The sequence below is a fragment of the Crassostrea angulata genome, chromosome 2 (assembly GCF_025612915.1).
Source record: "Crassostrea angulata isolate pt1a10 chromosome 2, ASM2561291v2, whole genome shotgun sequence".
Classification (NCBI taxonomy): domain Eukaryota; kingdom Metazoa; phylum Mollusca; class Bivalvia; order Ostreida; family Ostreidae; genus Magallana; species Magallana angulata.
Window position 1 is genome coordinate 77,651,150 of NC_069112.1, and position 52,202 is coordinate 77,703,351.

The 52,202-nt window shown below is 33.9% G+C and overlaps 2 protein-coding genes across 3 annotated transcripts in view; both read left to right on the forward strand.

Moving 5' to 3' along the window:
• The first annotated feature begins 5,990 nt into the window (after window positions 1-5,990).
• Window positions 5,991-30,990, forward strand: LOC128170942 (transmembrane emp24 domain-containing protein 7-like). 2 transcript variants are annotated; one of them, XM_052836723.1, is made up of 3 exons: window positions 5,991-6,272; window positions 9,243-9,491; window positions 30,078-30,990. In XM_052836723.1, the coding sequence occupies exons 1-3, from the start codon at window positions 6,123-6,125 to the stop codon at window positions 30,312-30,314; spliced, it is 636 nt and encodes a 211-aa protein (XP_052692683.1). In that variant the 5' UTR covers window positions 5,991-6,122; the 3' UTR covers window positions 30,315-30,990. The 2 variants fall into 2 exon arrangements, with proteins under 2 accessions (XP_052692683.1, XP_052692684.1); XM_052836724.1 differs by lacking the exon at window positions 30,078-30,990 and adding an exon at window positions 26,257-28,699.
• A 10,111-nt stretch (window positions 30,991-41,101) lies between these two features.
• LOC128170924 (sodium-coupled monocarboxylate transporter 1-like) overlaps window positions 41,102-52,202 on the forward strand; it is an 18,101-nt gene continuing 7,000 nt past the window's right edge. The window contains exons 1-11 of the mRNA XM_052836690.1: window positions 41,102-41,585; window positions 42,279-42,673; window positions 43,480-43,548; window positions 46,369-46,420; window positions 47,694-47,761; window positions 48,505-48,585; window positions 48,980-49,053; window positions 49,573-49,713; window positions 50,541-50,676; window positions 51,307-51,392; window positions 52,096-52,202. The exon at window positions 52,096-52,202 is cut by the window's right edge and continues 6 nt beyond it. Coding sequence (XP_052692650.1) covers window positions 42,329-42,673; window positions 43,480-43,548; window positions 46,369-46,420; window positions 47,694-47,761; window positions 48,505-48,585; window positions 48,980-49,053; window positions 49,573-49,713; window positions 50,541-50,676; window positions 51,307-51,392; window positions 52,096-52,202 — 1,159 coding nt within the window. The 5' untranslated portion in view covers window positions 41,102-41,585; window positions 42,279-42,328. The remainder of the gene's footprint in view (window positions 41,586-42,278; window positions 42,674-43,479; window positions 43,549-46,368; window positions 46,421-47,693; window positions 47,762-48,504; window positions 48,586-48,979; window positions 49,054-49,572; window positions 49,714-50,540; window positions 50,677-51,306; window positions 51,393-52,095) is intronic.

Below are 52,202 nucleotides of genomic sequence, written 5' to 3' on the forward strand. Positions count from 1 at the left end.
AATACAGCTACACTTAGGACAACTTAAATAAATACAGCTACACTTAGGACAACTTAAATAAATACAGCTACACTTAGGACAACTTAAACAAATACAGCTACACTTAGGACAACTTATACAAATACAGCTACACTTAGGACAACTTATACAAATACAGCTACACTTAGGACAACTTATACAAATACAGCTACACTTAGGACAACTTAAATAAATACAGCTACACTTAGGACAACTTAAATAAATACAGCTACACTTAGGACAACTTAAATAAATACAGCTACACTTAGGACAACTTAAATAAATACAGCTACACTTAGGACAACTTAAATAAATACAGCTACACTTAGGACAACTTAAATAAATACAGCTACACTTAGGACAACTTAAATAAATACAGCTACACTTAGGACAACTTAAATAAATACAGCTACACTTAGGACAACTTATATAAATACAGCTACACTTAGGACAACTTATATAAATACAGCTACACTTAGGACAACTTAAATAAATACAGCTACACTTAGGACAACTTAAATAAATACAGCTACACTTAGGACAACTTAAATAAATACAGCTACACTTAGGACAACTTAAATAAATACAGCTACACTTAGGACAACTTAAATAAATACAGCTACACTTAGGACAACTTAAATAAATACAGCTACACTTAGGACAACTTAAATAAATACAGCTACACTTAGGACAACTTAAATAAATACAGCTACACTTAGGACAACTTAAATAAATACAGCTACACTAAGGACAACTTAAATAAATACAGCTACACTTAGGACAACTTAAATAAATACAGCTACACTTAGGACAACTTATATAAATACAGCTACACTTAGGACAACTTAAATAAATACAGCTACACTTAGGACAACTTAAATAAATACAGCTACACTTAGGACAACTTAAATAAATACAGCTACACTTAGGACAACTTATACAAATACAGCTACACTTAGGACAACTTATACAAATACAGCTACACTTAGGACAACTTAAATAAATACAGCTACACTTAGGACAACTTAAATAAATACAGCTACACTTAGGACAACTTAAATAAATACAGCTACACTTAGGACAACTTAAATAAATACAGCAACACTTAGGACAACTTAAATAAATACAGCTACACTTAGGACAACTTAAATAAATACAGCTACACTTAGGACAACTTATACAAATACAGCTACACTTAGGACAACTTAAATAAATACAGCTACACTTAGGACAACTTAAATAAATACAGCTACACTTAGGACAACTTAAATAAATACAGCTACACTTAGGACACCTTAAATAAATACAGCTACACTTAGGACAACTTAAATAAATACAGCTACACTTAGGACAACTTAAATAAATACAGCTACACTAGGACAACTTAAATAAATACAGCTACACTTAGGACAACTTAAATAAATACAGCTACACTTAGGACAACTTAAATAAATACAGCTACACTGAGGACAACTTAAATAAATACAGCTACACTTAGGACAACTTAAATAAATACAGCTACACTTAGGACAACTTAAATAAATACAGCTACACTTAGGACAACTTAAATAAATACAGCTACACTTAGGACAACTTAAATAAATACAGCTACACTTAGGACAACTTAAATAAATACAGCTACACTTAGGACAACTTAAATAAATACAGCTACACTTAGGACAACTTAAATAAATACAGCTACACTTAGGACAACTTAAATAAATACAGCTACACTAAGGACAACTTAAATAAATACAGCTACACTTAGGACAACTTAAATAAATACAGCTACACTTAGGACAACTTATATAAATACAGCTACACTTAGGACAACTTAAATAAATACAGCTACACTTAGGACAACTTAAATAAATACAGCTACACTTAGGACAACTTAAATAAATACAGCTACACTTAGGACAACTTATACAAATACAGCTACACTTAGGACAACTTAAATAAATACAGCTACACTTAGGACAACTTAAATAAATACAGCTACACTTAGGACAACTTAAATAAATACAGCTACACTTAGGACAACTTAAACAATTGTTTGTTTCCCCTTCTCTCGATCCACAATATATTTATAATATTTTAGACTCAGAAAATTTTTATTCAGAAAAAAATATCATTATCTTTTTCGCGGGAAGATAACTAAACGCACTTTAATATTTAATATTATTATATAATTTAATATTTAATATTTAATATTTATTTTAGGGTTCTTTATGGAAACCTCAAATTTCACAGATATATGTATTACGTAACCGGACATCATCTTTTTCGCGGGAAGATAACTTAACACACTGAAATTTATATTTATTTTAGGGTACTTTATGGAAATCTCAAATTTCACAGATATATGAAAAAACACTGTGTACATACGTATCAAAAACAGAACATTGAATTTCGTTATTAAAAGGATGGACTTTTAACGTATTAGATATTGCAGAAATGATTACCTTGTCCAACGACGTGTTTTTGTGTTTGGAAAAAAAAATACCTTTGAAGTTTAATAGAATATTAAGATACACTGTACTTCAATGTTTTGTAACTTCCAAGTGCTGTTCACTGTTCACCGATTTATTAAAATTTGAATTCAATTCTTTAGCATAGAACGTAGACAGCATGCTCTAGCTGTAACCAGGTCGGGGTCTCTGCTATAATTCCCATGTCATCAGCAAACATTGATAGAAAAATAGTATCTCATTTGTAATTCAATGAATGGACAACATTGTTTTTTAACAAAAAAATTCTTCAAATCATTTACATTCAGCGCAAAAAGTAATGGAGGTATAACACTTCACCTGGCATTAGACCAATTTCTTTGCTAAAATATTCATTCATAACTCCATCATATTTCGCACATGATTTCACATTACTGTACAATTACTGAATAACTTCTAGCAGTTTCAATCTTATATACCAACATTTCAAAATTTATACCATAACTTATACCTATAAATAGAGTCGAATGCCTTTGGACAATCAACAAGACAATAAAGGCGTTTTTTGTTTGTTTGTTTTTTGTTTTTTTGTTTGTTTTTTTTTTTTTTGGGGGGGGGGGGGTAGTTGGTTTTTTAAGGTTTGTCAATAAGTGATTGTCAAACAACATTGTCCATCAACAGTTCAAAGAAAACCAGATTCTGCATCAGTCAAAATATCAAGACTTGTTGTCCCATTCATATAACTCCTTGTATTAACTACGCTTGTAAATCATTTCACCAAAAAAAAACAACCTAAAGTTATTAGTAAACATCGTGAACGGCGCGGCGCCTCTTTTGAAGTGGAACATTTCCGGTAAAAACTTGATATCAATAGTTTGTTAAATACATGTAACTGTTGGGCAACATCAAAGATTTGATTTGAACATATTTTATTGTGTAAGTAACACAAAAGGATCGGAAACAAGTTCTTACAACTTACAAGTTCCTCTCCTAATGATAATACATACAATATATACAATTGTCATAGTACATGTAATATTACATGTTACTTATAGTTATTGACTTTATAATAATTAAATTTATGGACATACATTTACAAAGTAATTGCAAATATATAGTAGATAACGTTAATGTACAGTATAGAAAGCAAAAGCAGAAAGGAATTTAATTATTAAATCTTCCAGACTCATTAATGAACTTTTGAACTGCTGAAAAAATAAAGCAGTTTGTATTGTAAGACAAATTGTCACTACCCCAAAGAAGCAAATGTGAGTTAATTAAAATTGTTTCATCAAGCTTATTAAAAAGTAATTCAAAAAGATTGTTTCTTGCATTTACATAATTCTTGCATACAAAGAAAAAGTGATAAACATCCTCCTTTTGACCACAAATACAATTGGGTGATTCAATAATGTTTCTTCTATACAGATCATAATTCAAAATACAGTTGTGTCTCAACTTGGTATGTAAAATATTAATAGTGCGTTTACCAAATGAAAAATATTTTGGAGGTTGAGGAATACTTTCAGTAATGTTTTTGTTGAATATGTTGAGAGACGTTGCTTCCCTAACTTCTAATTTGAGAGAATTCCATTTCCGAATGGTGTCAGGTACAAAAGATTTTTTGTAAAGTTCTAATCTGCTGGTTGGAACACTATAATTTTCGCTATTTCTTGTGTGATATTTTGAGACGTTTTTTGTTACGGGAGGAATAATATTGCTCAAGTACTCAGGTACTTGATTTGTATGAATTTTAAACATGGTTATTAACTTAGCCTTATTTCGTCGACTGACCAGAGATTCCCAACCAGTTTCTGTGTAGAGAGAATCTGTAGATGCTAAAATGGGTAAACCAGTAACAATCCTTGCAGCACTTAATTGAACTTTTTCTAATCTCTCCATGTCAAACATATTGCAACCGTCCCATACTACAGAAGCATATTCAAGAACTGGTCTAATAAACGTGATATACATTTTTGATAAATTTGTTCTACCTAGAGTAAACTTAAGTTTTTTCAAAAGTCCTAATTTTTTGTATGCACTGTTTACTATATTATTAATATATTGAGACCAACTTAAATCATTAGAAAAAAGTAAACCAAGATGTCTGTGGGTTGAAACATAGTCCAGTTAACACCCTTGAAAAAATAACTTAGGAAAGGTATTTGAAGTTATTGTAAATATATTGTATGTGCATGTATAATATTAACAATAACCTCTGTATAATATTAACAATAACCTCCAGTGCCTGTGGGCAACAGTGTCTTGACATTTGATAAACAACTCGTTCAAAATATTAATATTTGTCTTCGCTGCAACTTTTGTCAAATTTTGATTTTTTTTTAAGCCTTCATGATTTTCTTTACAAGTAATGTCTTTTTTTAAACTCGTTGTAAACAGGTTTAGCATTCGCACTGGCATATTAACAGTCTGAGGGAACATATATACTGCATTCAACAAGACTTTTAAAATGCGAAAAAAAAAATTCATTCGTCAAAATGCTTTTAGAAAATTTAACTTCCCTCCTTGCAAAGAGAATATGAAAATGTTTTGCTTGCTCAACTATTACAACAGCCTTAAACATTAAGTCTTTTGATTAGTAATGTACATGTACACTATAGAGAGAACTGTAGGCTTGCCAACTCTATACATGTACATGTACAAGTGTATAAATATATACATATACAAATAAATGATACATGAACGTGCATTATCATACAATGTAGGCTTTCCAGCTATATTATAAAACATGCGCAGATCTAGAGAGTGTGGTTGGGAAGGGGGGGGGGGGTCCAGCCCCTCCCCTTTCCTGAGAAGTTCAAATTTCTTAAATTTACATAGTAAAAATTATCGAAAAACCGCCTCGGACCCCCCCCCCCCCCCCCCACCAACTTAAATACCCCCCCCCCCCCCGGAAAAATGTTCTGCATGAAAAGAAAAATTCTTTATGAAGAGGGGTAACTCTCTCCTGATACTCAAACCATGCAGTTGGACACAACTCCTTAAATTGATATTGATACATAAGTCATTTCTAAATTACTCTGATTGTAAAAACATGGTACCAGCATTTGAGGATTTTTACAGGTACACCTAGCTGTACCTACTTTTGTGATTTAGCAGAGTATGCGATACGTAATCGATGATATCATAGGTAAAATTGGAATTATGATTTAAAGTAAGCTATAACTTGCTAAAAAAAGTTTAATTATCAAATGGCCATAGAAATAAGTCAAAAAGACAAAATTATGGGCATATTTTGACCCCACCTAATAAAATTAGAAAATTAGAAATACATCATGTACATGTATAAATGAAAAAAAAATTGAATGAATAAATAAAAAAAATAAATAGACAAATATAGAAAGACAAATAAATAAATGAATAAATAAATGAATAAACAGATGAATAAATAAATATAAATAATCAAATACATGTAAATATCAGAGTCCGGACTCAAGATGTTCGTGAATGTTTCTGTGATCGATATAACAAGCACCTGTCGCACCTAGTGGAACTCTTTTGTGTTAGGAGGAATGCCACGTAATTTTCGCCATTTTGGAATCGACCGGTGTTATTAGCAAGTAAACATATGTTGCATTGAGGCTATACAGAGCAGAAAATATCCCAGACAGGTGTACAGACTCAACAAACAGCATGGAACGTCTCCTCGCCGCGTGCTCTTTGATTTTTGTTCTCATTTCCGTAGTTTTCGGAACAGAACTAACATTCGAGCTCCCTGATAGCGAAAAGCAATGTTTCTTTGAGCAAATCGAGAAAGGAGTTCAATCCACGATAGAATTTCAGGTAAAGGTGCAAAGAAATATCAGGAAAATAACAATCTGGGTACTGCTTTCAGGTTTTGTATTTTTGATGGTCATTGACAACTTGAGTTTACAAATGTTTCTGGATTAACCCGACTTTCCTCTGTTCGGATTCATAACCATTACTTCCTTTTCTTCGAAATCATATGGCTTTGTTAGATGTTATCACTATGCATTCATGTCTCCAAAATATTTAATAGTCAGTACGTATCTACTGTATAATAAAAATATATATTTTTAAATACCAAAAATTACTTGTTGTATGTTTGAAATATTTTCACCATATGTTGTTAATTTTTGCCACAGGGGCTCAGTTTTAGTGAAGTTCCTAAGATATAAGATATATTATAAGATATACCGAGCCCCTGTGATTTTCGCACAAAGTACAATTACACAGTTGGATGTTAAAAAATAATTTAGTTCTGCAATTGATCATTACCATTCTATTAAACAGGTTGGGACCAATCGCCCAAATGGGATATGATAGTCCAATTTGGATATGTTGTCCCAAATGGGATATAAATTTGAAGTGCACAAACAATGGAAAAATCTTTTTTTTATCTTGCAAAAAATATGGTAAATCTGCATTAGAATAGATGAAATTAGCTGCAGGACTGTAGCTCCCGGTCTGAAAAATTTCGGATGGACGACCTGGGAGCTACAGTGCCTCCCATAGGAAAAATCTGCAATTTACGGCGCACAAAAAATTGCGCTAATTGTGGACTTATTAACCTGATTTTTACTCAAATTCTGTAAAAATAATTTGTACCATTAAATTCTTCTGCCAATTTACTACTGATATCGTCACTTTACTTGCCTCAGACTTTCTCTTAAACATGATAACCGACCTCGGAAAATGAAGTATGTTAATTTACGTCGAGATCGAGAGTCGCCATTTTTAAATGTAAACAAACTTGCACCACTTTAATTTGCAGGGCTGTGATGGTGTTTAAAAGAATATAAGAGGCAAGTGAAGTGACGATATCTGTAGTAAAATGGCCGAGGAATTTTTTGGGATCAAATATTTGTACAGAATGTGATCGTAAATGAGATTAATCAGTCCAAAATTAGCGCAATTTTTTGTGCGCCGTAAATTGCAGTTTTTTACTATGGGAGGCCCTGTAGCTCCCAGGTCGTCCATCCGAATTTTTTCAGACCGGGAGCTACAGTCCTGCAGCTAAGATGAAATGTGATAACTTTTGTAATCAACTTTATATGTAACAGTAATATTACGGAGATTGATCCCTCAATATATGTCCAAAACTTTTTGGGGATCAATCATACAAACTAAAGGCTTATACATGTTATAGGAGAACTTGCTTACCAAAGTTGATGCATTTGATACACATTAATGTGGATTTATACACAAAATTGCCAAATTTTTTTTTAATAGTTTTTGCACTTTAAATTTATATCTAATTTGGGCCATTAATATCCCGAACAGGCTATTATATCTCATTTTGGCAATTTGGTAAACACGTGGTAAATTACTGTTGAAACACTACAGCCGCCCTTCGGCTTCCCCTATCTTTAAAGAAAATTTAGTGTTCCTAGAAGGACCATAGATTTCTTAAAAATACTCAAATAGAGAGGAGCTTCCATCAGCCACATACAAAACTTATAATCATGATAATCTTGATATAACAATGCATTATATGTCAAAACCCCTAAGAATGTTTCTTCTCGGAAACAGTGACATTCCAAAATGATTTTTTTCTGTGTGTTTCTTAGCTCACCAAGTGACAGCTTGAATTCAAATATATTTCTTAATTCATTACATGCTTTGTTATGGCATACTGGTGTACATTGTACATTTGCCCAGCTGTTACATGTTCATGTTCTGTGTAAATGGACTATTTTGTATGTGTAATCTCCCATTTAAAAATTTTCTCTCTAATTATTGTAATCTTGTATGCCCTCAGGGCCCTAAATTGGAAATAAACTTTTACCGGGGTATTATTTAAAAAATGAAATGCCTTCTTTGTCGAATCACCGAAGAAAGCACTTTACTGTTTATATTTACATCTTTCTTTTAACAAATTGATTGTTAAAAGTAAGTTAAATATAGCTAAATTACTGTTTATGTACATCAGTACGTTAGCCAAAAGAAACAGCCAAATCGTCTTCTGTGAGAATTTGAATCTGACATCATCATGATTATTTCATGCAGTCCATGATTTTTCTTAGGTCACTGTAGGTTCCGACTGACCGATAAACGGGGCGTGTAGACTTCAGTTCTGCAGTTTCTTTAAAGCTATTAATTAACTACAGTTTTCATAAGAAATAAAAGGAATTGTACAGGGTAGATGTAAATATTGTTATATTTGTAAGTTTTTGATTTCGTTACCTTGTCAGGTGATCACGGGGGTCAGTATGTATTATTATGACATATATCTTAGTTTTGATTCCATCGTGTTGTAGGTGATCACGTGGGGGTCAGTATGTTTCATTATGACATATTTCTTAGTTTTGATTCCGTCGTGTTGTAGGTGATCACTGGGGGTCAGTATGTATCATTATGACATATTTCTTAGTTTTGATTCCGTCGTGTTGTAGGTGATCACGGGGGTCAGTATGTATTATTATGACATATTTCTTAGTTTTGATTCCGTCGTGTTGTAGGTGATCACGGGGGTCAGTATGTATTATTATGACATATTTCTTAGTTTTGATTCCGTCGTGTTGTAGGTGATCACTGGGGGTCAGTATGTATCATTATGACATATTTCTTAGTTTTGATTCCGTCGTGTTGTAGGTGATCACGGGGGTCAGTATGTATTATTATGACATATTTCTTAGTTTTGATTCCGTCGTGTTGTAGGTGATCACGGGGGTCAGTATGTATTATTATGACATATTTCTTAGTTTTGATTCCGTCGTGTTGTAGGTGATCACGGGGGTCAGTATGTATTATTATGACATATTTCTTAGTTTTGATTCCGTCGTGTTGTAGGTGATCACGGGGGGTCAGTATGATGTTGATATGGAGCTGTCGGCGCCGAACGGACAGACGCTGTACAAGGATGTCAAGAAGCAATACGACAGCTTTACCTGGACCCCGGACCAGACCGGCGTCTACAAGTTCTGCTTCAGCAACGAGTTCTCCACCTTCTCACACAAAGTGGTCTACTTCGACTTCCAGGTCGGCGAGGAGAAGCCGCTGTTTGATCAGGAAAACAAGCAGGCCACCGCCATGACGATGGTGAGTTAAGATTAACGATTTTAGTTTAATCATAATTAAGTGTAAATGTGCCGGAGGTTTGCCTCTGATAAGAAATGGTGTTCTATTATGGGGAGTTATGGTTTTTATATTAAGGTAGCTGGATGGTCAACAAATTACTATTATATATATTTTAACTTTAGAATTTATATCTTTATAGTGAGCTCTTCATTTACAGGAAATATTTTTAGTCTAAAAAAATAGCCTTGACCATCCAGCCTTCTTAATGCAAACTTGTCAACACTTTGAAAAAATTACTATCATCTCTGTGTTTGAAGTTTTGATCTGCAGGTACTGTGGGTAGTAAAACATTATTATTTAAGTATTTGGAACAAATGATTTTTAGGAATCATGAATTTTTGTGGAGTTGGGCGGGGGGGGGGGGGGGGGGGGGGATATACTAAATCCTTCATAATTAAATTTTCCTATTCTTCTGGTTGAGTAAAATTTGTTCACTTGTAATGCAGGTGAGGACATTTTTGTGGACAAAACATAATGTTGGTTATTTCATGTTATGCATAAATGCAATCTGATTAAAATAAAATCCTTTGATCCACAAAGGACACTACAGTAGCGATCTTCGTGAGCGGATCAAAGGACTTGATTTTAATCAGATTGGCATAAATGTTAAATATTCCCAACCCCCAAAGATACCCTACAAAAAAAAATCATTTACATTCTCTATAAATGTTTGACAGTTTTATGGAATAATAATCAGCATTGTTATGTTTAACAAGTTTTCTCAAGCTGAAGCATGATAACATTTATGTTATTATTAATTAAATATTGTACACAGGGAAACATTTTAACCCCTCTTTTATATTTGGCCCTTTCGACCATATTGTTATCGTGGGAATTTAAGACTGGGCAAATTCCAATGAACCTTATCATTTCTGTTTAAATACAACAATCTATGGGTGAATTTAAGATGGGACGAAACCGTTTGCAATTGAAAAGGAGTGAAAATAACCCTGTATGCAGTAAATTTTCTGGGGAATTTGAATTCCTTGATTCTTTCTAATACATGTCTGTAAATGCAAGAGAAAGGAGGCCAACACTGTGTGAATGGTCAGTAGCATAAGCTTATTTCTGCAAGGTAGACTTGTAGTGCATTTTTTATTTTTTTTTATTTTAATTTTAAAACACTGAACAAACTGTAAATGTACTACATTTGGCTGTGTTTTCTTTTTAATGCTTTTGGCTGTATGCGGCTTCAGCTAAATCAGGTTCATCGCTGAATGCCATGCATATATGTAGAGGAATAGTCACATTCAGAAATATGCTAATTCAATATCAAACCCGCCAAATATAATACGTTTACAGTAATTAGGATTGCTCTTAGAATAGGGGAGGTTTTTGTTTATTATGGCATGTGCACTATTAGTCACAAAGATCATTTTTTTTTTTTTTATTTGATATTTTTATTTAAGATACAGGTACATATAAATGCTTATACAGGGCTATTTTTGTCTCGTTTAATTTTCGCCCTTTTATTCCTGCAAACACTTTTGCTCCGTCCTAATTTTACTGAGACAAAGAAAAATAACAAGGATGAAGGGGCGAAAAATAAAACAGGGGCAAATATTTCCCTGTATACATTGAATTAATAAAACTTGTAAATTCTGTTGAAGTGATTTCATTAACATTGAATGATTGAGCTGAATAAGCTTTTCAGTTTTGGATTTCTAATTTATTGAATTGATAGCATGGCTATAAACTAACTAGAAGTCAATGACGAATGGTAAACTAACTACTACAATATTCTTTTAATATACCAAAAGAATGTGTGATTTTCAAAATCACCTGAAAAATTAGACCTTGTCCATAAAGAGATGGAAATTGTTTGATTTATGTAGAAAATTTGTTCTCACTTTCCTCGTTTTTTGAAATTTTTCATGAAAACTAGGGACTCCAAAGTCCAGTTTCAAAATAGTTTTGAAAATTCACCAAATGTTATCACTTATTGAAGACATCACCATCTTAACAGAGTATAATTTTTCAAACAGAGATATTCTTAGCTGAATTTGATACATTAACAAGGTATTATTTTATTTCGGAATAATTATTTTCCTCGGAATTCACCTTTTTCCTGATGGAATATTTTAATTGGCCCTAATAGCCTTAGTTACATGAAAAAAAAATATAAATCCATGAGATAGTGTGATTTTAGCAGTGGCAGGGGTAATGGAGAAAAATACATGATTTTCTATGCTCTGAATTTATATACCAGTATTTATCTTATTTATTTGTTTTAATTTATTCTATTTATTTGTTTTGTAATTGTTTGTTTGTTCTTTATTTGATAAATTTTCATTTGTATAAATCATATTTGTACGACAAATCTCCTAACATCTTCCGGTAGAAAAGGGGGGGGGGGTTAGTTTTTCACTGAAAAACTAACCCCCTTAGTTTTTCAGTGAAAAGCTAACCCCCCCCCCCCCCCCCCCCCCCCCCCCCCCATTCGCGTAAAAAATCCAGCTGCCTTTCAATTTAGACATTAATATTTGATCTGTAATACGTAAATCATCTCCAAAAGCTGTAAATTCGCCACTATAACATCGTGGATGTTGACTGGAAGCAACACTGCACTCCTCAAATCTAAACTTACAATGAAACGAAGTGAAGTAGCATTTGTATTCGACAATGCTTGGCTAAAACGCGATGGCTACGATCGAGACGTACATAATCCAAACTGCGGTCGCGGCAGTTAAGAAATTCACCGAATTCCGAGTTACAATAAAACATCATAGCTATAAGCTTGACGTTATTTACAAGACAAGTGCCAACAAGACCTGCATCCATTGCCACAGAAGATTTACCGATCAGCGTCACTTCCGTGTTCGTGACGTCATATATTCTGTTTGCACCGAGAGTTGAAATTGATCGGCGGATCATAAGCCTGAAATATCTACGGACTTAAAATTGAATACATCTTATCAGTCCCTGGCGACATGAAAATAAATATAATTTCAGCGGGGTTTACATGCTAAGTGTTTACACATTACTTAAGTAGAAATACTAACGTAACAAGTATATTTTCTCATATTTTACAGGTACATATACTCTAACAGTACGGTATATAAATAACGTATATATCTTGAACAGGTATTTATATGTGTTGTTCAAGTTGTATTCATTAATTTGATTTTTTAATTACCATATTATTTCAGTTTCTGCATGTGATTACAGTACAAGCAGTACGGTTTTTTTACTATACTTTACATGTATACTAGGCATCTCTAACATTATTTAGGAATGATGGACGTTTTGAATGCATGTTTCTTCTTTAGTCAAACTACACAAATAAGCAGTGGTGTGTAGACATGAATAAACGTCTCTCTGTATTTAACCTGTTGGGTTCATCATTTCTTTTAAAAAAATTCCATAATAATCAATATTATTTTAATATCTACTGACAATACTTGAAATACCACGTTTCTATAATATAATGCATTCTTGACGCAGTACGTTGAATCACATAATGCATTAGCGTGATCGTAATATTCATTCATTTTAATTTTATATTTGTAACATGCAGATATTAAAATTTTATTGGAAAAAAACCCACAATGATTTCTATGGAAGTCTGCAATGTACGTTGTTATGAGTTGTGATAGAATTATGGGCTCATTGTAAATCTTCATTTTAATAATCCTTTTTTTATTTCCATAGCTGGAGACATTTCCCATCACCTAAGTAGAATGCTGCGTCAGTGGTCTGGCAGAAACTAAAGAGTTCTCTTCAAAATACTAATTCAAAGTTTTGAAGTTTCAGGATCCGCCCATGAATATTTCTGCCAACTAAAGTGTCGATTTTAGTGTGCAAGTCTTCCAAAACTTCTTCAAACTGACGTATAGCCTACTGTTACGTCACGAAGCTAGAACTGGAGATGTTCAGAGGCATTTGCGAGCACCGGTTGCAGGCAGAGAGAGAGAGAGAGAGAGAGAGAGAGAGAGAGAGAGAGAGAGAGAGAGAGAGAGAGAGAGAATATTAAATGATTTTTATGCATGCATACATTTATTTTCAGAACTATGAAAAAGCATGTTAAACGGCATATATATGTACATACATGTGAATGCATGAAACATACGTACATGACTGAAGATTGAATATTAAATAAAAATTAAATTCACAGGAAACAGATTCGTTGAAAAGGAAAACGCTAGTTGAATTTGGACCCTAAAATAAGTACGTGTATTATGTGCTATGTAGATTCTTAAAAAAGATGAATTTTTACTGGATCTTTCATAAAAAAGAAATCAATCACTTTTAGGTTTATAGTCTTAACATGCTTTTAATAGATTTCAATCCCGTAAACTGCAAATACGCATAAAATCAGATTTCATTTCCATGACATTGTGTGATAAGTGTCATACCGGTCTGACTGTAGCAAATGAGTGATTACCCCACCCCCTTCCTGTCTATAATTAAAAAAAGAATACATTTTTGCCATTCAAAGACACTTAAAACACCTTACACAATAATCGAAGTTTTTTATCCGGGTACTGTTGAAGTCCCTTGCAATGCAAAATCTTCTTGTGAATTTTTTCTATTTAAAAAACAACAACAAAACAAAACATAAGCTTTCATTGAGATTCTTACCTAGACCATCGGTGGGCACCACTTACAACAAGATTTAAATAACGTATTTTTTATTTATGTTCTACCACACTGAGCTGACCTTTTAGGGAAAAAACCTGTCATATTTTAATATTAAACGTATTTTTTACAAAGCAGGCAAATATACCAGGATAAGCAGCTTAAACACTGTAGAAAGCAAATTTAAGGCGTCGGAAACGTCGGGGGGGGGGGGGTGGTCAAGCCAGCCCCCTCCCCCCAACTTTTCTCGCAGCAAACATCATTTTTCTTTAATTTACATATTAAAAAAAATGAAGTATCACGAAGTTGCCCCCCCCCTTTCCAATTTTTTGGGGGAGTATCTATTAGAATTTGAAATGAAAATAAGGAAATTTAAGAGTGATATTGAAGATTGAAGGTATCGGTACCCCTACCCCCCCCCCCCTCCACACACACACATGTCATGATTTGGGGAATTTGCCTTTTTTTCCGTTTTGCTTGTCAAGATTTTTGATGATAGGTCTAGCCCCCTCCCTTTCAATTTGCTTCCGACGCCACTGGAAAGTGACGTGTTGGGATTATTGAATAAGGTAAGAATCCTCTTCACCTGTGGGAAAAGTTTTGCATGTAAACCCAAATTTTTATATTTTATAGAGATTATCAATATGAAATGCAATTTCGATGCACTGTAATTAAAGGCATTTTGTCTAAACTCCTTTATTTGTTAAATCGGTATAAGCTGCAGGTCTGTAGCTTCCGGTCTAAAAACAATTCGGTTGGTGGATCGGAATTTTAAGACCGAAAGTTACAGACCTTCAGATATGTATACCAGTATCACATTGTACCACTGAGGAAAAAAACATTAATTCCACTTTCATCAGTCGGGAACTAGGCTTCGGATTTTTTTGGGTTTGATAGAAATACCTTATTTTTCCCAGTGATACATAAAAATGAAATTATATCATGTGTTTGATTGACAGATAAAGGTCTACCCATTTATTTTTTTAGGGGGGGGGGATATCAACTGTTTAAAATTTATTAAAAGCGGTTTTATACAAGTCTTATAATTATTTTAATAAGATTGATGGTTAAAAAAAGGTCCCTGCTATATTCCAAACACGGGACTTGTGGGTCAGAAGTTACATGTATATATCCATTGTGCTACATAGATGACTGCTAAACTAACCGATAGATGCCGAGTTGAATTTAGGGCGTTTCCTCCCGGGACAGGAGCTGATTTTTTATGAGATTAAACAAAAATTTATATGTCTGACTATCCCAGTTTTGTAACAATGCGAGGTCATTTGAATTTTTGATGTTGTTTCTGGAGGAAGGGGGGGGGGGGAGACCGGGCTTCATTTCAAACGCATGTGTAACTTAAATACAAAGTCTAATAGTATACATGTACCTTGCGGGGTGTACGTGTTTTTTGCTGCTAGTAAATGAAAAGTTGACAAATGGCAAACCGGCAAACATTCGAAATCTTGACCAAAAAAAAAAAAAACCAAAAAACAAAACAAAACAAAACAAAAACATCAAAAAAGGAAAATAAATAAAGCTTTTTATCAAATTACAACTACAACACTTTTCTCGCCATTGTCTTTTGTGGTTTAAAACAGGTGCATCTGGAGTGAACGCTCAATTGTTTTATATATATTAAACATTACACCCAATTTAATTATTCCGATCGGGACTTTTCATTTAGTAATAGAAATTACACCATATTTTAATTTGTGCGACCTAATAAATTCCCAAAGATGAGCAGCTTCAAAACATATTAAATTTTCTTTTCAAAACAAACGTATGAGCTACTAAAGCTTTATTTACTGGTAATACAGGCTATGGAACTTGGTGCACGAGTTGGTAAACAACTCCATCGTCATCGTAACATGGCTGCCTTTTCATTCCAGATTCTTATGGATCGCATTGTTTTCTTTTACAATAATTTTTTGAAATTAAGTACAATGTGCTGAGCTATATTTTTTTAAGCAGAATTAATTTACTGCATTTATTCACTTGTGCTTTACGCACGTCTGTTTAGAGAAAATTTGGACGACACAGACTTCGATGTAGAACGTACAGCTGTTAGATTGGACTGATTCATTTCCGTATAAAATCGCGTCATACAGACATTAAGAACAATAGGTTATTCCAATTAAGATCAGTTCTGACAATTTATTAATTCCTGTGTATTAATTTCCTTCCTGTGTATAGTGATTAGCAGCGTTAAGCCCCCCCCCCCCCACCCACCTCACCTGAGATTTTCTACCCGGTAAAAATGCAACATAATCGCACCTTCGAAGGCCTGTACAAGCATTACGAAGGATCATGCTGTCCGTCAATGTAATGTAAAATTCTTATATAGTGTACACGAATACTGGGACTATGGATAGGAAAGCGCACCTGTCTTTATATGCACGCACAACAAAATTATATATATATTCTTTAAATTTTGATCATGTAACTTGATCAACTTGAGCGTGCACAGATTAATGTTTGAATGCGTACGTATAACGCAGGTTCATCTAAATGTATTTCTTATTGGGGCGGTGAATTTGATCGATAAAGGAGGTGGGGGGGGGGGGGGGGGGTTAAACACAGATCGCTGCTATAAAATTTATTCTTAAAAAAATGGCAAAATTATTGGGGCGGCGTAACGTTAACACATAATAATTAAACTGAGAAATTCAATGAACAATCTACCGATGAGGAAGAAGTCCGCAGTATCCTTTCGATATAAAAACTCCCATGCATACGGTTTATCGCACAGATACGTACACATCACTAGTGTACACATATATAAAGTAGTTGGTGATGCAAAACTGACATGCAATGCTGACATCATTATCAGGTGGAAAGAGAAGAGCATGATGGTGTGTTCGACGAAGACCCAATTGAATCCTCGGTCCTTTCTGAACTTTAAGGATCCGCTCCAGTCGTCAAAAATCCCAAGATGGCTTTATGTTTATGTGATTTATTTATATACAACCCTTTAAAGGTGTGCAGAATTAATCTTTCCGATGAGACTGTTATCTAAATTGTACATGCAATTATTGGTTATTCAGCTATATACCAGTATCTAATAATACACATATATTTATGTATTAGTAAAGTTATGTATATACTAATGTTTGAATGGTTGTCAATGATAGAGCTCTCTAAATAATACAATCCTGGTTTTCTTAAAAGATTAGAAAAAAGCTAACTTTTACATCAAGTCCCCTCTCATATTTGACATTAGAGAGGCAATTTAAGCTGCATATCTGGAAGAAAATAAAATACTTTTGTAGAAGTAAAATAAAATAGAGGATTGATTGGCTGCATGGGTTCGAAGAATTGACTCCCATTATTTTTAGGGGGGGTGGGGGTGGGGGGTCTGAAAGTGAGCTCTCGTGCTTTTTGCCTGCATGACGCAATTGGCCTGACGTCTAGACATCAGGCATATTTAAGGTTTGAAAGTTGCATTCTCCGAAACGGTGCAGACAATGTGAGCTAGCAATATTAATATTTTACGTAAGAAAGATTAATATTTATCATATGGCATATAATTAGCAACAATTAGTATTCAAGTAAACGGGAGGTTCACCATATATAAGTGTAATCCTGGTGGAAGGGGGGGGGGGGGTGTCACCGCTACAAATTGTTGCCTATTGTGCACCCCTGCGAATGTGTTCGGAATGTTTTCTCTATCGTTGTTAAGTATATAATAAATCCAGAGGTTCTCGAATGAAAGTTCACGGGACTTCACCGATATTTGTTCAGTTCCTTTGAAATTTCCAGCGGAAGTATATGTGTTCGGATAATATTCTCAAAATACGTAAGTTCTGGTCGTTTTTCATATTATATCCTACTTTGATTTATGTTAAAACATGAAAATCTTTCAAGATATGGTTTTATTTTTCACAACCTACCGGTTATTCAAATTAAACGATGATATTCAGAATAGAGTTATCGGTCGTGTTGAACCACGTGTAGAGTGGTTGAAAATATAAACATTAGCCTTTAGGTTACTTAAAAAAATCATAGCCATGTTTGATGCTTGTTGTGTGCAATACAATGTTTTTAAAAAAAATAATGGGTGTCTGTTTTGCATAAGAACTAAGTATATCAAGACATTTTCAAGAAACATTCTGCATAAAATAGTATATTATGTTTCACTATTGATGCCTTACTAGGTCAGGAGCGGATGGGAAAAAAAACCCTTAGGGGGGGGGGGGGGTCTCTACTAAGCATGTTAAATGTTGCAACAGCAGAAAAAACTATTGCTTTTTTTTATTGTCACATTTATTTCTAGAATATATTTTATCCACCAATTAATGGAGATAAAGTTTAAAATCAATAAACCTCGAGATTTTAAATTTGATAACAAGTCCCTACTGTAGGCTATAAACAAGAGGCACGATTTTTACTGCGAAAATGAAAGGGTCAATTAAAAACAGGTGGTCTAAAATTTAAATGACAATAACATTCACAGGGATGTTGTATATTATGGTAGAATGTAAGTACGTAGCTGGGCGGAGTTAAGACATTGCCGCTCGTGATTTGAATGAGAGAGAGAGAGAGAGTGAATTGAGTAAATTATAAGTGGTGCCGATGAAGGAATAATCATTAGTTATAAACTTGCAAACAAATTAATTAAGGTCTGTTTATAAAAATTACATATATATCCTATATTGGTATAACTTTAAAGCGTTTTAAAGAACTATTGTGAAAATTTCTTTGGCCGCGCGCCGTCGACAACATGTACATGGATAAGAATGACGTAGCTAACCAACTAAATTTCCTAGCATAGAGTCCGAGAATATGGACATTAAATATTTTGAAATGCGAACGAATGATCATTTATGAACATGATGAATTTAGATGTTGTGTAAAGGAAAGGCAACGCAGGTGGATGCTTAATGGAAAAGTAAAACAATGGCGGACAAATTCGTCCTCAGGTAAAGAATGTTTCAGACTGAGTAACCATGAAGAAAGTTTTATACAAAGTAAATTTACAACCTATGTTTAATTCCAGGAAGATTCGGCAAACTTTCATTAGAGTACTAACGGTAACACTTGTAATAAAAACAGTTTCTTAAATATTCGTAGTCTTCGATGTTTGACATTACCTCCTCACATTATCTATATATAGACATCGTTGTCTTCAAAGTTTCATAAATTAAAAAAGATATACTAGACCTTGATTTGTCACTTTATAACTATTGTTGACAGATAGTTCGCTAATCTGCCTCATCTAGGCTATAATTTACTCCATTAACCAGTTAACTCTCTCTCTCTCTCTCTCTCTCTCTCTCTCTCTCTCTCTCTCTCTCTCTCAAGTTAAGGTCTCAACTCCGCCCAGCTACGATCTGATTGGACAAAGGTCAGTCAAAACATTACGTAGAAACTTTTGTGGAGTTCGCTACTATTAAACGCTTCAATGTAGTTTGCTGTATCATTATCAACAAAAAATAATCAGTTCGGATTAAAATAAATATATATTCTTAAAGCTGGAATATTTTCTGGAGGAACTGATTCGCTGAAGCGGGGCTTGTCTCGATTTTTTGATCAATTGTTTAATATCATTAATTATGAAAAAAAAACTAATTTACATGCACGTGTCATACTAAATGTACATTAAACAATAACTAGTAGTGTGCATCACTATTTTAATTCATACAATTGACTCAAAAAATTCAAAATTCTGTTTCAATACTAAACCAAATGGGCATTTTCGCCCTCTTATTGCCCCATCTTCTTTCTTTGACCCCCCCCCCCCCCCATAGATCCATTGATGGGCTCATTGATGAGTTAATACAAGGCATCGATGATCTAATCCTTTCGGTGAAAGGCAGAGGGTGAAGGTACATGTTAATGGAAGTTCGCGCCATAATAAATTAATATCACATTAGTGGACGAGTCCAAATTGGGATCGTGAGAATACCGCGTGTACCCATGTAGCTTTATTTGAAAACAAAAAAAAATCCTATGGTTGGAAATGACAATCAAAGTACTGAAGAACTGACGGGAGTTGATTTTGTCGATGTTTATTTTAAAATCAATGATATGTTATTTTGCATGACAAGTACATGTAGTTTCTAATTTGAATTACGTACATTTTTATAATATGAATTTTTCGACAAGAAGGTCGAGAAACCCCCATATGAATCATGTTAAATAACATTTAAAGATAAAATAAATTCAATCAAACTATGTATCAGTGATAGAAATATTTCTCGAAAATTGTATGGATCCATGCAATATTGAACTCTAGTCTCGTTCAACCAAACGCTCGGCTGACACCGTAAATCTCCGACAAGGGTTTACGGAGACAGCCGAGCGTCGAGTTGAACGAGACTATATTGAACTCTGGCGTAGGAATACATACGACTACAAAAAATATTTAAATTGTTCGTACCATGCATCTAAAATCTGACTATTTTCAAGGTATTTATAAATAGGTTTCCTTGAAAAACAATGCTTTACCATACATTACATCGAATTCATCAATTATTTTCAAGAACTAAGTTATGTCAGCAGCAATGATTTGTGCTAAGGTCCAAACACTGTTTCACTTTCAGTTTGTCTGCGTGACTGCATAGGAGAGTTGATTAAAATCAACTCCCAAAAATGGCCTTTGGTTTTGCATCTTTATTTAGCAAATAAAATTTGAATTTTGTCTGTTTTCTCTTCTGCTGTCAAGCCTACAATTTTTTGATACATGAACAATCCTAAAATAATTTGAAATAATAAAATTCTAAAAATCTATGTTTGTTTATTCACCAATTAAAGGGTCATCAAGGGGCATACACATTCAACAACAATATAATCATGATTATAATAAATAGCGGTTGAAATATGTGGAAAGAATGCCCAGATCCACATTACAAGCTTATAGTCAAATTATAGTACTGTATATTTTCGCCCTTATTCAGTTGCAAACGGTTTCGCCCCGTCTTGAAATCGCCCGCCCAAAGTTATGCTTAAAGAGACTGAGATATTTTGAGACATTTGAATTCGCCTAGTCTTAAATTCGCCCGCTGACAACGGGGGCGAAATGGGCGAAAATAAAACAGGGCGAATATTTCCATATATTGTAGTACGTGCACTAGATGAAAAAAATAAATGTATTTAAATTGATTCTTGATTATACACGTTCCATTTATGAACAGCAGCGAAAATTAAAAAAATATATATTTTTTAAAAGATAGCCTAATTTGTACATCTTTCCTATGAAACAATTTTCATTTGTCAGGCAAGCTTTTTGGAAAGCTACATGTATTACTTGTTTAAAAAATAATTGTTTTTTTTAATGGCATTCTCCCCCCCCCCCCTCTCTCTCTCTCTCTCTCATTTTCTGTGCAAAACAGTATCCATAATATTTATGTTTTCTGTAATTTTAATTCAGTCGATCTTCTTTCATGTTCACTGTAGCTTTATATAAAGTTTATGAGGAACGTAAAGTATCTAAATAAAAACCCTTGGCTAGCAAAGATTATCTTCCTCGTGCATGGGGGAATCACAGTCATTATTATAATTCTGAAAATAAATGTACACACGCATAAAAATCATTGACTCTCTCTCTCTCTCTCTTTCTCTCTCCTCTCTCTCTCTCTCTGTCTCTCTCTCTCTCTCTGCAACCGGTGATCTTTAATATTCAATCTTATTCAGTCATGTACGTATGTTTCATGCATTCACATGTATGTACATATATATGCCGTTTAACATGCTTTATCATAGTTCTGAAAATAAATGTATGCATGCATAAAAATCATTTAATATTTTCTCTCTCTCTCTCTCTCTCTCTATCTCTCTCTCTCTCTCTCTCTCTCTCTCTCTCTGCCTGCAACCGGTGCTCGCAATGCCTCTGAACATCTCCAGTTCTAGCTTCGTGACGTAACAGTAGGCTATACGTCAGTTTGAAGAAGTTTTGGAAGACTTGCACACTAAAATCGACACTTTAGTTGGCAGAAATATTCATGGGCGGATCCTGAAACTTCAAAACTTTGAATTAGTATTTTGAAGAGAACTCTTTAGTTTCTGCCAGACCACTGACGCAGCATCTTACTTAGGTGATGGGAAATGTCTCCAGCTATATAAATTTAAAAAAAAGGAATATTAAAATGAAGATTTACAATGAGCCCATAATTCTATCACAACTCATAACAACGTACATCGCAGACTTCCATAGAAATCATTGTGGGTTTTTTTTCAATATAAATTTCATATCTGCATGTTACAAATATAAAATTAAAATGAATGAATATTACGATCACGCTAATGCATTGTGTGATTCAACGTACTGCGTCAAGAATGCATTATATTAGAAACGTGGTATTTCAAGTATTGTCAGTAGATATTAAAATAATATTGATTATTATGGATTTTTTTTAAAAGAAATGATGAACCCAACAGGTTAAATACAGAGAGACGTTTATTCATGTCTACACACCACTGCTTATTTGTGTAGTTTGACTAAAGAAGAAACATGCATTCAAAACGTCCATCATTCCTATAATGTTAGAGATGCCTATTATACATGTAAAGTATAGTAAAAAAACCGTACTGCTTGTACTGTAATCACATGCAGAAACTGAAATAATATGGTAATTAAAAAATCAAATTAATGAATACAACTTGAACAACACATATAAATACCTGTTCAAGATATTTACGTTATTTATATACCGTACTGTTAGAGTATATGTACCTGTAAAATATGAGAAAATATACTTGTTACGTTAGTATTTCTACTTAAGTAATGTGTAAACACTTAGCATGTAAACCCCGCTGAAATTATATTTATTTTCATGTCGCCAGGGACTGATAAGATGTATTCAATTTTAAGTCCGTAGATATTTCAGGCTTATGATCCGCCGATCAATTTCAACTCTCGGTGAAAACAGAATATATGACGTCACGAACACGGAAGTGACGCGGATCGGTAAATCTTCTGTGGCAATGGATGCAGTGCTTGTTGGAACTTGTCTTGTAAATAACGTCAAGCTTATAGCTATGATGTTTTATTGTAACACGGAATTCGGTGAATTTCTTAACTGCCGCGACCGCAGTTTGGATTATGTACGTCTCGATCGTAGCCATCGCGTTTTAGCCAAGCATTGTCGAATACAAAGGCTACTTCACTTCGTTTCATTGTAAGTTTAGATTTGAGGAGTGCAGTGTTGCTTCCAGTCAACATCCACGATGTTATAGTGGCGAATTTACAGCTTTTGGAGATGATTTACGTATTACAGATCAAATATTAATGTCTAAATCGAAAGGCAGCTGGATTTTTTACGCGAATGGGGGGGGGGGGTTAGCTTTTCACTGAAAAACTAAGGGGGTTAGTTTTTCAGTGAAAAACTAACCCCCCCCCCTTTTCTACCGGAAGATGTTAGGAGATTTGTCGTACAAATATGATTTATACAAATGAAAATTTATCAAATAAAGAACAAACAAACAATTACAAAACAAATAAATAGAATAAATTAAAACAAATAAATAAGATAAATACTGGTATATAAATTCAGAGCATAGAAAATCATGTATTTTTCTCCATTACCCCTGCCACTGCTAAAATCACACTATCTCATGGATTTATATTTTTTTTCATGTAACTAAGGCTATTAGGGCTAATTAAAATATTCCATCAGGAAAAAGGTGAATTCCGAGGAAAATAATTATTCCGAAATAAAATAATACCTTGTTCATTATGTATTATCAGCCACCAATCAGTCCAGTACTTTGATTGTATTAGAGTTTGCACTGCCCCTCACTGATAAAACTGTTATTTTCTGACATTTCACTGTAGGAAAGGACTATGGTGAGTTGTCAAGTCACGGTGTTGTGCATGGGCGGATCTAGTGCAAAATCTAGAGCAAAATTCAAATTTCTTTAAATTACATTACAAAATTACCCCAAATATGCCTCAGACACCCCCCTCCCCCCGCCAAACTCAAATAACTGTTGGAACCTCCCCCCCCCCCCCCCCCCTTGAAAAACTTTCTAGATCCGCACATGTGTGGTGTGTGTGTGTGTAGCTATATATTTATAACACTCTTCCATTTTAATACACAATTTGATAATATTCCATTTTCCTCAAACCATCTAAACAAGAGTTATTGTTCCTGAATGCTCGCTTTTGGCCATTTTTGGAGTTTTAATGCGAACCCAAGAGACAGCAGTCTCTGTCGGTAAATTGATGCATCTTTTTTTGTCCTTCAATTGACAAGAGTACATCACTAAAATCTAAACAATTGATGCCATGACTGTAATATTTATAATATGTGATGGTAAAAAGATTATATTCAATGTTAATTAAATTTTTCCACCCTTGAAACTTGGTCCCAGGACCCCAGTGCATAATTTTTGAGGCTCCAATATTCTTTTATCATCCATTAGATACCTATGTACATGTAGTTGTTTATTTAGTTTTCACTGTCACAATCTTCTGGTGACAGTGTTGTGTATTGATCTTTAAATTACAAAAAAACTTGTAAAACTTGAAAAAGAACTCAACTTTCGTCAATGTAGATATACAGTGTATATCATTTGATGTCCTTTGGGGATTATTATATCTAACGCCTTTCTGACTTGTTCATGCAGGAGTTATGTTTCTTATATTGCAAGAGTTATCTCTCTTTAACTTACTGGATTTGTCTCTGTAAACCAGTACCATGTGTACTGGTCATAAAACTGTGAACTACATATCAATTATGGTATTAATATAACTTTCCCTCACCGTGATTGAAGTGAACTGATTTCAAGTCTTTATATAACACACTTATAATTGAGTTTGTTTCTCTAATAAGTTGCTCAATCGTTTAGTCTAGTCACTCTCTGTTGTTGCTCTCTTACTAACAATTAATATTTGCCAAGATTTGCAGATGTGGAAGTTTGTATCGTTTAGCATATCTTATTAATATAAATAGCCTCAGCAAATGTTAAAAATGGATATTTATATGAATTTGATATTATGAATTCACTGCAACTGCATGTCTTAATTTACACAACTGCAAAATTAATGCAATAGCTTGGTTATGCATTAGCAACTTAACCTGCACGTATATTTTTATATTGAAAGGAAATGCATGGAATTTTTTTAAGTTTGCTTTTTTCCACGTTTCACTTTGCTTATTTTATTAATTTTTTTGATGAAAGTTTGTGTATGCCAGTCTTACTATCAAAGGTTTCTTTTGTGTGAAATTGCAAAAATATAAAATCGTGAATGCGGAAATTTTAAAGTATAGTTTTAAATTCTCAGAAAATGATTGGGAGATTTTAAAATCCAACAAAGGTGATTCTCGTGATTTTATGCAGATATTAATTCCTCGCATTCAATTAGGAATATATACAGTCAACCAGTGCAGCCCGATAATAGTACACTGTCTGTTCATTTCAGCCTCAAACCCTTCCAGGCCTTATCCTTTCAGTTGCTAATTGTTTCAGCCCTAATTTTTTAATTGTTTCAGCTTCTTGTTATTTTCCTCTTTCTAGTCATTAAATTCCCAAAAATCAGTGGTTAATCACTTTTGAATCAATGATTTGAATTAATTTAAGGTGAAATAATAATATTGGATATAAACTAGAAAAATGCAAAGAAGGCAAAGAAAAGATAAGTTAATGATATGAACAGAAAATTTAGGTTTGTTTATTAAAACTAGAGGGGACTTAGACCAGCTGCAACAGAATTAACTGCATGTTCATCCTATTTCTGTTGCACTCAATGTCACTATGTTAACCTTGAGATCATCTTGGGCCAGCATTAAAATTCCATTTATTTGATGTACTCCAATCCACATAAGTTTCAGAGATGGGTAAAGCAGGCAGATATATTTTTAAGATTATCTTGCAAATTGATATTCGAAACAAAAATATCAAACTAAAAATTTATTGATTTTATCATGTAGACTGGGACAGCTATATAAGGAGACAAATTTAATATTTATTTCAATACGGCATATAGCATGTAATCTAAATTTGTTTTGATAATGTCATAAAAAATGTATTTCCTGCCAGTTGCAAATAAATAAATGTAAGATGAAAAGTAATGAGAAAATTCAAATGATCAGGTCAGAGTACATCAACAGATCATTTTAATGTTGGCCCTGTGGTTGTGTGTCTCTTGCATGTAATGGATATAGTCTACCTCGTGGTATATGGGTCTTTGTATTTTTTCTAACTTCAGATGGAAAACTCGGCTGTAAACATTCACGAAGACTTGAAGTCAGTTCTCGATTATCAGACCCACCATAAACTCCGCGAGGCCCAGGGCCGAAGCTTCGCCGAGGATCTGAACGACCGCGTGTTCTATTGGTCGCTGGGCCAGTCCATTATAATTCTGATGATAGGGGTCGGACAGGTTTTAATTCTCCGGAGTTTCTTCACGGACAAACGAGGATCGAAACCATAACTGTAGTGGAAAAATAGAGTTTATTTAAATTGTGTAATTGTATGTGTGTTTCTGTGAGAGAGAGAGAGAGTACAATGGTTTCAGAATGGTTATATCAAAAAAGTCCTTTTTGTTATATTTTTTAACGAATGAAAGATTTAGTGACTGTGAATATGTTTGAATGACATTGCTTATTACATTGAGGTTAAATATCACTCAGAGAGAGAGAGAGAGAGAGAGAGAGAGAGAGAGAGAGAGAGAGAGAGAGAGAGATAAAGTGAAAGAAAGAAAGTGAATCACTCAGCCTATGAAGGAAAATCTTCCACAAAGACTGAGACATCGGTTTTGCTCAAGCTGTAAAAGGCAAGTGTCATCTCTCCTTGGGTGTTTCATTTTGTACAACATCATCAGTGTTACAGCGAATATTGCAGGAAAGTGTTCAACTCACAAAAAATGCTGAAAATCAGTTTGGATTTTTTTGTCTACAAAAAGTGATGCATTCAAAGCAATGACAATTACAGTCATTTTGTTTGTAATGTTATCCCAACACTGTTTTAGAATTTTGATGTTACAGTGAAAGAAACTGTAGGTATAAAACTGTATTGTTACCATGGTTAGGACATATATATGCTTTTGCAGTTTTTGACAAAAACTTACAAATATATTATTGTTTGTATTTAATGGTTTTAATGTCTCAAATAACAACAGTCTGTACAGAACATTTCCACTGAGTCAATCTGTATATATACACTGTGTACAGGTTTATTCTTGCCCATGCTTTTTTCTTCCTTCCTTTTTTTTTTGCACTTTACAATTGCAAATGGTTTTGCCCCTTCTGTAATTCCCCAGACGGAATAGTGCTTGTATCATAGATTCTCCTTCTTATTAACAAAGTAGTAAAATAAATGTGAATTTTCCCAGTCATAAATTTGTCCACTGACAAAGAGGATGAACGGGATAATAATAAAATGGGAACAAATATTTCCATTTGTACAGTATAATGATTTATATTTATTGAATTGGAAAAGTAACAATTTAACGAAATCCAACATAGAAAATGTAGGACCGACTCTCTGATCAAAATAAGTTTGGTTAAAAAGATTGATAGTGGTGTAACAATATGTTATGTAAAAGAAAATTTCCTGACTTAGATAAGTAAAATGTGACACTACCTGTACATGTATATAATTGGTGTGTTTTGTATTGTGTATATATACAACAATGAGTTTGTGTATGTTTCTTTTATCAGTGAAGTCTTATTAACTCTGGTTGCTATGTTTAGAATTAACAAGGATTAAGTTAATTAAGGAAAGTTTTTTTACATATTTATTTATGTATCATTTAAAAGTGTACATTAATATGTCATTGTTAATATTCATAATGGCACAAAAAAGAAAGAGAAAAATAGAGAAATACTTTTCTTTGAGCTCTAACATGTTCAACTTCATAAAGGAAACATTATGATAATAGTTTTATATTTTCATTCTGAAATAAATACTGTTAACCAACATTTATTTGCAGCGACTTTATTTCGCGATTAACTACCAATAAACTTGTTCGCAACAACTAATGTTCGTAACCAAGCCTTATCCAGACCTGTATTTGTTATAACAACCATACGATAAAGACTGGTTTGTGGCGAGAAATATTCGCGACGATGAGGCTCTCGTGAACCTCGCGAAAATTTCTCGAACGCGAATATAAGTTGGTTTACAGTATTATCAGTAAAGAATGTTAAATTGAATTGAATTAAAAAAAGAATTTGTAAAGCCTTATTGTTCATAGTACTTCGCTTCAGCCAGGATGTTTTTTTGTAGCAGGGCCACTTTAAACATAGTATTATAGTGCTACTTGGTACTTCTTGTCAAATACAGCATATGTCAGCTAGAAAAAAGTATACCTCAACATTCATCCTATCACAAGGACAAACTGTCTGGAATTTAGTTCTTTTTTTTTCTTTCCTACGTTACATTTTGTTCTTTTCTAATATTAGATTGTGTCATCAATTAAAAAAACATTGAGTGAGTAATATGATTTTTGTTTGTTTGGTCAAATGAAATTACTGGTACTCAAAGAATTTAACAAGACACACAAGTTAATTTTACTTGAAATGTCGTATTATAACAATGATCTACATAAAGGAATGCTTATTTTATTTTGTTCAAAAGTTTCACTGTTGTATTTTTTTCATTGTGGTTTGTCCTATGCTGTAATTAAAATGTCATTTGAAGCAGTCCCACACATTTTTGATATTTTCATTTCAACCTCAATTAGCTAAGTTCTTGTAGTATCTCTGTAGACAATTTGTACTGTAAAGAAACTTAAGGTACATGTACCTCACTTCACCTAGACTTATACTTTGACACTATGTCACAAGATGGTGATTTCAGTCCTTTTGTTTAAATATCATGGAAGCTCAGTGGTTAAAGTATCGGGCTTGTCACCTGCAGGTCATGAGTTCAAATCCGCCCCGGGCTTTTGTTCACATTTACTGAATTTAAGTTTAGAAAATACAAGTTTTTTAACAAACTTGCAGATTATTTTCTTCGTCTAATTGACTTATATACTTCTTATCAGTCATGTTACCTATCATAATCAAGTTAATTTTCTGCTGATTTGAGAAACTATTTCAATGTTAATTGAGCCTTAAAACTATAAATTAAAATATGATTGTAATAGAATTATACTTGATTGGCTTAAATGAGGGACTATATATATATGTGTGTATACAATATACATCCCTGCTTAAGGTGGTATGGTGCCCCTTCATATTGTGACGTACTTCGGATCGAAATAAACAATAACATGAAGCATAATTTGATAAACCTTTTGTTTCCCAAAATTGTTGCCTTAGAGCGTATCGCAATGTGTTAGAGTGTTTAACTACAAATCTGTATTTAGGTCATTAGTTCAAATCCCGCTGGACCTTTTATAATTTTTACCTTACCAAATAATTTTAAAACATAATTTTTAATCAAATATATTGTGAAATTTGAAAACGGTGAAAATATTTTGATTATAACGGATTTTTGATTATTATGGACGCAATTTAATTATCTGTTGATATGATAGTTCCTAAATCAATTAAAACCCCTTAAATAAGACTGGAGGGTCAACAGATTGACCATTTGATCTTCCTATAATTTTAAAAAACTAATTGCCAAGAGATTAACTATTATCTGGTACTGAAAAACACCCATATATTCTTTAGATTTTAAAAGTAATTTCTTGCCTTTTGATATGGGGCTCTTCTTTTAAAGGAGATTAATAAAGTTAAAAAATGGCCACGGTCATCGAGCCCTCTTAAACTGTACTATAGAGCATCACGTGCATGTATTGTAGTGGAAGGGTTTGTGGTACTATTAACCTTGAAAGAAAAGCGGTGGTACTATAAATATTTTAACCATTTTACTGAAATGATTGAAAGAAAAGTGATTGGAGTGTGTATGCCCCTGAACTAAACGCAGAAATTTAGAGCTAAAAGTATATATCTGGTAAAATATACATGTAGTGATAAAAACGTTTCTGTATATCTTTTCTCAACCAAAAGACAATTTTAAAAAACTGCTAACAGCACGATTGATAACAATTTTTCACAATGTCCGTTCTCCCCTCAGATGGAATCGGCCACAGAAGACATCCACTCTTCTCTCAATGACGTCATAGACTCCCAGACTCACTTCAAGCTGCGCGAGGCGACCGGAAGGATCTTCGCCGAGGACCTCCACGCACGCGTGAACTACTGGTCGATTGGCGAGACTTTGATTATCCTGATGATCGGGCTCGGCCAGGTGTTTATTTTAAGGAGTTTCTTCACAGACAAGAAGACGAGTGGGATGCCAATACACTCTTAGTTCTCTCTGATGAAATAGGGGAGTTAATGCTGGTCGTATGTGAAACTTTAACAAAGATATATTGCTTTAACGGGGGAAATGAAACGGAAGAAATAAAAGGATCCAATTAAACAGTAAATTTTTATAATTTTAACGACTTGTAAAGACCAATTCACACTTTACAATACAAAAGTTACGTCCCTTGGCCGCCATCTTTGGAGAAAAGTCATAAATTTTACACAATAAGCCTTTGTAGTCTAGAGGTTTGTAACTCTTTCATTTGACATTAGAATTCCATGTCCGGTGTGTATATTGATTGCCAAAGGTTGAAGAAACCCAATCATTAAACAGTGAAGGTTTAAATTCAATTTAAAGAAATTTCAATACAAGACATAACTATTTGGTAGCATGTTTGGATCTCTTGTCTTTTTAGTTGACCATACCAAGGAGACAACTTGATTCATTTTTGCAAAGTGTGGATTGGTCTGTGGAATGTTACATGTATTTTGAAGTTTCTCACAGGAATCGTATATGTGTCAATGAAAGGTTTACTATTATAGTTAAAGGTTGATTCGTTCGATCAGAACTCTGTTTTTTCACTTTATACATGTAATTCCAAGTATCGCAATATTTCACTATTACTATGAACATGTTCATGTTCTGTACCCCGCTTATATTAAAATTAAGCTGGCTTGTGTTTGTTTCGTATTCTTTTTTTCATTTTTGGTGGGAAGGGGTTAGTTTGGGTATAGTGATGGCGATGTGTCTTCACTTATCATTTAACATATACACGTAATTTATTATTTAATGCATCTTGTTATTTAGAAATTGAGTTAAAAAAATAAATGTTTATTTTCTGTTAAAGAAATTCAAAATGAAACGGAAGTTGTGCATATGAGTCAAATTATTAAAAAATTATGTGTTCATACATTTATATTACCCGTTTTATTGTTAATACATGTTTCATTTATCTTCTATTAAAGGGGCATGGTCACGATTTTGGTCAAATTTTATTTTTCTGTCTTTATTATTTACAATGCTTTAGAAATGTATTTCTTATTATGAAATTAAATTTGGATGACAGTCAACGAGTTTTAAGCAAGATGCAGGGCATACAATTTTCCGTCATGTATTAACAAGGCTCCTGCCCTGTTTCTATTTACATAGGTTAAATATACCTGTAAAAAATCTTTTTCAAGCTGATTTGTCTATTTTCGTATCATTTTAAGCATAAATAAACAGTTCCTAACAATGAACACATTCAGTTGAGGTCTTAAACTAGAGTTTTCACTTCAACAGTTAAAATGTAAAAAAACGCTTTGTTTACATAGCGAAGAAACTCGCTTATAAATCAACAAATGACACTCAAATTTTGGTTGCCTGTTAAAAATGCCTCACTGAAGCATTGTAAACATTAAAATCAAAAAACTAGTTTTTTACCAAAATCGTGACCATGTCCCTTTAACCTAGTGTTGTGAGTTTAAGCCAAATCAGTGATTGTGTTCAATGACAATGTTTGTTATAGCGAACGAAAATCGAAAAAATCATATGATCAAAGAATTTGTATCCGTTAGTTCATGAAACATACACTGAAATAAGTATTTTATAACAATTTCTGATTTCCAGGTGAAAGCACTACAAAACGAGTACACCACTGAACGTTTTAACATGTGTTGTGTTTTATCGACCTATATTAAAGTAGGATTGAAAAGTATATCCATAACCACCCTTTTTATCTTGAATGCTATATTTTTCTGTTTATGAATGTTTACAGTGTTGATTTTGGGTGCATGGTTTTCTTTCTTGTGTATACACAAGTCTGTTTGTATTCTAATTCTTAGTTTTTCTTATTGTTTGGTTATTATTAAAAAAATGCTTAAGTAAGAAAATCATAAATAAAATTTAAGCAGCAATCAGAAAGAAACACTTTATGTTTGTGTTAATCAAATTAAAAGTTGGATTAACGAAGAAATGTAAGTAAGGATATACCATAACGATTTTGAAGGCATAAAAAGATATTGTTACGTTAATCAAATTTATTTATGCATTTTCAGTTGTCTCCTTTGTTAATTTGTTTCAACTTATCAAGGTTTCTGAGGGTAATGATTTCACGAACAATATCAATTTATCATTTAAATTTTTTTTGTGAAAATTACGTATGATTTCATAACTGTGGACAAAATCGTGAATAAATTATGATTTTTTATCAACATTTAAGATATTATGCGTAATTTACTTACTTTTTGATAAAAAAAAAAAAGGTGGTTGTTTTTTTTTCCTTTTTTTAACTTCGGAAATTGAAAGACACTATTGAAATTATTCATTCTTTTGAGACTGTAAGCAGGGTGTCACTGTGTTTACACTGTATGTGTTCTGTTTATATTCTGTATGATCAAACATATAATATAAATATTTTGGTGCAATAAAGCGACGGAACTTCAAACAATAGTTTATCTTCTTATTTCAAGTCATGCAAATGCATGTGTTACATTAAAGTTTTAAAATTCCGAGAATTTAAAACTATCTATAACAATTTCTTTACTTAATCTTCTCTTTGTTAACATACGTACATCGAAATTCATCTAATTGACTTTATCACCTTTTTGGCCTTTAGTAATCAGTGTCAGCTCGTAGAAGAAATTCTGTGAAAATTAGCCCGCTAGCATTTAAATCAAGTATCCTGATTGGTCAATGAGAGCAATTCCAAATTAAGCCGGATGGTTGGTGAATTTACTTAATTCACTTTCCATCCGACGTTTAAAGAATAAAGAACTTGTGTTAATTTTACGGAATTGTTTCTCTTTTCCATTAGGTAAGCTTGAATGAAATGTTATCTATTTTCAGTATTTAAGGTTTTCATTATATTATTTTATTATATTTTTATACCCGCACTTTCTAAAGAAAGTTCGGGTATATTGTTGTTACCCTGTTCCGTCCGTCCGTCCGTCCGTCCGTCTGTCCGTCCGTCCGTCCGTCCGTCCGTCCGTCCGTCTGTCACGTTTTACTTTCTCAAACTGCTCTTACATCTTATAAACTAGCAAACTGAACTCTTGGAGTTTGATTTGGGGTATCATGTTGTTTTGTAAAAAGGTTTCAAAAATTCTCTGTTAGTCCTGGGGGTCAAATAATTGGTAAAAAATGACGTTTTTTCACAAAAAACCTTCTTCCTCGAACTCCTCCTACATTTTCAAAAGTAGACAAATCATCTTTTGGAATATGTTTTAGGGTATCCTATAGATGCGCAATAAGGTTTCGGAATTTTCAATTTTGTCCTGGGGGTCATTTAATGGCTAAAAAATGACGTTTTTTTACAAAAAAACTGGTTTAAAAAACGTCATTTTTTTTAAGCAGTAGCCAAATGATGTTCTAGAATATGATTGGGGGTGTCATATTGAGGCATGATCAGGTTCCAGAATTTTTTTTTTAATTAAGGGGATCAGTGGGCAACAAAAAATGACGTTTTTTGGCAAAAAAAATATGGTTCCCAGAACTCCTCTTACAACTTTTGGAGTAGCTACGTCATCTCTTGGGATATAATTGGGGCTGTCCTATAGATGTGCAATAAAGTTTTAAAAATTTAAATTTCATCCTGGGAGTCAAATAGTAGCAGAAAATTGACGTTTATCACTAAAAAAACAAACATTGATCCAAGAGCTCCTCTTATGATTTAATGGATAGACAATCATATCTTGGGATATGATAGGGACTGTTCTATAGATGTCCAGTAAGGTTTTCAAAATTTAAATTTCATCCAGGGAGTCAAAATGTTGCAGAAAATTGACGTTTATCACTTAGAAAATAACATAGATCCTAGAACTCCTTTTATGATTTAATGGATAGACACATCATATCTTGGGATATGAAAGGAACTGTTCCATAGATGTGCATTACGGTTTTGAAAAATTAAATTTAACCCTGAGGCCCATTACCTACCGGTACATACCTTTTGATGCCCTTTAAGGATCAAGAATATATATGGTTAAGGGGTGGGGATCTCAACCGTTTTCGAGATATTCTTGCACTTCCTGTTTAAGGGGGGTCATGACCACCCCCGGGGCCCATGACCTACATACCGTTTGATGCCCCTTGACACAAGGAACAGGAATATATATGGTTTAAGGGTGGGGATCTCAACTGTTTTGAAGATATTAAAGGACTTGCTGTTTGAGGGCATCAGGACCACCCACAGGGCCCATGACCTACATAAGATTTGATGCCCCTTGACATCAGAAACATGAATATATATGGTTTAGGGGTCATGATTATAACAGTTTCTGAGATATATGATAATTTCAAATTCCTGGGGGGTGGGGATGACCCCAGGGGTCAGATCTAATAAACCCTATATATTGCCAGTAACAGCCAATATATGATGATGAAAACCCTATATTATTATCTTTGTCCGTTTTCAAGTTACCATTTACAATAGAGTCTATGATTCTTCCTACAAGGTTCAATGTTAGACCCCACACCCTTTTGACACCCCCCTCCCCCCCCCCCCCCTCCCCCGAAAAGTGGTTGTCTAACCCAAAATGAGAAAAATCAAAGCAGGGTGCACAACTTCATGTAGATTTGCAGGCCTATCATATCCTAGAGTTTTGTACAATTATGTTCAGCAATCTCTGAGAAACAAGTTCAGAGCGGGGAAAGAAGAAAAAGAAGATGAAGAATATATACATGTATTAAGAACCATACAAAAACAATAAGTCTCCAAACTTCATTCAGGAGACTTAATAATTAATAAAGATTAAATAGAGATAGGATCATCAAACATCAATAATTTAAAGATAATTGACAATTTCTGATTCTAAGGGGGTCAGGACTTACATGCCATAATGATCTAATGCGCCTGCATGACCTAAGGAGGAATAATATCTTTGGATTAAGGTGGGGATCTCAATGGTTTTTATGATTTGATAATTTCAGGAAGAGCACTTGGGATCATGACCTACATACCATCTTAAATGCCTTGAACAAAGAAACAATAATATAATATGTACATGATATATGATTCAATTTAAGAACCCAGATATAGATCAATCATCTGTTTTGTAATACTTCCTATGTATATATACATGTACATGTATTAGTTTGTGTTTTGTTCTATACTATTCATGTCCATGACTGTAGTATGGCTTAGTCTTATTTTAAATTATATTAAAAAATTGTCAAATATATGACTTGGAACCCCCACTCCCAAACAAACTCAAATATAAACTGTTCTCTCCCCCCCCCCCCCCTTCCTTGTCGAATAATCTATTAAAATCAAAATATAATTTGGGTGTCTAAAAACTTTTATAAACTGGTAAAAAATGTTATTTTTAAAAAAAATTACATTACACCTTGCATAATTGACAAATGATCTATTGAGATACAATCAGAGGTCATATTTCTACCTTGGGATCAATAAGTAGTATTCATTGACAAGTTAAAATTAATTAATTAATAACAATAAATGATTCAAATTATAAATGTTTATACTCCACATTCATCCCCCCCCCCAATCTAACCTGCTTATAAAGATTCAGTCTTCTTTTATTAAAATACATTCTTACATGTGTACAGTAGCAAATCTTAAATCATTTCTTGATTGCTTTTTCTCTCGTGATTCACATTAACATTTTGGAAATTGCTTAATTCAATTTTTAAGATTTATAAACAAAATGTTATATGCATCACTGCCATGTGTATTCACCTATTTGGGGCAATTGTAAAGTCTCCTAAACAAAGCAGTGACATCATTAGGCTAGGAATTACCCACATGGATCAAACACTACTGTCTCAGATATGAATAAGATAAAATACATTATTATTTCTAGTTCTAAAATGTCAGGGTGTCTCCAAGGGGGCATAATCTTACAATACAATTTTACGCACAATGACACAAAGAGCAAAAATAAATTAAACAGTTTAGGGATGATGATCTCAGATCTCAGAAGTTAACAAAATATACAGTGTATCATATCATTTCCTATTTCATAAAGGCGGGGGGGGGGGGGGGGGGGGGGGGGGGGGGGGGGGGATGGGGGGGGGGGTTTAAAGACAACACCTGGGGGTCATTAATGTACTTTACACCAGTTGATGCATCATAATGACTTTAGAAGATATTTTGTATTTTCCTGTTTCGTGGGGTCAGAACAGTCCCATAAGGTCATGACCTACATTGTATTTGATGCATTATAATACATTAAGAAAGAAATACTCCTTCCTTCCTATTATTACTCATATAAAAAATATAAGTGTCTACACTTACTTACATATGTAATACACAAATTTAATAAGAAATTGTTTATACAGGGTCAATATGGGGTCAACTCAACAGTGCATGCAGTCTGACAAATGAAAAAAATAACTTTTGCAACTAAAAATTAAATGACAGAAACTTTACAAATGCGATAGGATAGGTAACGATGATAAGCTTATTTAAATATTAAAAGATGATGATACAGTATGCTGTCAAAGGGAGATTACATTTAGAAAGTGAAAGTAGAACTTATATACATGTGTATGTATTCATATACATGTGTATGTATGCTGGCAGGAATCCCATGCTGGCATCTTATTATATTGTGCTACTGCTACTACATGTATTATGCTTACCTAAATTGGTCAACATCATAATGATAATCCAATTAAAACACAATAATGAATTCCTTTAGCTGATCTTAACTACCGTAATCCTTTTCTGCATACGGAAAACGCAGACATGTATGAATGGGTGTTGCTAAAACGCGGAACGGAAAACGGAACGGAATGGAAAATATCATCACGTTTATCGCTTAAAAAGGGTATAGACTGGCCAGAAACGATTTACTTTGTATCTTTTATTTATATCTAATGAATGATTATCAACATGTTGCTATCTTATTAATATTCATATGAATGTCTATCAATTATAGCATTGTATTCATTCGGCTTTAGTTGAGTACGAAACGGAAAAATCAAATGCATACGAATTGTGAAACATTAACATGATTAAACGAGCAAATTAGCTATAACTTTTTACTTATTTCTCTTATATGGTATTGCTGGCATATTAGCGTAACGTACGCAGTTAGTGAAAGCGTTTTATGCGTGTTTTGAGTATTTTTATATTATTTTCAAATATGATGTACATGTATATACTTACATCAAAATTGAATTTTCGGTGTTCTAGACGATCTTTTATCATACAGACGATACAGTATCATTGAGATGGAAGAAAAAAACTGTAGGACTGACGACATTAAAAAGTTAAAATACAGTAAACATTAAAATACCCGGGAATTTGTGAAACTAGTAATTTGTGAAACTAGTATTTTTAGCAATGCAATTTTGTTTACGTTTGCATTACAAAGCATGCAGTTGTTTATTCCAGCAGCTATATACATATGATCCGAATAGAGAGTTCTAAACGTTGCCTGGTTTGATTTTCCGATTATATATTGGGACTATAGTCTGTCGATCCCAAAATATTCATGCAGCACATTTGGACGATTTATAATGGAAAATGTTGACATCTTTTCTCCATGTGGAAGTCACTCAGAAGACCTTGCACAATTTTTCAACACTATCATCCGGGTCTGTTAAAATGCAAGACCCCGACCGTAGACTTCTTTATTTTTAGCCGTGTATTTATACCAGCTGATAAGCTAGAGAGGACGTTTTAAAGAAAGAATAATGAGAATGTTTAATGCTTCTAAAAGAGAATCGCTTGAACCCTGAGGTATATATAAATATACAGCAAAAAGTGAATCGAGGATATTTTGGGACAGAATATAGTGGTCAATGCATGTACTGTTAATTTTGAGGAAATAAATATTCTTGAATAAATAATCTAATATTGCTAATCTTTCAAAAAAAAATTAAAAAGGTACATAAAGTATATCGTTTTAGCATACTTAACAAATCTATGAGGTAAATAACATTAGATAAGATTTTCCGTTTTCCTTCCGTTCCGTTTTCCGTTCCGCGTTTTAGCAACACCCATGTATGTATACACGTGAACCCATCTAATCGAAGAGCAGGGAAAAACTAGTACCCGCTAATGAGACATGCAAACCTGTGTTGTGTACGTAACTTCAGACAAAGATCAGTCATTTGTAACATGCATGTATTTTTATGACCTTATCAAATCCACTTGCACTATTTTATTAGGTAAATAACAGCTTTAAGGTGGTGCAGGACACCTGCATATTGTGATGTACATGTATACTTCCTATTGAGATAAACAATAAAGTATGTTGAAAATTGATTAAATATTTACCCCCCAAATAATGTTACCTAACATTGAAGCGCAATGGGTTAAAGCGTTTACATGTCTGTAAGAGCATTGGGGTCCAAGGTGTATTTTTGGTAATTTACGAATTTTCATGGGGAGGGGGGGTCTGGACCCCTCACTCCCACCCCTTCTCTAAATCTGTGCACACGATGGTGTTGAAGCAAATCTAAAACCGGCAACCGCCACGGGGAGGGGGCATAATTTAATTTTTAATTTTGTTTGTAATAATCATATAGACCATTATACTTCCTATGACATAAAATGTGAAGATTATTGATTAACTGAAAATTCAATGCAAACAGTTCTACCCCAAATTGCACATAAAGTGCTGCTCATGTCACGATGTGTATTATCATATGGGCAGGGATCTCATCCTTCAGTTATGAAAATTATAATTTTTAAATGTATTACCGGAGTTTGCATGTAGCCTTCATTTTTAATTAAACTGGTACAAAACAGTGTTATTTAGGGGCAAACACATGGTGCGGGTATTACTGTCTAATGACAGCATCTAGTTTTTTCTGTTGCTAATTTTGATAAATTTTAGTTTGTTTTGTTTAAAATACTTAAAAACAATGATTAACTATATATTTCTTATTATTCGGCGGAACTATGAATTTGTCATTCCAGAATTTTAGTTTTCATTTCTATAAAAGATATTTCGTGTCATTGTTTATTATGCCATGATACATAATTTTGCTTCATTTCGTTTAAATGTGTGATTTTTATTATTGTTAAATGCTGTTTTTATAAAGTTTGAATTCGCCGCGTAATTATTGTAAACCTGTAGTGAACTCTTCAGTGCGAGAAGGTGAATTTAAGAATCGGTAGAAATTCGTCAGCTAAGTAATATTTGTAAGTTATTTCCTCTTTAATTATTTAATGACAACAGTTTATATTTTGTTTTCTAGTTTTCTTGCATTTTATAAGCGTTATGCATTTTCATACTTATGCGGAATTATCGATCCTTAGATTATAAGCGTAAAAACGATCTCGCTTTCTCGCATTGCGGTGTTTTACTACAGGGTGTTTCGAAATATGTTTTTGTTTTAATGCACTTTCCATCCGACGTTTAAAGAATAAAGAACTTGTTTTAATTTTACGGAATTGTTTTTCTTTTCCATTAGCAACCAGTAGAAAGCCGAGTGGCATCCTACCAAGCTATTCCCCAACTTAATCATATTCACAAACAGAGAAAGTCTCTGTGTGAAACATGTACTAATCCCTACCATAGTCACTTGCAGATTCTGCATTTATGGTCAATTTCAATTCAAGATCTAGTAAATGATTCCAGAATGTCTTTTTGGTGCTAGAACCATTATGACGTCCTAATATTGAGTTTTTCTCGCGTATTTTACAGCGTTCAAGGAATAATGAAAAAATTGAACTGTTTCTACAATTCTTTATCAAACCATAGTAAAAGTAATCCCGGTACCTATATTCAACATTATTTTAAAGAAGAGGTCAACTCAGCTTGTTCAATGTCGATTTTGGAGAGAATGTAGACATTCTAGATTTATTATACGTTCATGTTAAATACTGAAATCTGATTGGATTAGACGCAGTTGATAATCCGTTCTATTACCCTCAGCGTTAGCAACACACTTAGCAACGGGTAACACAACGAATTGTTACATGCGCATAAATTATGCGCGTACGGTTCGCTGTAGAATTCACTTAAAGCAGTAAAAAATTCTTTAAAATTAAGACATTCAGTGTAATAAGATAAATAAAGACTGTTTGGGAGGATAACAGTTCTGTTGAAATTGACACCCCTTCGCGTCGGTTTACAATGGTTTCCTCGGGGTGTCAATTTCAACTGTTACCCTCCCAAACAGGCACTATTTATATTATATTACGTTAGTCGAAAATGGACAAAACTCCGAGATTTGTTACTGAATTATTTCCTTCATATTACATAGAAATAAACTGTTAAAAACACGATTTTTAATTGTGCTTCGCTTCTTTATTGTATCAAATTTTCTGGAAAAAATACCTCTACTTAATTGTATTAATCCGGTTTAAAATAGCCATACAAATATCACACATGGTATATAATTTTACTTATAAAACCAGAAATAGAAATAGCCCCCGGTCATACTGCATCCTAAATAGGTTTATGAATGAATGAAGAAAGCCATGACGTGACGTCATAGAAGCACGGACAGTGACCTTAGAGAAAAGGGTCAACAATTAACCTGTAAAATATTAATATTCTTTCGATAATCTACTAATATATATATAGTATTAATATATAGATATTGATGAATGGGAAAACAAAACATGACGCGACAAAACAGAAAAAAATGTTCTTATAAGATAGTTTAACGGCACAAGATTTTGTGGTCGTCAGCAAGGATGGCCTTGATTCAGGTCAACGAAGTCTTGCGGTTTCAGAGGTTCTGTTGACAAATAACTCGGTATCTTTGAATTACATCCCATATAGGTGTGTGTTTTGACGTAGGTCATGCTGAAGTAGAGCGAGGACCGCGGTATAATGGTTGAATAAATCATCGAATGTCTTAAATTATCTCTACTTGTAAAAAAATACGAGGAGGGAGGGAGGATTTCGGAGTTTACAAACGTTGTAGGATAGAATACAATTCTTGTGCGGGAATTCCATGGATAAATCCAAGTGAAAGTGGCGAAGGACGAAATTTTAACCCACATTTTGTCTGATCCCTGCAGGCGAGAACTGTCAATTCAGTGTAATTCATTCAGTTAACATTTATTCTGAATTTCGTTTTTACACTATATAACGTAAATCGGTCCGTGTCTTTTGGTATTCTGTCATTTTTTTTTTTTGGCGTGGTATGAATCAAGCATTGCAGATTGAACCAGGATGTGTATCATTGACGTTCATAAATCTGTGAAACAGAATGACATTTATTTATGATATCTATTGGCAGCTGAAGTTTGTCTAATACTTGTCTATGTGTAATATACGACAGTAGTAAAAGCCTGGGAACGTCGATTTTATTAAAGGGAGGAGGTCAAAACGAGGCAGGAACTGAAGGGACACTGAACTGAAGGTAGGTGCATTTTATACATGATTCTTTTAGTTGTTAAACTAGACCTTAAAATAATCATCATTAGTATATATAAAAGTCATACTATTGGGGAATTTGGAGGGGTGGGGGGTATTTAATTGTACGTTTTGGTTTGTTTTGCACCTTCAAAATGCACATTATTTATTCAAAATATCTTGTCTTACCTAAACGTTTATTAAATGAAATGTTTGCCGAATTGATAAAATAAAATAAAATTAAAATAAAAGTTGTCAAGCACAACCATGCCTTATTTCTGATTGTAAACCTTTAATGACGTCAACATGCAATCGGTTTTTGTGACTGATGACAGAGAACTGATATTGAGAAAGGGACACTCGACAAAAGGGGACAGCTAAGGTCTAAGCAGACTGTTAATATAATTATAACTATAAGTTTCATATTATCCATACCCACTAATAGCAAAATACTGTGAACGTATTCCATATTTATATGGCTGTGTATACAAATTGGTCTTTTTGGAAGAATGCAGCTTCCGCTAAATCAAGTACATCGTTAAATGTGATGCCCACGAGTAAATGAACATTTAGACATACGCTAAAAAATCCACGCGAATTTTTTTCAAAAACAACTTTGAGCCAAATATCATACACACCAAATATAATACGTGAACAGTACATACGTACATACTGTGACACTGTTTCTACTGTTGTACAGACAGCTGCCTTCAGTATACTGACCGAGGGCTTCATCAACCAGTCCCCAACATGGTGCAATCCAAATCAGAATTCGACGTTTGGGACTGGCTCCTTTTCGGCGCCATGTTGGCCGTTTCAGCAGGGATCGGAATCTTCTACGCCTGTATCGGCGGACGTCAAAAGACGACGGCAGAGTTCCTGATGGGCGGCCGGAGCCTGCAGCTGGTGCCAGTAGCCATTTCCATCCTGGTCTCCTTCATGTCCGCCATTTTGATTCTCGGAACTCCCGCGGAAATGTACACCCAAGGGACACAGTACTTTATGTACATGTTCGGAATAATCTTGGCCATCATCCTGGCTTCCCAGTTGTTTGTTCCGCTGCTTTATCCATTGCAACTCACCAGTTCTTTTGAGGTCAGTGGTTTAAGCAAATCTACAACCTTTTGGATATGTTTTTAAACACTATGCTGTTAGCAAAAAACACGTATGCCATGCAACCAAACCCCAACACATACATCGTAGAAAACGAACTTATGCTGGGCCGCCGTCAATGGTTACGTTGGATCAACGGCAAATGTCGTGGGCCCAATGCAATTTTGCTCATCTGTCCAACGCTGGTACAATGTCGGTTATACATGTAACATCTTCTGAAATTGGCCCAATTATATGTCGGTCAACGTGCTTGTGTTGGATATAATCAGCGTTGGCCTAGTGTTTAGTCAACATTGGCCCAATATTGGGTTAACAATGGCCCCTATGTCAGGTCTAACGTAGGTTCAAAAATCAAATAATTGTTTTCTTATTCATGATATACTTAAAATTTTATTAAAATAAAAAATAAATAAATGCTGTATTTTTGGTTTACTCCAATTGTGTATTGTAATATTCTTCTAAGCATTCTTCTTCACTTTATACACACATCTAAATAGCTCCAAAATACAGAATTTAGTAAATTATGCGTTATTTATTTCAATGGCATTTTTATTCACATACACCGACCTGTCAAGGAGATAAGAATAACCGATCTTTACATTTTTGTTCATTTATTATGCACCTTTTTCAAATATATTTGGACCAGACGATAAAAAAACAACAAGAACTACATAGCTCTACTATGCTTTGCTTTTTTACAAGAGTTGTTACTGATAATGCTGATTGGTGTAATTATCTCCCTTGTATGGAAAATAATTATGCGAAATATGTTGACTCTTTTGTTTCAGTACCTGGAACTCCGTTTCAAATCCAAGGCTGCTAAATTAACAGGGACCACGATGATGATTCTGCAACAGGTGAGTCTTTGTAACCGACCAGAATACCTGTATGATGATTCTACAACAGGTGCGTCTCTGTAACTGACCACAATACATGTATGATGATTCTATAATAGGTAAGTCTCTGTTACTGACCACAATATCTGTATCTCTAGAGTGTACCTACCCCAAACATAAACCCTCCATAAATACAGGGTATGCAGCCAGACCCGGCATTATAAAAGTAAATTTATTGCAATCGTTAATATGTAGTAAAACTAACGGTGATGTTGTCGAGATAAAAATTTACAACCAAATGCCCTACTTAATGATGAGCGTAAATTTAGATAAGTGTAGGAGTATCTATTTATCTCTTGAAAGTTTTTGCATGAATGTATATCCTTAATGCATCATGAAAGTATGTCTCATTGCCTTAAGAAAAGATCGTCGTTAAAAAATATTCACTCATGTTCAGAAAAAACTGTATCCACGATATTTTTTCATTGATATACATGTATGTAATGTACGTTTTATTGAAATGTCGAAATACCAAGTACCACACACATTATTTTGTAACCCCCCCCCCCCTTAAAAAAAAATCAAGTTGCTTATCCGTAGAACCCTGACTTCAAATAAGAAACTCGACCAATAGACTGTTAACCATACGATTCGCGACGACTTTATTTCGCGATTTATCTGAGATGAACTGCATGGTTTGCAGTGACTAATTTTCGCGACCAAGCCTTATCCACACCAAGAAATATAAGCGACAATGACGCTCTCGCAAACCTCGCAAAATTTCTCGCATGCAAGCAAAATTTTGTTTACAGTATTCAATTCACTTTCATGTTACATGAAAATATAAGTATACATGAAATTTGATTAATTACCCAAATATGAATAAATCATATAACACTTGAAAAAGAAATTTAACTATTTATGATTTGGCCCAAATATTTCTTACTGTACTCTCTCCCATGATCTCGACTCACATTTTGCTTAATCACTCGGTAATCATAAGTTTTATATCTCGGGGTTCAAATGATGTTACTTCAATAGTATGAAAAATTACCAAGATCTCCTTTGAAACGCCCCCACCAGCAAATCAGGTTTCACTAGGAAGCTAAAAAATAAAGGATTCTAAGGGGTTTATGCATTGAAGATTACCCGAATGATGACGGCGAACATTACTGCAATGTATTTCGAGTGACTTACGAATAGAAAAAAGATGTTAACATTTCCCATTTTACTAATCCATAAGAAATTTGTTTTCGTTTCTATTGTTTTTCGAGTGAAAATTCATAATGTTTCAATAAAAGTATCTTATATTTTCCCTTTCATCGATTTCATTTGCACTTCTTTCACAGATATATGTGTAATTATATGAAAACTTGTCCAAATACGCTGCATAAATATTTTGGGACGGATAAATATTAAATCATATAAAATAAAAAACAAACTTTGCTCTTAGTCTGTCTGACGAGGAAAAGGTGCGAAATTCTTTTTTTAATGGTTAAAATATGTCTGTACATCGAATGTAAAGCTACAATCTGCATATAACCCAGATAAAATATTGCTGTTGAAATAATAGCAATTTCAAAAATATCGGAATTGTAATATAAAATCAAACACAGGTAGAGCCTGTCAACTCGACATTTTACGAAGGAAAGTCGTAAAATTCTGCCTGCATTAATTATTTCTCTTTGTGTAAAGCATGGCAATACACCGAAAGATTGAGAGAGGTAAGATTAGCATAAAGTGTACTGGTGAGTGATTCATTTTACAGGTACTTCAGACATGCAGTAATCTTACGATTTGATAATAGTTGCTTTTGGTTAGGAGGTTCACGTATTAGAATTGTATCTCAATTGGGGAAACCGGAAGAGTTTACACCAATCTCTCAACAGAGGGCGCGTTCCGCAAGCTTCACTGTGTTGAAGCACAGCGTAATACGCCCTCTGGTGAGAGATTGGAGTTTACACCACAACTTCTATTATTATGACTGTATAAACCTTTGAAATAAATTACTTTCATGATAACAATGAAACTGGTGAAAATATGAAATACACAGTCTTTTGATTTAAAATTGGTGGCTTTATTGATTTCAATTAGTTTTAACAATTTTGGATGTGTTAAACCTATCTGTAATAATTAATGAATGGTATTCCCACTTTTCATTCAAAAACAAGTTCTAGTTACCTTGAGATAAAATCGTTATTGTGACAATGCACTGTGAAAAAATAACGCACTTTGAAATTTTTTTTGAAATGCGTTAAATTTTGTCCAAAAATTAACGCACTTTGAAAAAAAAAATTCAAAGTGCGTATTTTTTTCAAAGTGCGTGGTAACAAATGAGGAGCAGCTATTATCAATTGCGAACATCAGTCATCTGGTTTCATACAATAGAACCATGCAAAATCATCTGTTCATTTAACTTAATGTGCACCGGGTGATCCTTCATGCACTGAGATACGAAAGCAAAAGGTAATTTACTCCGATAAAGACGTAGTTACTTACGAATATCGCATATCTCTTCATAAAAATGTGCAAAAATGTAAACAAGATTAAAGATGATAATTAACATACATCAATCTAATTAAAGTAAGATGTTAGATCCACTCGCGTACTCGCTACACAAACCATTTTTGTAGTGAGTTACAAGCGAGCGGATCTAACATCTAATTTTAATTAATTAGATTTAACATACATCTACACGTATCAAAATTTCATTTATATTTGTGATAACTGTTACCTAAAATATATTCATTTTGCAGAAAACATATATAGGTGAAAAGAAATTACACGTAGATGGCTGTCGCTAATTTTCATGAAATATGTAGAGTTGAATTGATTTTGTAGGTGATATATATGGGCGTGGCATCTTATGCACCATCCACGGCTCTGGAGGCCGGTAAGTAGATAACAGTTGAAGTCTTGAAAAGCTACGAAATGCAACATTACCCTCAAGGCTAAGGTACTTACCCTAATATTTTTTGTCAAGTTCGATTCAAAAACGTTATTTTCTACGTACAACACATGCATGGATCAAGGGATTTTTGCGCGGGGAAGGGGAAGAGGGGTCCTAGAAATATTTAAGGAGCGCCGTGTCTGGACCCCGACCCTTCTTTTTAGCATGCAGCTTTGTTTTTTTCTTATAATTAACAATCAAATCAGTATACATTGTACCACATGTAACAGGGTTCCAATATTTATGAAAACATCTTTTATCACAAAAAATAAAAAAATAAATTGATGTTATTGTGTTAGAATTGAAAAAAAAGATGCATCGATATTATCTAATGACACGTTTGTAGAGTCTTTTATCAGATTTAAAACATCCAGGACATCTAACTTGCATTGTGTTTTTGTTCGTGTTTTTTTTTTCAAAAATATACAAAAAAAAAATTCCAAAAGTAAATTAATTCTGTAATAATGGCTGTATTATGTAAGACTTTTTTAAAAAAACATTATAACGTATTCAAAACATGTCAAGGAGTTGTCAATTATGTCGTGGCGACTAATACGATGATTTAGAAGCGAAATAAAAATATAAATGTTATGTAATTGTCCTTCAAAAGCTTCATTGTGTTTGAATGAATGTTTACTTTGATTTATTTCGTTATAAAAGCGGACCACGTTAAAGGGAAGTAAATGTCTTGATTCTAAAGGCTATCAAAATCGTTAAAATAAAACTTGTTTTGCATGCCTAAAGATAGCGTATGCCTCCATAAATATTTGAGTTGGACCGTAGCAGCTAGACCAGCGGCTAGGTCGTAAATATCTAGGTCTATTGAACGGACGGCTAGGGTAGCCGCTAGGTCTCAGATTTGAAGTTGGAAATATTCAACTTAAGACTTATTACATTTACATATTAATGTGTTAATTTCAAGGGGACAATTATATGCATGTTAAAATTCAGTAAAACTTATAGGATGAACAAAATATCACTATATAGATTTCATGTTTCTTACGAAGTGGTTACTATAAGGAAGCCATCTTGAATTTGATGCATAGCATAAAATATTTAAGCTACGAATATCTACGTAGTGGCTAGGTTAGCTTATCGTTCAACAGCGTAGCTGCTACGTAGCCCTTGTTGAAAGCTGTTGAAAGCAGCCCAGCAAACGCAATACAATGTCTTCCCAGTCTGCCCGATAACCTGTAGATTGGTTATAATTTTACAGTGACCGGATTTCCGACTTGGGCCACCATTATAACAGTGGGCGTGGTATCCACATTTTATACATTTTTGGTAAGTACCTGTAAACACCTTTCACACGGAGATCTAACTTTTGTACTTTTTTCATTCTATAAACACAACGACGGTGTTTCGAAGTTGATGTACTTCAAATATCATTAATATGTGTTGTCTCTAATATTTTTCACCATAAAAAATTGTTTAGAGTCTCGTATATTTAAGATTTCATTTCAAAAAAGGGTTTCAAATGGTCAATAAGCTTTTGGTCCAACAAACAATATTAGAATTATACAGGCAAAATCGCCATGTATGAGTGTTCATATGAGAATTATATTAGTATCTGCAATGCACATATGATACTCTTGCAATTCATTTGTTTTTCACCTCCAACATAATTAAAAAATTAAATTTGATTTCAAAATACTGGCTTTAAATGGTTTAAAGTATATGTACTCGGACCAATAAACCTAATCAAAAGCATACGTCCAACTTCGCCACATATAATTTACATACTGGTGTTCATATGATTATCTTATGATCTGCCGCATATGATATACTCATATGATTCGATATACATATGATGCACACATGATTCTCATATGATTCGATATACATATGATGCACACATGATTATCACGACAGGCAATGGTTATATGAATTATATGAGACGTAATTGTCTATGAATCGTCATTAAACGCACCGATTCATGTCTTGTGTTCAAACATAATGTTAAAACGGTGAAAGTATATCCGTGTGATATCTGTTCTATATCTGATGACGTATCTTGCTTTGTTTAGGGTGGAATGAAGGCGGTGGTCTGGACAGACGTATTCCAAGCCGTGATCATGATAGCAGGACTCCTGGCTATTGTTATACAGGTTGTATGAGAGAGAGAGAGAGAGAGAGAGAGAGAGAGAGAGAGAGAGAGAGAGAGAGAGAGAGAGAGAGAGAGAGAGAGAGAGAGAGGGGGGGGTGAGGGGGATAAGGAGAGAAGGAAAGAGAGAAAACAGAGATAGAGAGAAAAGAAAGAGAGAGAAAGTGAGAATATGAGATTTAGAGAAGGCATGGTCATAAAACTAGGTGTCACTCTTATGACAGAAAAAACATGTATATAATGGACGGATACATCAAATATAACACTTAGATCTATCTATATTCACAGAAATAAATGATGCTATGAATACGTTTTGAATTCTTTTAAAGAAAAGTGGTTGAGATAATTTTGTAAACAATATAATTCTTTTAAATAATGATATTCTTGTTTGATCTTAGGGGACAATATCAGTTGGAGGAATAGAGAAAGTGTGGTCTATTAACGACGAGTGGAAGAGAATTGAGTTTTTTGAGTGAGTACCTTAAAGAGGCCGAGGTTGGATGGCCTTTAGATGGCCTTTAGATTTTCCTTAATTGTCAGATATGATGTCTTTTGCTATAAGCTATCATTTAGTAAAGAAAGGGTCCATATAATGTACATTTAAGATTAAGGCAGTTTCCTATACTAATATTCTTACATAGAGCTCTCCTTTAAAGAAGATCAATACAGTTTAAATATGGCCACGACCATCGAGCCGTTTTAAAGATGATAAATATTATCAATAATACAGAACGTATAGCTAACATCAGCAGTGTCTTTTTATATAAACTACTTATATCAGGAAATATAACTCTATATGAAAGAGACATTGTGAAACGCATGTCTAGCAATGACACATTCTATCAATGGCATTTCAAAATATAAGAATAACACATGTTTTTTTTACTCTTTTACCTGCCAATGAGTACTTATAAATTTTAAAAAAAATGAATTCGAACGTCATCTTTAAGGATTGTTTGATATTTAATCATGTTTCTGTGATTTCTGATAGCTTTGACCCAGACCCGACCACCAGACATTCCTTCTGGTCACTGCTGATTGGTGGGATGGTGGGATGGACCGCTACGTACGGCGTCAATCAGGCCAGTGTACAGCGCTACTGCGCCCTAGGGAGTCTGACCAAGGCCAAAACGTACGTAAACAACGCAACAATTAATATGTCATGCGCGGATCCAGAAAAACAGGGAGGGGGGATGATGGTTATTTTAGTTTTCTAGGGGGTCTGGGGCAAATTTGTGGTAATTTTATAGTGTAAATTTAAAGTAAGTTTGGGGGGGGGGGGGTCCGGAACACCCCCCCCCCCCCCCCCGACTCCCCTCTAAATCCGCGCATGGTATGTACGAAAACAATTGTAGTACTTGATGCAGGTAACCAGGTTTTTTTTCCGTTAATTGTTTTTAAATTGACCGACTTAATAAATCCAAAGCGTAGGTACACCATGGTACTAAGGTGTATATCTTGTACTTTTAATTGTTTACCGTTCAAATTCAGTCTCTCCCCATCTAACAGTTGATATGATTTTTTTTCGAAGAAATGGAATTTACCATGCTTATTTGGCCTCATAGCCGTACTGCTAAATGGCTGGGTGCGATGATATTGATGTATGGTAAAGTATTTTAACTTGTGAAGTAGTAGAATTTACAATGTCCGTTTGACACTATGGTCATGATGTTGTAGCATTTTGGGCTTGACTTTGTTGTTTATAAGTATGACCGTTTTCTGTAGAAGAAGAATCGACAATGTCTCCTTAACTCCAAGGCTGTGATTGAACTTTCTTGGTGTGGCCATGTTGATATATGTTATAAGTACTAGTATTGCATTTTTATGAACTGGTAAAATGGCAATGTCTCTTTGACGTCATGGCCGTGATGTGGAACACTCTACGCGTGGCTTTTTTGGTATGTGAAATAAGCATTTTTATGAACTAGTAGTTTAATTACAATGTCTCTTTGACATCAGGGCCGTGATGTTGAACATTCTGGGCGTGGCCTTGTTGATGTGTGTCACGTGTGTGGCGGGGATCGTGGTGTTTGCTTACTATGTAGAGCAGGGATGTGACCCGTACACCAACAAAGACGTCAGCAACTCCAACCAGGTACACAAACACATGATATATACAGGTACACATATCCAGATATACGGAAAATGAATAGATCCAGGTACACAAAAACAAATAGATCCAGGTACACAGACACAACATATATACAGGTACACAGATCCAGATACACAGAAACAAATAGATCCAGGTGCGCAGAAACAAAATATATCCAGGTTCATAGGCACAAGATATATCCAGGTTGACAGATCCAGGGACACAGAAATAAAATATTTTCAGGTACACAGAAACAAATTGATCCAGATACACAGAAACAAGTACATATAGAACTATCAAATGTAGAATATTAGTTATACCAACAAAGACGTTAGCAACTCCAACCAGGTACAGGTTGTTGACTGTTCATCAGCTACAGACATAAACATCCAAATTCTTCTTTAATTGTCCCAATTTGATATCAGGCAGTTAAACCACCACCATTTTAAGATTTCTCAAAATAGTTCATACATGCTGAATTTCGTCACGATGTATTTTTTTTTATACAAAATTGTGAATTAAGCAACAATCTCTCGATGCATTAAACTCTTTCAAAATAAATACCGGTATAAATTCTCTTTTCATTTTTCAGTATTTTCATTCCTTTAATTGTCCAACTCTCTTCCTGTTCAGATTATTCCTTACTTCGTAATGGAGACGTTGGGATATCCGGGGATTCCGGGACTGTTTGTGGCCTGTCTGTTTAGTGGGGCTCTCAGGTGAGTATAGTATAGTGAATCTTAAATAAGTTCAAACAACTTCAGACAATCCTTATACTTCTCCCATTAACACTCAAATCTATTGCTTTGTAAAAAGAAATCATCTTTGCCTCAAATATTTTGAACCCTTTTGTTGAACTTGACGTACATTAAGGGAAATGCAATTTTATTGCATGCATATGTCAATATTTAAGAGCAAAAAGGACGAACAGATAAACTTCTGTTTCCTTCACGATATAAGGTTCAGTAGGCAAAGTTTAGCCTCTGAATTAACTTTATGCAAAGCGTCAGTTAAAGTTTTGCCGCTGATTTAACGTTTCTAAAAGCGTGGATTAACCAAGCTTAATGTTTGGCCGCCGAATTGACATTTTGCAAAACTTGAATAAAAGTTTGGCCGCTGAATTAAGATTGTGCAAAGCGTGGTCTGAAACTGTGCCGCTGATTTAACGTTTCGTAAAGCGTGGATTTAACACGCTCAAAGTTTGGCCGCCTTATGAGCAGTTTGCAAAAGGGTGATTAAAGTTTGGCCGCTTAATTATTGTTGTGCAAAGCGTGGATTAATGTTAAGCCGCTGAATTAACGTTTTGCAAAACGTGAATTGAAGTTTTGCCACTGAATGAACGTTTTGCAAAGCGTGGATTAAAGTTTGGCCGCCGAATTAACGTTATACAGGCGTTAATTGAAGCATTCTTTCTGTTTGCAGCACGATGTCGTCCTGTCTAAATGCTCTGTCCGCCGTGACCTGGAAGGATATCTTGGAACCTTTCCTTGGGAAAAAGACGGAGACACAGAAAACTTGGATAACGCGGA

Excerpts from the sequence above, each read along its gene's own strand:
- LOC128170942 (XM_052836723.1), top strand. The coding sequence starts at position 6,123 with ATGGAACGTCTCCTCGCCGCGTGCTCTTTGATTTTTGTTCTCATTTCC. Across the intron at positions 6,273-9,242 it reads AATCCACGATAGAATTTCAG|GTGATCACGGGGGGTCAGTA; the intron begins GTAAAGGTGCAA and ends GTCGTGTTGTAG. Across the intron at positions 9,492-30,077 it reads AGGCCACCGCCATGACGATG|ATGGAATCGGCCACAGAAGA; the intron begins GTGAGTTAAGAT and ends TTCTCCCCTCAG.